The sequence below is a fragment of the Papaver somniferum genome, chromosome 2 (genome assembly GCF_003573695.1).
Source record: "Papaver somniferum cultivar HN1 chromosome 2, ASM357369v1, whole genome shotgun sequence".
Classification (NCBI taxonomy): domain Eukaryota; kingdom Viridiplantae; phylum Streptophyta; class Magnoliopsida; order Ranunculales; family Papaveraceae; genus Papaver; species Papaver somniferum.
Window position 1 is genome coordinate 10,886,526 of NC_039359.1, and position 72,089 is coordinate 10,958,614.

Consider the following 72,089-nt stretch of genomic DNA (forward strand, 5'->3'; position numbering starts at 1 on the left):
TAAGATAAACAGAAGAGCCTTTGTCCGTCTCATATCACTTGGTTGAAGAGAGTTGATACCAAACAAATTTGTTCTTCCATTAATGTTTGGAATATGAACCAAAAGAATTGATCCAAGTACGTGACTTATTTATAAGTTGGAGGCGTGGGAATACAGACGGAACTAGGTGAACTATAGGTTTAGTTGCTTGGTCTCAACTATACGAAGTTGGTGTAATTTTATGTAGCGGCTTAATCCTGAGAGTATTCAATTATGGACTAGGTCCCGGGGTTTTTCTGCATTTGCTGTTTCCTCGTTAACAAAATCTTGTTATGTCATTTACTTTTATTTTCCGCATTACAATTGTTTTATTATAATTAAAGTAAATCACACAAACGTTAATTCCTATTTACTTGATAAGCTAATCCTATTGTGTTTGGTTAAATTCGAACCTTCTTATCAAGTAAACATACTTCGTTGTTGTATTGTATTGATCTCGTATCCATAGACGATCACATGAAGTGTGAACCGATTAGTTGTATTGTCTCGACTCAATCCATAGACAATCACTTTCGGAGAAAGGACTTATAAGTAGGAAAAGTTTTAGATTGAGGTATATTTGGGTACCCTCGTCTTTTCAAGAAGTCATAAATACCAAAGAACATATTCTCATTCTTAAATGTTGAGTGAGAAATAACCACACCACAATGAGAGAACGCGTGTTTGGGAGCGATCAATAAGCATTTCGCCTCGACTTCTGCCTCACTTATAAGGATTTTATGATAATTGCACTCAATAAGACGGCTTTTTTCTAGGTCTCACATGTGTGCAGGTAGGAATGAAGAAAGAAATCATACACACGTTGAATGGTGGGAAGGAAACCTTCTGAATAATTTCTGCAGACTCCACAAAATCGTGGAAAATAAAGATATTTTTCTGATGATCTCTAAAAAAGGAAATCAACCATTATTGCGAGGATGAGAGTACTTACCACCTTCACATCTGATCGGCAGTGATGAAAACACCACTCTCACAGCATCCAATAGAAACGTAGTCTTCAGTTCGTCTTCTTCATCTTCGTCTTCGATCTTCAACTGTTGATGATAAATTCTTGAATTTTGTAGAACTTCGACAATTTGTAACTCTTTTCCTCAAATTCCTTGTTGATTGAAACTTCTTTATATATTTTTCTTCCCTATGGCCTTATTGAACAAATAAAAACCTAAATGCAAATCTCTTTTTTTTTCTTTTTTTTTGTATAATAATGTTTTTTTAAGAGATTGCAACTAAAATAAAATAAAATATTAACATGGCCATGAAAGAAGAACTTTACCACTTGAATCTTCACAACTTGTATTGTCTTCGTATCATAATCTTCAATAACTCCCATCTTTTAATTTTCTTCGCTCTTTTAAATAAGTTTCCATACTTGGATATAAATTCCGATCCTTATGTGTAAGTCTTCAACATGTATATAAAAATTTGCTGATTATATGTTGCTTTACTTGAATATAAAATTTTGGTCTTCCTTGTATTGTTGCTTGTAAACCTCGAACGTCTTCAACTTTTCCTGGTAGATTTTGATGTCGCTCCCTTGTTGATGATGATGGTGTTTCTATGGATCTGTTGTTCGATAGAGAGGGAGAGAATGGTGCTAACTGCAATTCAAACTACAATAAGGTGGTTTTCATCTATGGACGCCATCCTCATGATTGACAAAATTAGCACTCAAGAGATCAAAAATAGTGCTTCTATTGGTGGGAGGTTGGGTAGCTTACCATTCTACCCGGAATTAACGTACGGTGACGCACACTCAAAAGAAAGCTTTTTAGTCATATACAAAAAAAAATCTGGTCTGGTGCCTCAGTTGATATGAAAATAGGTAGTCTCCACTAATTACTGATCAGCAACTCTAATAATGCATTTCTCCCTGCTCCTCATTTGCATCACTGGCATGATTAAATCCATTGTTTAACACTCTAACAAGCAAGAAATCCGAACGTAGTTTCCTAACACTTCCAAGTTCATTTATGTCGGTCAGAATTCTCTATGTAAACATACCTAGAAGTATGCTAATGACTCTAAAATCTCTACAAGTTGGAGGTTTTTTATGAAAAATGTTGAATTTTTTTGAAAAACTCTATATGAAAAATATCCAAACACTCCCCCACACTTAAACTTTACATTGTCCTCAATGTAATTGACTCGTCCTAAGTAAAGTCAAGGTAGGAAATCCTAATATGATATGCAAAAGAAGAAAACTAAAAACAAAAAGGATAGAAATACAAAACCTATGGGTTGCTTCCCATGCAACGCTTAGTTTAACGTCCTCAGCCTGACCCCCTGGTTAGCGTCCATACACCAATAGTCTGAAAATCTTGTAGTCCGCCCAGAAGACAATCTGTAATTCTAATAACAGTTTCATGAAAACACTAGCACATGATATAAATATAGAAGATATCACTTTATTGAAGTTTCCCCCACACTTAGTCCTTTCTACACTTGAAAGTGGATATAGAACATAGAATTCAGGAACTTCAAAAGGTTCTTCAGCTTGGTGAACCTGCACAATTGTAGAATCAAACACATCAAGTGGTGGATACTTAGAAGAAAAATAATCCGTTAAAACTTTGGAAGCACGCAATTTCAATCCTAAGTGAGATATTTTCCTAAAAGCTAGGTTAACAACTCTTTGAGAATCTGCTTCAATTGGATGGAAATGGTCAATAGATATAGAATTATGTAAAGGATTAGACAAACCTTTTTCGAGATCCTAATATTTTAACTCTAGTGAATTATTACCTCAAGTATATCGTGGTCCTCTATCGAAATTTTAATTTCTGCTTCAACCGAAATCTCAGCATCATTGACAAGCTCAATTGGGTCTTCCACAACTTCAATCAATTTGTTTTTTCTCTCGATCTCTATCTCTTCAACAACCTTGTCATCGGAATCGGAATCGGAATCCTCTCCTAGGAAATCTAGTTCATCGGTACAAATCCTAAAATCTTCGTTTCAGTACGTTACACCATTTATAACAACAGTTATGTCATATCCATTCTCCTCCTTTTGAATAGGCGAGTGATCATTATTATGATCCGGAGTTGGAATAATTTTACCATTATTGCATGAACTTTCTAAAGGTTTCTCATCTTCATAATCATTACCGATCAAGTATTCATTACTATCCAGGGAGATGTCAGAATAGTTTTGGTTTTGAGACCAAAGTTATTTTTTAATTTGATCAAAATATCTTCTTAAGTTTTGGACACTTTCTTGAAGTTCTTGGAGTGATTTATCAACACTCTGCGGATATTGGTCCAATCCTTGTTGATGTTGCGCCATCGCTTGGATGAGTTGGTCAAGACGTCCTTCAAAACCTGCACTTTCACTCACCCCAAGATTTCCAGACCAAGTCTCCTCCTTTTGAATAGGTGAATGATCATAAAAACGACCAGGAGTTTGGTTAGATATATTGTAGTAAGATCTGGTTGATATATTGTTCTCCATGCTTGGTTATTCATTAAGTGGTTCCGACGTGGATAAACTGGTCTTTAATTGAAGAATTAACCAATCAAGTTTCTGCTCACATCTAGAAGATAAACGATTAGGAGTATAACTATCCTCCCATCCTTGTGATTGTTCACTTACATGCCCGTCATAAGGTTGTTGACATGTATGAGAATATCTATAAGGTTCTGTGGGATATTGATCATAGCCGAAAGATTGGTTTTGATTATACCTATAGGATGGTTGGTAGTTTTCATATGAATGAGATTGAAAGCCATATTGATTACCACTATCATATGTATGATCTTGTGCTCCGTACATGTTATTTCCGTAAGGAAACATGACGACTCACAAGGAAAAGAAAATCAAAATAAAAATCTAAAAACGAAAACAAGCTAAACAAATAACAGATAAATTAGCAATTTCTCCCCGGCAGCGGCGCCAAAATTTGATGCGTGACGTAAACACAACAAATTAATAAAGATATTTCCCGCTAATTAACTGGTAATATAGCGGCAGTAAGAGATCGTTCCCACATAGAGCTGTGTAATTGATAGATTATTTATATTAGCAAAATCAAAACAAAGGGGGATTGTTTAAAATTGAAATAAAAAGAAACAAATAATAAAAAGATGATCAAAGAATCCTTCGCCGTTGATAACTGGATTAGTATAATTATCTATCTTTGTTAGAACCATTCACCTTTGTTTAAAAGTGAAAGCAGTTAGAGCAGTGCTATCCCCAAAGTCCCTTATATAACTTGATACCGAAGTGCTCGCATATCAAATTCTATCCAACTGAACCACCAAGTAGTAGCGCACTCAAGGTGTAACCCAATTGGAAGCTTTAAGTTATGTGAACTTAGGTTGATCCTAGCAGTTAGACTCTTAGCGCAAGGTCCACTTACTAGTGTTGTATTCACACACGATTGTTCCACAGAATCCCTCTTCGAGGTCTCACGTTCTCTACTTGTGTAAAGGTTATTCAATAATTACACGGATATCCTAACTCTCTACTAAAAATAGAATGATCAATAGATTAATCCAATTGTACACTTGAACAATCTAGAAATCAATCATAAACCCTAATTATAGTGAAAACAAACAATAAGATGATAAAACTCTGAATAAATTTGTATAATAATGTAGCTTCACGCTAGAACATTGAATTCATCCTCAATCACTGGATACAGAATTTCTCGACTACCAGGTTATATCCAACGAACCACCAAGTAGTAGATCACTCAAGGCATAATCCAATCGAACGCCTTAAGCTTTGTGAATTTATGTTGATCCCAGTAGTTAAACTATTAGATCAAGGTTTACTTGCTGGTGTTGTCTTCACACACGATTGATCTACAGAATCCCTCTGTAAGGTCTCGCGATTTCTACTTGTGTAGAGAGTTAATCGACGATTACTTATCTCATAACTTCTACTAGCGATAGAAAAATTAATAGATCAGACTAGCGTGCACTCCAAATCAATCTAAGATCACTCATAAACCCTAGATATGGTAAAGACAAACGATGATGATAAAAACTCTCAATAGATTTGTATTATTAATAAAACAACACGCGTAGAACATTGAATTCATCCTTAATCAACAAAGGTTTAGTTTCTCATGATTACACAATTGCCCGGTTTTCCCCTAAAGGGGTAAACCCTAGAATATTTTATGAAGAACAAAAGTATAAATGAGATGAGATCATTTCTTAAGGCCATGGATGTCTTCTTATATAGAACTCTCAAAGTTAGGCTTTAGAATCCTTTCGGGACCGTGTTTCCTTGAATTAGAAGTCAATTTCGCGTCCAAATATGTCCCAGAAAGTTGTCAGGTTCGGCTCATAACTTTCCGACCTTTCCCGGACGAACCTGACAAGTTAAATTCACTCCAGGCGATCACCAGGTTCGGCTCACTTGATTGAATTACTTTTGATCTGAGAACTCTCCTGTACACTATTAGAAGATATTGATTTTTAAGCTCCAGGTTCGGCTGACTCGAGCTAATGAAGTTATCAGCCGAACCTCTCTCTGTAACTTCAAGTTTCAATCTTGTTTTGCCTATAACTTCTTCTTCTGAACTCAGAATGACCTCATTCTTTTTGCGTTATTTTCGTATTCTCGTTCTCATCAAGATGGTATTAATAACTCTTAGATTTGAATGAGTTTAATTTGGACTTTGGCCTTCCTTCAAATGTGGTTATGGTTTAAGGTCTTTGGGGGAGTTAAATCGTAAGACACTATCTTGGAGATTCCTACAAGACTTAACTTCTCGGTGGCGTTTTATACTGAGGGAAAATTACTTGAGGGATATATGAAGTGTTCTTCTACTTGTAGTGCCATGTTGCAATCAAGAAATGACTTGAATGAAGGATACATGTTGAAAAAGCGGGGGTCTAAGAACACCACCCAATATTTCGCTTAGCAATATGCACGGACTAACTCCGAATTACTTTCTTGAGAATCAACTAGACAGTCAAACTCAATCTAGGTAAAAGTATCTCAAGGAGTTAATATCTCTCTTTTGTTTTCATTTACTCAAGATAATAGAAATCAACGATTCTTTAATCAAACACAAGGAATAACTTGGATGGTACCAAAGACCAATATCCAAGGATCAATCAATGACAATCAACAATTAAAGGTTGGATTACTCTAATTGATAATCTAACACATAACCTGTATTATTTCAATTATAAAGATAAAACAATATAATGCGGAAATTGAAATAACACAGACACCAGAAATTTTGTTAACGAGGAAACCGCAAATGCAGAAAAACCCCGGGACCTAGTCCAGATTGAATATACACTGTATTAAGCCGCTACATACACTAGCCTACTCCAAGCTAACTTCAGACTGGACTGTAGTTGAACCCCAATCAATCTCCCACTGATCCAAGGTACAGTTATGCTCCTACGCCTCTGATCCCAACAGGATACTGTGCACTTGATTCCCTTAGCTGATCTCACCCACAACTAAGAGTTGCTACGACCCAAAATCGCAGGCTTTGACAATAAACAAATCTATCTCACACAGACAAGTCTATCAAAGGATCAATCTGTCTCCAACGGATAAACCCTAAAGTTTTTCTTCCGTCTTTTGATAATAATCAAGGTGAACATGAACCAATTGATAATCCGGTCTTATATTCCCGAAGAACAACCTAGAGTATCAATCACCTCACAACAATCTTAATCGTATGGTAGCGAAACAAGATGTTGCGGAATCACAAACAATGAGACGAAGATGTTTGTGATTACTTTTTATATCTTGCCTATCGGAGATATCAATCTCAAGCCAATCAATCTGATTGTACTCGTACGATAGAAGATGCAAGATCAGATCACAGAACTATGATAAAAGTAGTATCGGTCTGGATTCACAATCCTAATGAAGTATTTAAGTCGTTAACCTAGTTTTAGAAAAAGAAAACCAAAGGTCAAAGGAGAATCGACTCTAGCACGTAAACTAGTATCACACATAAGGTATGGGGATTAGTTTTGCACAATACTAGATGTCTCCTTTATATAGTCTTTCAAATCAGGGTTTGCAATCAATGTTAGCTTAGTAACAAAGCATTCAGTATTCACCGTTAGATGAAAACTTGATTTAGATTCAAGCTAATATTTCTCAACCATTAGATCGAAAACTTAGCTTGTTACACACACTTGACAATGCACACTTCTAGGTTTGTTAACCGTACCCAAACGTATGCACTTGTTGGTTCAACAATAGTTAACCAAAAGGTTAGCCATATGAGCATTTCATATCAACCATGTTCTTATTCACCATAACTAGTTTAAAAGACTTCAAATGAACTAGTTAGAGAGTTTTTCAATTGCAAGGAAATCTCATGTACTACACAAGACACAATTGAAGCAAAGATGATTTGATTCACTTGAATCGGTTCATGAACTTTTATAGCCACGGTTTGCAAACTGCAATCCTTAGTCTTTTTAAGTTTAAGTTCAGAAATCATCTTCAGATATATAACCTTCTCAAGTTCGCAGACTAGGTTTGCGGACTTAAGTTACCGGGCAGAGTTTACAAACTCCAGCAGAAATTCTCAGGTTTGAGAACTTCGCCGGTTCGCGGACTTAGCTTCACGCAAGTAGTTTGTCAACTCCAGCAGAAATTCTCGGGTTTGAGAAGTTCGACAGTTCGCAGACTGAGTTCGCGGACTTGGCTCATGCCATTCTTCCGGTTCTCTTGATCAACAAAGTTCGCAAACTTTGGTTCAAGGAATAGGACTTATGCACATATGTGTTTCCACAACAATGCTTATCTCCACCATTGGTTATGTAATCTAAACTCTCATTTAAATCATTGAAACATTCTTAGAGGATGTTATATAGTTGTTACACTATTTCTCGTCAAAGCAATTTTCAAAGTGATTGAAACATATCATGACTTTCGTCACTAGGTAAAGATAAACTTGATCGAAGCGAAAAGCTTACCAACACATATTTCGAGATATAGATAGGCGAGGTATACTCGGCTCGAAATACGAAATTGTATAATCCAAGTCTATATATATAGCATACGACTTCTTGTCTCAAAGAGTAGGAGATAGAGTAGATAGACTTTTGAGTGACAGATAAGTTCAAGTCTTCACATACCTTTTTGTCGAGAAGTTCCACCGGTTCCTTGAGTAGCTCTTCTTCTTGTATGTTGAATCGCCATGAAGTCCTTGAGCTCAACTACACTTTATATCCTAGTCCGAGACTTAGCTATAATAGACTAGAAATCAAGACTTGTAGTTTTGATCACTAACATTGACAAACATGCTTGGGATAGCAACACATGCGAGTTCGACCGAGCAATGCTCTAACACATGTCGCTTGTGAGAAATGGTAAAGATATCAAATCTAGTCTGACCTTATAGATTCCAACAAATCAAGATTCTACTCTCTCTCTATCAGTCACAAATACGCACTGGGTAAATTTGATAAGTGATATTATATCTACAGATGGAGTTATATATAATACCCTACTAGTGAACTAGATTTTCGAGCCAACTGTAGCCACTCAGATTCTTAGCATATATTAATAGAAGATAGGAGGATAAACTCATAAAGAAGTTTACAATTCATGGAGATTTCACCTCACAATCTTCTCCATAAGATGGTGGCAGCAAATACTGAATAGTTTTCTATTTAAATGATTATAACTTTCTATCAATGAAATTCTGGGCCATAAAAGTTCGGCTCTTAGAAATCACCACTTTGTTTGATGCCTAATACACAATGGTGTTGGTGTGCTGATGAAAATTGGGAAATTCATTGAAGATGTGTAAACTGAATGTTGGTTTATAACAATCTTTTGGAGACTGTTGATTTTTTCTCCACTGTCCTATGATACAAGTTATCATGTTTGCAAGTATCCTTAGTTTAAGAGTGAAAGTTGAAGATCAAGATACTGTAAAGGAATTAATGAGCTCATGGTCACATACAATGGATAATAACTGTGGATTTTGTCTGGGAGCATGCTTGATGTTGGATGTGTATCATATAAGAAATCTCTTAATTTATGAGAAGAAATAGATGCATATTCATACCATCATCTCTTAAGAAGTTAAATTTCACCTTTATTATGCTCTTACAAACTCGAGTTCAGATGAATGACAAGGTTTTGCTTATATATCTTAGCCACAACCAAAGTGGTAGCATCCACCTAAATCATTCGTTAAGATTAATGTTGATGTTGCTTGAACGAATAGTCATGCTTCATGCGTGGCAATAACACACAATTGGAAAAGTAAATTTAATTTTGCAGGTACTATCTTTGGAATTGCTTCTGTTACAGCACTGCTCGGTCGAACTCGCAAGCATTGCTATCTCAATCTTGTTTGTCAATGTTAGTGATCAAAACTATAAGTCTTGATCTCTAGTCTACTTATAGTGATGTCTCGGACTAGGATAGATTGTGTAGTTGAGCATTAGACTTCACGGCGTTCATCAATTGAAGATGAAGAACTACTATGGAGAGATTGTGAAACTTTATCAACAAAAAGGTATGTGGAGACTAAAACTCATCTATCACTCGGAAAGTCTATTGCTACTCTATCTACTGTATTAGACATAAGCCATATTACTATATGGTTTTCGATTATGCACATTTGAGATTTCGAGCTGAGTTTAACTCGGTTACATATTTCTCGAAATATGTGTTTGGTGAGATTTCGCTTCAACCAAGTTCATCTTATATTATTGACGAAAGTCAAAAGATGATCATGTGAAAATTGCCGCGTAACATCTTACATGGTTTGTGTGATACAATGATTTGGTGTAGACTTGGAAAGTTTCGTTATGATTATTTCAATAACTTGAAAATTGCTTTGATGCTAATAGTGTGTGAAAACGGCTATTGTCATCCTCTAAGAAAGTTTTAATGATTGAAATAAAGTTTAGAACACTTAACCAACATTGGATTATAAACATGTTACACACTCTTGCATATATGTGATCCATGTCTGGGAACCATAGTATGCATACCCGTATGCGTACCTGTTGGTTTGAGAAGTCAAGGAACCTAAGTGCGTGTACCCATATGCATACTGACGTAAGGTTTATGTCCGGAAAATTCTGTTGGATTTGGAGGTAAGCGTACCTGTTCGCATACTGGAGAAAACCAAACTTGGTCCGGTTATTCAAGTATGCGTACTCGTTTGCATACTTGAGTGGTTGAAGTTCTAAAATCGGTTGTGACATGAACAAATACATTTATATAATAAGGAATGCATTCTTTGCAAACTGTGGCTGTAATGTTCATGAATTGATTCGAGTGAATCAAATCGATTTTGCTTCAATTGTGTTCTTGTATACTTCTATGAGAATATGGCAATTGAACAACTCTTTAACTAGTTTCATTTGAGTCATTTGAACTAGTTATGGTTAAGATGAATAATATTGATATGTGAGTGTTCATATAGCTAACCTCGGTTAACTACTGTTGAGCCAACCTAGTTTACACGTTTAGGTACGGAGACTTAAACCTAAATGAGGTTACATTTCATTTGTGTATAACAAGCTAAGTTAGATCTAATGGTTGAAAGATATTAGCTTGAATTTAATCATGTTTTTATATAACGGTGAATATTGATGATTTGTTACCAAGGTAACTTAGATTGCAAACCCTGGTTTGAAAACTATATAAAGGAGAACTCTAACAACTAGGAAACCTAATCCCCACACCTCCTGTGTGATACTAGTTGCGAATAGAGTCGATTCTCCTTTGACCTTAGGTTTTTCACGAAACCCTGTAGGTTAACGACTTGAAGACTTCGTTGGGATTGTAAAGCCAGACACAACTATTTTCTCTGTAGTTGTGTGTTCTGATCTTACTTCTACTATCGTGATTGAGTATTATCTTTGCTAAGATTTGCTTGAGATTTATCTCCGATAGGTAAGATTAAAAAAAGTCACAAACATCTTCGTCTCATCGTTTGTGATTCCACAATATCTTGTTTCACTACCATACGATTAAGATTATTGTGAGGTGATTGATAATATTAGGTTGTTCTTCGGGATTATAAGTCCGGTTTATCAATTGGTTCATGTGCACCTTGATTTATCAAAAGACGGAACAAACCTTTTAGGTATTTCTGTGGGAGACAGATTTATCTATTCCAATAGACTTTTCTGTGTGAGATAGATTTTTTTATCAAGTCTTCGACTTTGGATCGTAGAAACTCTTGGTTGTGGGTGAGATCAGCTAAGGGAATCAAGTGCGTAGAATCCTGCTAGGGTTCAAAGATGTATGGAGTGCAACTGTACCTTGATCAGTGTGAGGTTGATCAGGGCTCAACTACATTCCAGTCCGAAGTTCATTGGTAGTAGGCTAGTGTCTGTAGCGGCTTAATACAATATGGTGTTCAAAGCTGGACTAGGTCTCGGAGTTTTTCTGCATTTGCGGTTTCCTCGTTAACAAAACTTCTGGTGTCTGTGTTATTTCTTTTCCGCATTATATTTTGTTATATAATTAAAATATCACAGGTTGTGCGTTGAATCGATCAATTGGGAAATCCAACCTTTGGTTGTTGATTCAAATTGATTGATCCTTGAACATTGGTCTTTGGTACCGTTCAAGTGATTTCTCTTGTATTCAATTAGACTCGCAGATTTGTATTTGCTTGAGTAAGTGTTGAATCGAGAAAGTGAGATATCTTTTTAACGACACCTTTCAAGCACTACTCCGGAAAAATCAAGTTGTGTTGCCGAATCAAGTTGGGTTTGAAATTATGCCATTTGAAATTCGAAAAAATAAATTAGATTGAGAAAGAGAGAAATAGAGGGTAAGTTATGAATTTGGAACTTATCTATTTATAGCGATAAAGAACTAACCGTTGGCGCTAGAGTCAACAGCGAGCGATATTCATGGGAGCGCTGGCGATAAAGACTTTATCGCTGGCGTTATAACCAAATCGCTCTTAAAATCTCACTCGATCCATGGATTCCCCATAGTGGCACAATTAATTTGCCATGCCAAACAAAAACTTTTTTTGGCATGTGCATATGAATAAGCCTTACCGCTATTGTCTCGGTATGATACACACCGGCTCATACGGCAAACCATCGGTATGATTCTTGTGAGCTGTGGCTACACGTTCCCTATATTGAAAAAAATCAAAACGGCATGTCTGGAGTCCGTTGAATATAAAGAAAGTGGGTGAAAACACTCGACGGTTTGGAGATCGATCTAAACTCAACTCCATATGCGGTCTACCATGTGCCGAGGTTCAGAGAAACAGAAATTTCTACCTACAGTTAAACTCGTCTAGGTTTCTTTAAATCAAGAGATTCAAAACCCTAATGATTTTGTAGATCAAGGGTTGTGCAGTTACCACTCCTCGAATCTAGGGTTTTTGAAATTTTCATAATTCGTGTAGAACCAGTGTCAGAAATTTTGGGTGATTATGAGGAATTCATCTTCTCCATGTCCATCTACTTCTTCTACTTCTTCAGTTGTCACACCTGAAGATGTTCTTGAATCATTGATGAATGATGGTACAATTGATGCTATTAGACTTAAAATCATTGCCCAATTAAAAGCCAATGTAAGTTTTCTTTGTTCTATCGTACTTCATTGCTGAAAGAAAAATTTCATTATTTTCATTAATTTTGCAAGAATTTGGTATCTTGTTGTCATGAACACATTCATTGTGCCCTATAAGTTTTCAGTTTTGATGACCGAGAAAGTAACATGGTTGTTAAGTTATGAATAGGGCAAAGTAAGCGTTGCCTGTTTAACCTTAGCCCTTGTTTGCTCAGCTTTTTTTAAAAATCCGGTAGCAGATAGTATTTATGGATATTGCATTTAGGAATACCCACTGTGTGGACATTGCCGATTCCAATTAAAACAGATAGATTATGTAGCTGACCCAGTAGAAGACATTGAGCTGAAACGTCATATGTTTTAATTTTAACTGAGAACATTCATCAGTTATGGAAAAATTGCTTTTATGGCTCCTGTTATTCCCACTACGTTTAGCGTTGTAACACAAACAAGGGTCAGGCTCTAGACAGGGATTCTATAGACTCTGGGGCTAGAATGGTTTGCGTTTGTGTTTCCTCTTAAATGGAGTTCAAATATCATTAGTGTCTTCAAGGGAATTTAAGTAGTTTGTGTTTAAAGTTTGAACCTGCTTGGTCGTTCTGTATTGCAGGAGGAGCTAAAGAAAAATACAATCACAATGGTGGAGCAGAGTAAGGTTCTTAACACACCGGGTGCAGAGAAGCAGACGAAAAGGGAGCTGTTTGATGCACTAAGGCATGAACTTGAGTAAGTTGTTGTAGTTTTGCCACATCTTATCAGTCAAACATTTCAGACTTCTGACCAGCTACCATGATGCACAGTTAGAAATGTCGGTGCAAATTCTACTACACTAGAGGGAGTTTCATCACATTAGTCACTTGTCTAATGTTAGGACTTTTTTAGGCCGAAAACTGCAGTGGGAGTGGTGTAACAACCATTTTATTGATTTTACTGCAGGACTCCAGTACTTGACAAAGCCTCAAAATCAGTCTGGGAGTTGATGTCAGAAAATGAAATGTTTATGAAGGAGATAGGCGAAACAGTTGAAAGAGTTTTTTATCGGTTGAGTGGTCAAGAACCCTTGCCACTTGCTCTTCCAAATGGCGAACTAGAAGCGCAAGAACAACCTGAGCAGGAAAACCATGATGAGAACGGAAACACAGATTCTCTGTTGAAGAAGAGAAGCTTTCACGAGATCAGCGTTGAAGGGAGTGGTGCACCAGGTGAATTTGCAGATGGTTCAGGTGAACCGCTATCAGCACCATCCGTGCCTGAAGATTCTTCTACTTCAATGCCTTTTTCTAATGTAAAGCCATGATTCACTTTTCACAAGGTAATAGAAAAATGATATGCTGATTTGAAACTGTGAGATTGAGTATATGATGTTGAAGTACAACGCCTTAGTATGCATTGCTCCCGAAGGTTTTACTCCATTATTGGTCAATCACATTACATTTGAAGCCTCTTTTTCTTTTGCAACTGAGGAGAATTTGAAACCATTCTCAGTAGTATTTCCCACTCTTTGTTGGATCTGAAGATTCTAAACCTACCTGCCCAAGTACGTCAATAAATATAGAGCAGCAAGTATCGTCTCAACCAAAATAATCTCTTCTCTGGCTAAGCTATTTAAACTTTACACGAGATGATCCATGTGTCAGACGTACCACTTCAAAGGGTCTTTGTGGGCATTGTTTATGCATTCTGGAAAGTGCAGATCAAGTTTTATTCTCCACTTCGTCTGGGAAGAGTTTTTCCCTCCCAGTATTCGCCTGAAGGGTTTCCAACCTTTAATTTGTTCTCGGGTGTTTGGAATCAAGCTAGCTCTTAGTACAGCAGCTTTGCGATCTTCAAACTCTTTTGATCTTTAGACAAATTTGTTTTAGCCGTGCGGTTTGAACTCTTAAGATTATGCTGAGGGAAGAATGCATGAAAATTGATTGAGGAAAACTGCTTCATTCAAAAAGGAATATTTACACTTGGATAACAAAGACCTAAAATTGATTTCTAGGTTTTGTTAGAGATTCCTGTCAGGAAATTCAATAATTAACAATTTCTCCAGTAGCTCTGGGGTCCCTTAGTAGGATATTCTATTTGTTCCATTGATGGTTCAGTAGATGGGAACGACTGAACCATAAACATAACTCCATTAGGATGACCAGGGGTGCTAGTTAAATCCATATCATAGTGTGATTGCTGAGTATAAGTTGGCTCCATGGAACTGTAATTATTCTCCTCGTACGAGACATCGAAACCAGTGTTGTCCGGTAGCCCAAGGAGGCAATTTATAGACCTTACTCTTTCCAATAAAAAAGCTTGTTGATCACTAGAGTGTACAATAGTTGCATCTTGCTCATCAAGCAAATCCTTCACAATGTTGCTCAGTTCGCATGGCGCATTCGAATTAAATGTCGTTTCATTCCTTTGTGAATTTTCTAGGAATGAGTCATACTGAGGAAGATAAGCATGAACTTGGTTCATATGAGCGATATAGGCTGGCTCTTGAACTCGATATTCTTCCTCTGGCCTATAAAAGAAATCTTCATTTGTTGTCCTTTGATTCATAAAGGAAGTAGCATGTTGTTGGATTCCTTGGTTGCCCAAACTTTGTGTAAGTGGCACATTTGTACCTAAAATAGTAAGAATCAAAAGACTCGTTAGAATCATTTGGAGTATGCAAATTTATATATAAAAAAAGAGACGATCCATACCTTGTGGAATCTGTGAGTGCGACATCTGAATTCTAGGAGCAATTGGAGGCCTGCTTGCAGGATTGAACTTATAATCTTCACAAGAAGGATGTAACATAGGTCTTTGAATGCTGAACTGAGGATATTGCAACTGGGGTGATGGTTGATGTCCATTAAAATTTAGATAAAAATCTTGATGATACTCATTACTTGAGTGGAAGAAAGCAGAGTTGGAAGAAGGAAAAGGTCTCTGGCTCAACAGTAACAATCGACTATCACACTGAAGAATCTTTTGGTAGTGTTTTTCAAGTGTTCCTTCAGGAAACTGAAGATAATGTCTCCTGGAAAAAGAAAGAAAGCCATAAGAAAAAAGATAGACAAATGCTGAATTCCATGTTGGAGAAATAGCAAAAACGTAAGAATAACAAGCTATCTTCTAAATCTAGTTTTTACCTGTAACTTGGTGCTTGTCCTCCTGTAAAATCCGCCGACTGTTGCCATAGGGTATGTTTTCTTGGTTGCGGACTCGTTTCTTTGCCGTACACAGGAGGATTTTCCAACTGAAAGTAATCAAAGTGTTTACGTCATTAATACAAAATGAATAAAATTTAGAAAACTAAATTTAATAAAAAATAGAAATTTTCTTATAAAAGATATTACCTCTAGTTCAAGAATCCCTGGTTGGTTTTCTTGGAAAACGGCTCTAATGGCTGATATATCGCTCCATTGAACTTCAATTTTACTTTTCAGCCCACGATCCAAAATCTCCCATACTAGTTTACGCTTGGCGTAATAACATTTAGCCACTAAATCTCCTTCATGCTTAGCTATTCTCTGTAAACAAAAAAGGGAATTTAAATATTCAAATCACAAAATAAGATCAATATGAATGTCGAATAAAGTAGAGAACAAGGAAAAAAGAAGTGTACCTCCCAAGAGCCAATTCTAAGCAGTGATGCACAAAAATTTGAAGCTTTCCATTTCTCGGAAGACATCGGCCGGATAGCAAAATTGTTGGCTCTAGCTTTTGGTGATCTTTCATTATGAGTAGTCGTGGTGGTATCATGATATGTTTGGTACATAGATTTATCATTCCTTTGAGATAGCTTTGATTCAATAAGGTCTACAAATGATGGAGTTGTTCTTAGTTTTAAACCAAGTGGTCTTGATTCTCCTGAGATATCAACTGATTGTCCTCCATCCTTTACAACACATACAAACAAAAACATCACATTAGAAAAACCGATGTATATATACCCATTAAACCCATACACCATGAAAACCAGAGGAGGAGGAGACAATAATACCTGTTGCTGTTGTTGTTGATGATGATTAAGATTGTTCATTAATCTAATCCTTTCAGATTCATTAAACTGATCATAACCGAGATAAGCATTACCCATAATCATATCCTGCTCATCATATCTTCTTGCAGCTACATTAAACTGATCATAATCAAGATAACCATTATCCATAACCATATCTTATTTTCTTTCTTTCTTTCTTCAAATACAAAACCCAGATGATTTTAGAAATCTTATCAAATTCCTGGTTTATATAATCAAACTAACAACGTATAATAACTAAAAACCTCTGGAAATATTTTTTCTCTAACTGAAGATCACTTAAGTTGTTATTGACAACTCGATTCGTATTTATAATTACAATTTCCCTTGACTGCGACGTTGAAAAATATTTAGTGATGACGAGTGTACATTTTGACACGTAGATCCGCCGATTGTGTCGTTTGTACTTTTTCGGAGATTTCTTTGTTTTTACGATTCTGGTAAATATTTGCCGGTTTTTTCTCGCCAGAAAACGATTTTACTACCTAAGTTTGGGGGAAGCTGTTACATATTTAATCTATTTTTATTTCTTAGAAATTTTGACCAAAACTATTTTACCTGTAATCTCTTTAACTGGAAATTATTTAACAGGGATACAATTGTTTGGTTTAAATTATCATGAACCGGATAAAGTAGTGAACAATGTCTGGTACAAAATTTGTGAGCAGCTTGATTTCTTGAGGTCATGTAGATATGGCTGCTGCTGAAGTATACATGTTATTTTTAAATTGGTTACGTCCTTATATTTCCCAGCCGTCATGAGCGCATTTACGCCAAACGGATCTGGTCCATTAAGTCACTATCATGGCTCAGTTTCTTAACTTTAGTACAGCTTCCACCTTGCAGGAAAATATTGATTAAGATAGTGAGGCTCGTCATCATAAGGTAGTAGCCAACCCAGTCAGTCACCTGTTGAAATGTGACGCCATTTCCTTCAAGTGGTTTTTTAATTCACTCGTGCTTAATAGCCGACATGCCGTTTTCTATTGATATTTTGGCACATGCTGCTCTACAATGAGGTTACAAAAAACCATGGCCCCAGATCAATATGAACTCATGGTGTTATATTTTGCACATGTTTTCTTCTGTTAAAGAGGACTCTATGAGTCCAACTGTTTAAGGTGTCGATGCCGGTACCAAATACCACCGTTATGGAATTTTATATGATTGTTTTCGTACGATACCGAATACCGGCAACCTCCCGTGGAATTTATTAACCCATAATCACATATAACAATTTTCTAATAGTGTTATCTAAATAAAAGATATGTAAATACTAGAATTTTTGTCAAAATAGTATTGAGTTTTAGTAAGGATTAGACAAAAGGTACTGAATATCAAGGATGAAAACACATCGAAAATGTGTAGTATTACTGACTTCAAGAATCATTCAAATTTTTCGGACAATAATCAGCTCTTCTCAATAAAATTGCGAGTATAATAGGTCAACGAGTTATGCATTCATGATTCAACGGAGTCCTAATACCCTAATCGAATTCAAGGATTCGATACAGAACACATTGTTTTGAAGTTTTTGATGATTTTACCAGAAGAGAAAGAAAACAGTAAGTTTTGACATAATGGATGCATATGTACATGTTTTGAAGATATCTGACACTGACTTTTTCCAACTTAACGAATTCACGTGCAAAAATAATATAATCGAGTGAGAAGTTTTAGTAGTTATTTCTACTAAATGACTAGGTCAATGGACGTTTTGGTACCCAAATTCTGAATTGGGATTAAATCGACGATAACTTGTCTCTAATTCATACGAAAACTTGTCAATATAAATTTTTGAGATATAAACTTGTGATCATATTATCGGAAATTTATAAAATTTGTCTTCACTATTGTTCATAAGTTTGCAACCTGCAAGCCAAATCGCTTGACATTTTTATTCAAAATTTTATTTTCCGGGATCTAATATTTCCTCTCCTCCAACGATTACTATTTTGCTTTCCCTAATTTAGAAAATTTTAATTAGCGATACTTCTTATTGTTAGATTATCTATGTATGTGTAAGTTGTCACTAATAATAAATTTCAAGCACATGTTTGAAATCTAATTAAAATATCAAACGATTATTCACATTAGATAATCAATGGTAGTTGATGGCATGTTTCTAGAAAGTGTCTAAGATTATAACACATTCCCTCTTTATTATTAGCAACCCACTTAAACATCATCTTCTCTACCTTTAGCGATAGCCATGGCATGTACTCTTGATTTCCTGCGCTTATTCTAGAATAAAAGGAATGGGCATTTTTAGACATGAAGAGGAATGAGAAAGGTTCCGGCTCCAAATTTTCATTTATTGCAAATGATTAGAAATCGGCAATGGCAAAATAACCACAACAAAAATCCAATTAAAAAAAATCCCCAGAAGCTATAATAAGGTCTGAAGCGATCCTACTGAATCTATCAAGTTGACGAAAAATTCTATCATCTCGCTGAAAAGCGTACCTTGCAATATTTTGATTACAATTCTTTGATCAAAATTATAATCTTAGTATGACTACTCTAACTCTGATCTTGGATCGGTAATTTTATTTTTAAAGTTAAGGTTTCCATATTATATTGCTAAGTCGGTTGACGAATAATAACTTGGAGAGAATCATAAGAAAGAAAGAGAGAAATTTTCAATGTTTAATTCTATTACTAAATTAATCTTGTTTACATTATGTTTATTTATACATTATGCGAATATATAGATACATGTGAATGACTTTTATCTCAAGTATTTTTTCCGCGAGCACGTTACGGCTGGGACCAATTAGTTTTCCCGCCTTGCATTTTTTTTCCAATCTGGGACAACTCCACGTTTGAAGATATATCCTTGTAGGTCCTAACTCAACTGACAGCTTCAAGGTTCTTCTTAGCTTCTGGGGTTGAACTCAGGTCTTCGATGTTTTTCTACATGTTCCTTCTAAAGATGGTGACCTATAGCTTGAGCTTTTGAAATCCGACCTTGAGTCTCATCTCATATCTCAGTTGTATAACCCTTCAATTGTCATTTTGTGGTAGATATTATATTCTATCATTTACAACAATACTAATTGAAAAAGCGGAGGTCTAACAATACCACCCAGTATTTCGCTTAGCAATCTGTATGGAATAACTCTGAAATACTTTCTAGAGAATCAACTAGATAGTCAAACTCAATCTAGGTAAAAGTATCTCAAGGAGTTAATATCTCTCTCTTTTTTTCATTTACTCAAGCTAATATAAATCAGCGAGTCTTTAATCAAACACAAGGAATAACTTGGATGGTACCAAAGACCAATATCCAAGGATCAATCAATGATAATCAACAACTAAAGGTTGGATTACTCTAATTGATGATCTAACATAACCTGTATTATTTCAATTATAAAGATAAAACAATATAATGCGGAAATTGAAATAACACAGACACCAGAAATTTTGTTAACGAGGAAACCGCTAATGCAGAAAAACCCCGGGACCTAGTCCAGATTGAACACACACTGTGTTAAGCCGCTACATACACTAGCCTACTCCAAGCTAACTTCGGACTGGACTGTAGTTGAACCCCAATCAATCTCCCAATGATCCAAGGTACAGTTATGCTCCTACGCCTCTGATCCCAGCAGGATACTGCGCACTTGATTCCCTTAGCTGATCTCACCCACAACTAAGAGTTGCTACGACCCAAAATCGCAGGCTTTGACAATAAACAAATCTGTCTCACACAGACAAGTCTATCAAAGGATCAATCCGTCTCCCACGGATAAACCCTAAAGTTTTTCTCCCGTCTTTTGATAATAATCAAGGTGAACATGAACCAATTGATAATCCGGTCTTATATTCGCGAAGAACATCCTAGAGTTATCAATCACCTCACAACAATCTTAATTGTATGGTAGCGAAAAAAGATGTTGCGGAATCACAAATAATGAGACGAAGATGTTTGTGATTACTTTTTATATCTTTCCTATCGGAGATATCAATCTCAAGCCAATCAATCTGATTGTACTCGTACGATAGAAGATGCAAGATCAGATCACACAACTACGATAAAAGTAGTATCGGTCTGGATTCACAATCCCAATGAAGTATTTAAGTCGTTAACCTATTTTTAGAAGAAGAAAACCAAAGGTTAAAGGAGAATCGACTCTAGCACGCAAACTAGTATCACACATAAGGTATGGGGATTAGTTTTGCACAATACTAGATGTCTCCTTTATATAGTCTTTCAAATCAGGGTTTGCAATCAATGTTAGCTTAGTAACAAAGCATTCAATATTCACCGTTAGATGAAAACTTGATTTAGATTCAAGATAATATTTCTCAACCATTAGATCGAAAACTTAATTGTTACACACACTTGACAATGCACGCTTCTAGGTTTGTTAACCGTACCCAAACTTATGCACTTGTTGGTTCAACAATAGTTAACCAAAAGGTTAGCCATATGAGCATTTCATATCAACCATGTTCTTCTTCACCATAACTAGTTTAAATGACTTCAAATGAACTAGTTAGAGAGTTGTTCAATTGCAAGGAAATCTTATGTGCTACACAAGACATAATTGAAGCAAAGATGATTTGATTCACTTGAATCGGTTCATGAACTTTTATAGGCATGGTTTGCAAACTGAATTCCTTAGTCTTTTTAAGCTTAAGTTCAGAAATCATCTTCAGATATATAACCTTCTCAAGTTCGCGGACTTAAGTTACCAGTCAGAATTTACAAACTCCAGCAAAAATTATCGGGTATGAGAACTTCGCCAGTTCGCGGATTTAGATTCACGCAAGTAGTTTGTCAACTCCAGCATAAATTCTCGGGTTTGATAACTTCGGCAGTTCACGGACTGAGTTCGCGGACTTGGCTCACGCCATTCTTCCGGTTCTCTTGATCAACAAAGTTTGCAAACTCTGGTTCAAGGAATAGAACTTATACATAAATGTGTTTCCACAACAATGCTTATGTCCACCATTGTTTATGTAATCTAAACTCTCATTTCCATCATTGAAACATTCTTAGAGGACGTTATATAGTTGTTACATCATTTCTCGTCAAAGCAATTTTCAAGATGATTGAAACATATCATGACTTTCGTCACATGGTAAAGATAAACTTGATCGAATCGAAAAGCTTACCAACACATATTTCGAGATATAGATAGGCGAGGTATACTTTGAAATACCAAATGTGTATAATCCAAGTCTATATATGTAGCATACGACTTCTTGTCTCAAAGAGTAGGAGATAGAGTAGATAGACTTTTGAGTGATAGATAAGTTCAAGTATTCACATACCTTTTTGTCGAGAAGTTCCACTGGTTAATTGAGTAGTTCTTATACTTGTATGATGAATCGCCATGAAGTCATTGAGCTCAACTACACTTTCTATCCTAGTCCGAGACTTAGCTATAATAGACTAAAAATCAAGACTTATAGTTTTGATCACTAACATTGACAAACATGCTTGAGATAGCATGCATGCGAGTTCGACCGAGCAATGCTCTAACACTAATTAAAATCAAGAATCTGAGGTTCGATAGACATCCACCACCAAATCTAGAGAATGTTGCCTTTTTGTTGAATTTAATGGAGCATGTAAGATTCTTTTACACTTTGTCTGAATGTGGTTTTGGATTTATAATCTGGGGTGTTTGGAATGGCGGGCGTGATCAAAGAAAAATTTGTATATCGGGTAAAAAACAATTTCAAAGATATTAGGTGGAAAGCATATGGTGGAACAACTATGGTTTAGATTTCCGGGAGATCAATTTTTTCTTATAAATCCATGACATCCTCGGGTGATTTTTCTTATCTTAGTGGTTAAGGTTCTTGGGGGAAAACAGTTTTCTTTGTTTTTTGGTATTTTCTTCGGGGAGAACGAAAATGGGGATAAGATAATGAGTACATTTTAGTAGTTAGCATGCCACACATACATATTTTCCACGTATTCACTGATGCTGAGTCAGTTAACTGACACCTATATAGATAACCTAATGATATGAGGTTTCGCTAATTAGAAATTTCTGGGAAAAATATTGCGAATAAGAAATCTTTCAAGGAAAGAAAACGCTAAATCCGGCCCCCTTTATTTCACTTCGTTATTTTTATTATTGCAATAGTTTTTTCTGTTAACCAGTAGATACTTCATCGTGAATATGTGAAGATAAACGAAGATTATGAGGTATGCATCATCTAAGAAAATACACATTTTTATGTTATTTAATGCCTCACTTTCATGTACAATGAACTACGACCAGCGTCTCCAGTATGCATTTATATTTCTAACATGCGTGCTAGAAAGATTTTATATTTTTAACATGCATCGTATTTTGTTGTTTTAGAACATGGGACGTAAAGAAATATTTGCAATGCAACACAAGTAAATATTCTCGACATACATATTTAACATGCAATAATATATGTCAACAGATTTTTATACTTCAGAGTTCAAATCAACAAGTTTTCTAAACAAAAGGTCAATGTGGATGTTGGATAAGACACAAAAAAAAGGTTTATTTGTATCAATTAATATTTATTTGTATATATTCCCTTTGGCTTATATGGATGATACATGTTAATACACGTAAAATAAATATCTTAGATCAAGGTCAATAGATACAGATACATGTTGTATCAATTGATATAGTACAAATCATGATTCAAACCACACTATAACTAATCGATTCATATGGATGTCCTAAAGTCGAGTATATGTGGATAATTTTTTTTTTGACACCAAGAACATATATATTAGATATAGGAAGCCACTATAATGTTTATAATAGCTCATAGGGATAAAACAATGAAATTGGGTGGATATGAAATCCAGCTCTTAGTAATCTTAAAATAACGAGAGTCTTTTGCCAACTTACTTGTTGATTTATTAAATTTCTTATTCATAAACTTGCAATTCCATAATGGACGATTGCGAAAAAAAAGTTTATAATATCTAAAATGAGAGTTTGAGTTTCCCATTTAACTTTTGGCATTTCCCACTGGTTGCTGCTGCTATATTCTACACACCTAACTCGAAACAAACTTGTTACAAGTCAAGTTTTTCTGCCAAATGTATAACCTGCAATAACCTCTCTGCCTATGCATGCTCCACATCTAAGTATCATGCATATAGATGCATCCTCCTTGCTCGAATTCACATGCATGGTTACGTAATATCAGTCCCAGTCTTGTATGGTTTTCAGATAATATAGTCCTAAAATATGCATCACAACAGATAGCAAAAGTGGAGGGATTAAAGGGAAGCCATGATTTGAGTAGGAATATCCAGGCTAGTACTATCACCACTGTTGAATGTTCTTTTCATTACTAAACCTGTCATACTATTGAGATAATGTGTACTTCTGATCACTTTAACTGGATTTGATTTTCATCCCTGAAATATACGTCTGCATATTGCTTTCCATATTTCCTAACTTGCATTAGACATATTTACTATCCATTCTTCATCCAGTTCACTGAAACTATTCTTGAACCAGCTTCTAATTCAGTTTTCAACAGAAGTGTCAACTTCCCGTACTTCTTCTCGCTCCAAGAATGGAAGTCCAACAAACTTTGCAAATGGACAATCCCATAGGATATGCCTAGTGGTTTGAACCACCTGACTACACATGTTGTAATGCTCTCCGCCATAATGTAGTATTCAATCCATATGTTCACTTGATGGAATGATATCATTGATGTATTTCCACAGGAAAGTCTTAATTCTTGGTAGAGTGTTTAAGCCCCATAACAGTTTCCTAAACTTTTCCATTTCAACATCATAGTTGATAATACTGTTATGCTTGATATCCACTAGTTTGTGATAAGCTGATTTGACTGTAAACTGGTCATTGCAAGTGAGAGTCCACAATAGTCTGGTTAGAGTGTTTAAGGGAATTTTCAAGGCTAGTATCTTGCCCGCACTTTACTGATTGAATGTTTCCATGACTTACTCACTGAATCAATGAGATCACCCACAATGTTGTAATTTACAGAAAATTCAAAAAATCTAGTTGAAACTACTGGTGATTGCTTGCCTGGAATATAGTTATCTTTCCACATATGTATCTTCTTACCACTACCAAACAACCAGAAGATATATTTGTGCACAAAGTACGCCTCACTGTAAATGCTCTGTCATTCCCAAGTTAAATTTTTATTTTTTGTTACATGTAAGATTGACTTGTCGGGAAAATATCTTTCTTTCAATGCCTTAGCTGAAGATTATTGAGAATTATTGTAGAGTCTCTAAATCGTATTCGCAAGTAAAGCTTGTTGAAACACTCTAAATCTCGGAAGCCCATACTTCCAAGAGACTTGTGATTGTTAACTTTATTCCATGAAATCAAGTAAACACCTTTTTCATCTTGTTTTTTCTACCAAAAAAATCTTTTGAACCTTGTCCATCTCCTTGATAGTTGCTCTGGGAAATTTGAAAACACCCATTTGATGTGAGGGTATTGCGTTCAAAATAGTCTTTATCTTTATGGACCTTCCTGACGATGTCAAAAACTTTATGTTCCATTCTAGCAGTCTTGTTTTCATGCCTTCAACTAATCTTGAGAGTGATGTTAATTTACGCGTGTTGAGAAACAGGGGAATCCCAAGATAATTTTCCTCCAACGACATACGCATCATTTTTAATCTTCATAATATTCTACATGTCTTGAATGCAATAGTTTCGAGAAGAAGACTACATATTTTTGTAGGTTGATCTGTTGGCTCGAGGCTTCATTGAAGGAATTAATAACTTGTAGCAGGTTTTTAAAATTATGGATATCAACCTTGACAAATAACACACAATCATCGGCCGACAACAAATGAGATACCTGAGGTGAAAATGCGGGGGTTTGACAACCACACCCAACAATTCGTTTGGCAATCTGAGAGGACTTACTCCAATACACTTTCTAGAGAATCAACTAGACAATCAGACTCAATATAGATAAAAGTATATCGAGGAGTTAATATCTCTAACTCTTAATTCAATCAACAAACAGAAATCTGCGAGCCCGATTGAATATAAGAGGAATTACTTGAACGGTACCAAAGACCAATGTTCAAGTGTCAAGCAATGTAAATCAACAACCAAAGGTTGGATATTCTAATTGATTGATAACGCACAACCTGTGATATTTCAATTATATAACAAAATATAATGCGGAAAAGAAATAACACAAACACCAGAATTTTGTTGACGAGGAAACCGCAAATGTAGAAAAACCCCGGGACCTAGTCCAGATTGAACACCACACTGTATTAAGCCGCTACATACACTAGCATACTACCAATTAACTTTGGACTGGACTGTAGTGGAACCCTAATCAATCTCGCACTGATTCAAGGTACAGTTGGGCTCCTTACGTCTCTGATCCCAGCATGATACTATGCACTTGGTTCCATTAGCTTATCTCACCTACAACTAAGAGTTTCTACGACCCAAAGTCGAAGACTTGATAAAAAAATATGTCTCACACAGAAAAGTATATAGGATTGAATAAATCTGTATCCCACAGAAATACCCAAGAGTTTTTGTTCCGTCTTTTGATAAATCAAGGTGAACAGGAACCAATTGATAAACCAGAGTTATATTCCCGAAAAACAGCATAGTATTATCAATCACCTCACAATAAACTTAATCGACTAGCGAAACAAGTTATTGTGGAATCACAAACGATGATACGAAGGTGTTTGTGACTACTTTTCTACCATCGGATATATAAATCTCAAGCCAATTTTATAATTGCAATCAATCACGATAGAAACAACAAGATCAGATCACGCAACTACAAATAGAATAGTTGGGTCTGGCTTCACAATCCCAATGAAGTCTTCAAGTCGTTAACCTACAGGGTCTCGATAAGAAACCTAAGGTTAAAGGAGAATCGACTCTAGTTATGCAACTAGTAATACACAGGAGGTGTAGGGATTAGGTTTCCCAGTTGCTAGAGTTCTCCTTTATATAGTTTTCAAATCAGGGTTTGCAATCCAAGTTACCTAGGTAACAAAGCATTCAATATTCACCGTTAGATGAAAAACCTGATTCAACCAAGCTAATATCTTTCAACCGTTAGATTGAACTTAGCTTATTACACACAAATGAAATGTACCCTCATTTAGGTTTATGTAACCGTACCCAAACGTTTACACTATGTTGGTTCACAGATAGTTAACCGAGGTTAGCCATATGATTACTCTCATATCAACCTTATTCATCTTAACCATAACTAGTTCAAATGACTCAAATGAAACTAGTTAAAGAGTTGTTCAATTGCTATATTCTCATGGATTTATACAAGAATACAATTGAAGCAAAATTGGTTTGATTCACTCGAATTAATACATGAACATTATAGCCACGGTTTGCAAAGATTGCATTCCTTATTGATAAATGTTTAGGTTCATGTACAACCGATTTTATAAAGTAACCTACTTAAGTATGTGTACGGGTATGCGTACTTAAGTAACCGGGTTTGAGTTTGTTAGTTTTCAAACTCAGCAGAAATTCACGGACGTGAACTTTCCGCCAGTATGCGTACAATATGCGTACTTTAGGTAATCAGATGAGTTTGGTTTTGGTTTTCAAACTCGGCAGAAATTCACGAACGTGAACTTCCGCGAGTACGCATACGGGTACGCATACTTACCCAGTCTCCGACAACCTTTTTGTATACACACAAGTATGCATACTGCTCCCGGTTTTGGACTTATACACTAATGTGCGAACACACTATGCTTATATCCAAAGATGGTTACAAGATTCTAAACTCTTTATTTCAATCATTGAAACATTCTTCTATAATGACAATAGCCGTTTTCACACGCTATTAGCATGAAAGCAATTTTCAAGATATTGAAATAATCATTATCGAAACATTCCAAGTCTTACACCAAATGATTGTATCACACAAACCATGTAAAATGTTACTCGGAAATTTTGTTATGATATAAGATGAACTTGGTCGAAGCGAAAGCTTACCAACACATATTTCGAGAAATATGTAAGCGAGATATACTCAGCTCGAAATCTCAAATGTGTATAGAGAAAACTATATCGTAACACGACTTATGTCTCAATATAGGAGATAGAGTAGAAATAGACTTTCCAAGTGATAGATGAGTTTAAGTCTCCACATACCTTTTGTCGATGAGGTTCCACAAGATCTCCTTAGTAGTTCTTCGTCTTCAAGTGATAAACGCCGTGAAGTCCAAGCTCAACTACACAAACTATGTCCTAGTCCGAGATATCTATAAATATGCTAGAAATCAAGACTTATAGTTTTGATCACTAACATTGACAAACATGCTTGAGATAGCAACGCATGCGAGTTCGACCGATCAATGCTCTAACATGAGGTGCATTTTTCGCAATTTTGATTCCTTATATTTTATTTTCATGTTTAGCTTTTTCTAATGCCCTTGTGAATAATTCCATGGTAAGAAGAAATAGATAAGATGAGATTGGGTCACCCTGTCTAATTCCTCTTGTTGGTTTAAAAGCATTGCAGGGTGACCCATTTAACATAACTTGGATTTCAGATGTGCTGATGCACACTTGTATAAGACCACAAAATTTATCCGCGAACTCAAATTTCTTCACAATTTTATCTAAGAAGGATCATTCCACCCGATCAAACGCCTTTGACATATCTAGCTTTAACTCCATGAAACCCTTTTTTGTTTTTTTTTTCTTCATACAATGTAGAGGTGTAAATTGGGTTGTGCCAGCACGAGCACAGCCCAACCCAGCACGTGACATAGCCCAGCCCAGCACAACACGTTAGTTTCATGGGACGTGCTGGGTTAGACTAATTGGCAAAGTAGCCCAGCACAGCACGCGACACATATAAGCATGTGGCACGACACGATACAACACATCACGTTAAGAAAGCACGTCATAATATATATAAAGTACTACCCAACATGGCACAATACATCACATTTTGTGTATATTTCACAAAAGATCCTTTAATATAGCCAATTATTGACATTTTATTATCGTTATGTTGACTTATTTTCATAACAACACATATACTATCTAAATATTTGGAAAATATTTATATTGGAAAACATAAAATAAATGTGCCAGGCACATCACAACACGGCACAACACATTTGTTTTTCTGGCACAACACAGCACGGCACGTCATAATCTCTGGCATAACACGGCGTACAACACGCTAAGAACGTAATTTCGTGGGCTGGGCTATGCTGGGCCGCCACGTTTTACACCTCTAATACAATGTATTAATTCATGTGCAAGTGTAATGTTGTCACTTATCTTCCTTCCTGGAACATAAGCCACCTATCATATTGTCCATCAAAAGCTTGGGTCTCAACACCATTATTTTTTATGTCAGCTTACATGTAGTATTACGTAAAGCTATCGGTCTATAATCACCCAGAAACTAAGATAATTGAGTCTTCGGAATCAAGCAGAATTAGCTTTGTTCATTTTGCGTAGAATTTTTCCATTCACAAGAAAACTTTGAACCATCTGAATGATCTAATACTCCAGATTTTTTTGATGTGTTTCTCTCAATATAATCATATACTAATACTTGGTTAACCTAGGAATTCTCCAGGAAAAAAATCTCATGTGAGAGAAAAGTTGGATCCCAATATCGTTGGAGTTTTTTTTTTCTGGATCAACAAAGAGTTTTGTTCTTTTTTCTTTTATTTGGATCAGTAAATAATTTTGGTGCCGACGAGTTTCAAACTCAAGTCACCGGTATCATCACTCAATGACTTTACCAATATACTACAGTTACATGGGTAATATCATTGAAACTTCTCAATAGGTTTTCTCTGGAAAAATTCTCACAGCAAATACAAAAATTGGATCAATTGGCCAAATATTTTTAAAACATGGTTCTAATGGACGAACAAAAATTACTATGGGTGAAATGGACACCAAAAAAAATAACAAGAATGAATCTGGATTTATCCTGGCTTAAACTTAAAAAATAGCGATGTTGAAACTGGATGCATTCTGATATAAATTAAAAATAAGAAAAAGTATTTGAAAATGGGATGGATGAAACTGTTTACATCTTGCCTATTTTTACATTCTCGTCCATTTAATCAATATCAATTTTTACATGTTTTTTTCACCCAGAAATTGTCGTTATTGAGTTAATTGACCAATTTTGTGTACAAAATTCTTACTGATCGAAAGATGCTTTTTCTTTGTCGAGACTAACTACTGACTCGAGGAATGATTATTATCACATTAATTACAATATGTCTTGCTTAATTAACAATCATTCTTACAGATAAACTTTTTGAATCTGAAAGTATATTTTAATTGGCAAACTTAACCTACTTTAATCATATGCATCTGTTAATTTTACTCTAGTTGGTCTCCGTTTACTTCTATTACAATCTTCAGATTAAGCTAATTTAGAAAAGCAAAAGAGAAACCTAATACTTATAGAGGTCCAATTTTGGTAGGAAAAGTGTAAAAGGGTGACATATTAGCAAGGGGAGAAAATAGGCAAGTAGCTGCTGCAGTCTCATATTTCTTTATTGACAATGTACGCGCTATACTTGTACCTCAGACACGGAGTATACTCGCCTTTCTTTACTTTTACTTTTTATCTTAGCACACATCATGTATATACTATGTATGAACCCTTGAGACTAAAATTGGGTCACATATAATACTAGATGACTGCTTCAGCAGTGCCAAAATTGGGGGCTTGATTTTTGTGACGTAATTTGTAACAGCTTTTGTAACAATATCCGTAACAGTGATTTTATAACATATATGGAAGTTATATTCGTGTAACACTTATATTGTAACAATTGTAACATTTCTGTAACAGTTTTAGATCTGATGGTTGAATTTTGTTGGCAATCAACGAACAAGATTAAAATTAAAAGTTTAGCTGACGGTTTGTCGACCATTATCATGCCGCATTAACCGTCAATTGGATCGGGTTCCATTCGTTTTCATCGCTCCTAAGCATAGTTGGGGACGATAACTCTCCGATTGTTGATTCAATTTCGAGAAAAAACAATCAATTCCCATTCAATTGAAAACGATTAAAAATGAAAAAAAAAGTATTGCAAGCAATGTATTTTTAGGCCCCATATTAACAGTATAGAAGGAACTCCCTTCGATCGTCCAGACGAACAGAACGGATTTGCAAGTGACACAGCAAAGGAAACCAAAGAAAAAGAAACCTCACATTATTGGGTACAATGATGAGATATTATTTCCAAAGGTGATTTGACTGTTTTGTTGGCTTACGATGGATCATGAAAGGATGGATATGTGAAGGGATGAACAATATCTACCACATACCTGAGAATTGATAGATAAGTGCCTATCATGTGCAAAACCACAGGCATGCCACTTGAGAAAATAAGTAGCAAGTTGTCATATACTTCTCGATTTGAACCTTAAATCATATAGGTGTTACATCCTAGGAAATCATTCTCGTCCTTGTAAAGCGCACTCATAATTTTATTGGTGACAAGTCGCCATGAGCGCAGTTGGTACTGCATATGCCAGTTGTCAAATGCATAATTGTGAGGTAGGAGTAGTGGTGTTACACCGGCATTGGCCCGACTTCATTTGGCTCGCAAGGGAATGGACTATTTATTATACTTTAAACGTTTTTTTTTTGTTTAAATTGGTATTGGCCTGAAAGCAATAATAAGATTTAGAGGGTGTTCTGCAAGGAGAAGTAAATTCCGGAAGTCATAATTTATTTTGCATTTTTTCTTCAAGGTTATTATTAGGGCGTCATATTTTATTAGAGCGGCGTTACCTAATAGGGACAAAAACGGGTCACCCATAAATAATATCAAAAACCCCTTATCTCAAATAACTTTGTAATGACTAAACAACCCTTATTTAGTGAATTTTAATTTAATTTAATTAAATAAAAATTAAATTAATGAATTTAGTTGTATACTCGGTGAATTCTGAGACAGTTTTTGTGGGAAAAAAAACTGGCCGTAAAATAAACTTCTACGGTTGGAAATAATCCAAAGCTGGACATTTAATCACTTCTACAGTTGGAAATAATCCAAACCTGGACGTAAAATCACTTCTACGGTTGGAATTAAAAGAAAACTGAACATAAAATCAGATTCTACAGTTGGAATTAAACGGAACCTGGGCGTAAAATGAGCTTCTATAGTTGGAACTAATTCAAACCTGGAGGTAAAACTATATGCAAATAAAATTCTAGACCTGGACGTAAAATCACTTCTACGGTTGGAAATAATTCAAACCTAAACGTAAAATCACTTCTGCGGTTGGAATTAAAAGAAAACTGGACGTAAAATCGGATTCTACGGTTGGAATTAAAAGAAACCTGGATGTAAAATCACTTTTACGGTTGGAACTAATCCAAACCTACGTAAAACTACATGCAAATAAAATTCTACGATTGGAATTAATCCAAACCTGGATGTAAAATCACTTCTACGGTTTTTAAGTTTTTATTTTAGTTAAAGGGTAATCTAGACATTTTGTATATGTGTTAGGATATCCCATAACCACTTTTTTGGACATTAAGAATCCAAGTGAAGCCCCTTTATTGGAGTGTAACGCTCCAATAATAGCCTTCTTTTTTTTTAGTTTAACTAAGTCGAAACCAAACACTTTATTACGACATCTATGATCGTAAGAACAAAACTCTATGCGCACTTGAAAATATTAGAATTCTTAACCGCGGAAAATGAGTCATTTGTCCAAATATTTTTAAAACATGGTTTTAATGGACAAGTAAAAATTAGTATGGGTGAAATGGACACCAAAAAAATAGCAATAATGAAACTGGATTCATCCTGGATGCATCCTGATATAAATTAAAAATAAGAAAAAGTATTTGAAAATGGGTAGAATGAAAATGTTTACATCCTGGCTATTTTTAATTCTCGTCCATTTAAACAGTATCAAATTTTACATATCTTTTTCATCCGGGATTTGTTGATTTTAATCTTTTTAACCAATTTTGTGTATTTTTTCATCGACTGAACCTAGACAAAGGCTGTAAGTTGAAATTGGGCCATAATAAGCGTCTATCTTCTGGCCATCGGGGATATCCTCATCCAGTCCCAGTGGCCGTAGGTTGAGGATGACTCATAAACGTGTAGATTTTTATTCTTTTTGGGGGCATATATCACAACCATATACATCACTGTGACCATAAAAAGTAAGCTCATATTTACGATGACTTCATCATACGTTGGATAAGAGACTGCCTCACAAATTTAAAACTCAAAAGAAAGAAAAAAACTTCACGTGTAAATTTATTTTAAACAAAAAAACAAAAGCAGAAAAAGTAAGGGGTGGCTAAATTCGTGGTTCTGTGGCCCCGAAAGGATCGAGATCTTACTTGCACAGTCACACCTCACGCCCCGCCCCCGCCTACAATTCTCGAACTTTCTTTCTTTTAATGCCATTGATGAGTTGCTTTCATCATCACATCAAATCTTAAAAATGCATATTTTTAGTGATCAAAACTGCAACGGGATTTTAAAGAAACTCCCAAAATGAAAAAACCAAATAGTTGCTAACTATTTGGTGAAAGAAGGCCTTGATAAAGATAGTTTCTTAATTATTCACCTTTCCACTCAATCCAATCCAATATTATTTGGAGGGAAATTTTAGTTACATAATTTTGAAAAAGGCATTTACTATACGAGAAGAAGACAGAAATTCAAGAGGTCAAGCAAGTTATCTTTTTAGAGACCATTGTGTAGTCCAGCGGAAATTCAAGAGGTCAAGCAAGTTTCGCTACAGACACCAAAAGACTGATTCAAATTACTATTGCTACTTTAGACACCCTGGTTACTATTTGAGACACTTGAGACACTATGGTTGTTTGGAAACTGTTTACATGTTCTGATGATCAATGGATTGGAATTTATCCAGTCATTGCTTTGTGCTTTGATTCATATCCTAAATGTTTGGTCCTCTCCTTTGCGAGAGAGAAGGTTTTCTGAAACAGTTTATACCTCCGAAGATATCGATCGGATAGGCAAGAATTGGTGGAGATATTACAGCTTGTATAGTTTTTTTTATGATCTTGAAAAATTCTTCTAAGGTTCCCAATTTCCTAAAAATTGGCTTTCTTATTATATGTATTGAGGTTAGCCTCTTTTCTGGCAAAAAAAAGGCGCGGATATCACCTCTCTTATACCTCCCTTATAAAAATGGTTGAGAGTGATCGCGATCTGCAAGACTGTTACGGAGGGTATCTATCCAGTAATCTTGTGGTTATAAGAGTTTTGTTTTGCATGATTTTTGTAGATCCACGTATAATTTGGTACACACATACCAATCCACAAAATTAGTGAATTTTGTACATCCACGTATAATAATAATTTCTGGGTGAAAAAGACATAAAATTTGATACTGTTTAAATAGACAGGAATGCAAAAATAGCCAGGATGTAAATAGTTTTATCTTACCCGTTTTCACCCTCGCTATTTTTTAAGTTTAAGTCAGGATGAATCCATATTCATTCTTGCTATTTTTTTGGTGTCCATTTCATCCATACTAATTTTTACTCGTCCATTATCAAAAGCTGTGTCTGATCCTTCTTTTGTAATGTAGTGTAATAGCTGAATAAACTGGATTTTATTTTTTATAACCATGTTTTAAAAATATTTGGGCAATTGACATAATTTCTTATACCAATCTTTCTATCTGGAGGTGTAAATTGGACTGTGCCAGCACGAGCACAACACGCTAAAATTTGAGCACAGCACAGCCCAACACGTGACTTAGCCCAGCACGGCACAACACGTTAGTTAAATGTGACGTGCTGGGTTTCACTAATTGGCACAGTAGCCCATCACAGCACGTGGCACGGGACAGCACAACACGTTAAGAAAGCACGTCATAATATGTATACAATACTACAAAACATGGCCAATACATCACATTTTGTGTATATTTCAATAAAAAGCCTTTATTCTAGCCAATTATTGACATTTTATCATCGTTATGTTGACTTATTTTCATAATAATACATATAATACCTAAATATTTGGAAAATATTTATATTGGAAAATACAAAACAAATGTGCCCGACACAGCACAACACAACACAACATGTTTATTTTTTTGGCACAACCCATCCCAACACGCCTTCTACCACAGCACATCACGACACGTCATAATCTCCGGCACAGCACAACACGGCACGTAGCACGCCAAGAACGTGATTTCGTGGGCTGTGTTGTGCTGGACCAGCACGTTTTACACCTATCTAACTAGTAAGAGAAGACCTCGGTACCCTTATATAGTAAGAGATTTATAATGTTTTTTCTTTCTTCTTTCGATTGATTAAAACATTTCGCAAGTTTCGAACTCAGATAACTAATATCATCATCCAATAATATTATATCTATATTACAGTGACACCGGTTTTATAGTGTTATTTGTCATTTTAATAAGCTGAGCTGAAAATTTAGGTGGAGAATTTAGTGCTATGAATTTCGAACTCGGCTCAGTGATATTATCACCACTATACTATAATGACATCAGCAACCACTTTATTCTATGGCAAGCACAACCTTGTGTGAACGCAAGTTTATTTCTTTCTTGGTGTTGGTATAATTGTATTTTTGTAAACAAAAATTCAAATAAATAGTTGATCAAGATCTATTGAACAAACTTAGAAAGATTTCCTTTACTTATGGTATAGATTTGATTTTTTATGAAGGTGGAAAGATGACAATTATAGACCAATCCCCTTCTTCTTATGAGTCCTTCTTGAGGTTCTTTATGCTTAAAATCTTTGCGAAGATTTCATACGTGCATTCCTTCGCTAAAACCCCTAATTATGGCTATCTTAATTCTAGTTAATCCTCAACAATCTCAAATGCTCAAGACACGCCCAAAAAGAATCTAATTTAAGGGTTTCTTTTTCTAACTTTAGATCCTTAATGTGACTCGTACAAATCTTTGGTAGGGCTGTTTTAACATTTTTACTTGGTTCTTTTAGTTCCATCAAAGGCCAATAACATGTTGAAAAATTGGGCGCCAATCATTAAAATTCCCAAGCGGGTGAGTTTTGCAGCTGTCTTGCTAACGGTATATGATTTGTTGTATTCTACCTTCACAAATGGTTACGAAAATGAAAAAGAATAAATGAAAAAGAATGTACACGTAGTTGAAGCCAGCAATTCGAGTTCAGTAATGCCTGTATTACTGAAATTAAAGTCAGCTCCTATCATTGGGTTCGGCCAATTCAATTTCTGTCAACTATGTTCTCCAGGATGTTATTGTTAACTGGAGAACGTTATTATTTGAACCTCCTTACATTTAGCGGATTTTTGGTTTCCTTTGTTTTTCCTTTTTCTCCTCTCCCTCTATTTAGTGGCTTTGATGCTGCTTTTGTAATTAATTTTTTTCTTAATATATTTCTTACTTACCGAGAAAAAAAGAAGTAATAACCATTTCTAAAATAGGAAAACTAGAAAGAAGAGACAAGGTTAGCTAAATGGCTCTTCTAGAACCTACTGGCAATTGGACGCCCCTCATCCTATAATTTTTTTAAGATATTTTCTTGTTAACAATATTTAAACAGTAACCTTGAAAATGTGATTAATGGTGGATACAATGAACCTAAACTATTCCAAATAAAAAGGACAGAAAAAGGACTGCAGGGAATGGATCCAAAAAAGTAGATCTCAACTTGTTTCAATCAATCAAGATCTAAATTATGATTCTTCTGTGCCCTCATATGACAATTTTGTTTTTATACCAAATCGTAATCATATAAAAATAGATTATGAAAATGAAAGATTTGATTTTTTTTAATTTTTTCACTTACTTTTGATGTAACATGAATAATGTATATGCATATTTTTTTTTGTCACTACGTTGTAATGAAAAAGGTTCTAATTACCATATCAAGATCATAAATATTCATATTTCATGGCGGTTTTAACCTAATTATATTAATTAATGACACCATTAACAACAAATCCCCGCCCTAACAACCCAATTGTAATGTAGAATAATTCTAGAAGATTTAGATTCTGGCAGCACCAGCAATCATATACAAAGTTTTGTTACGATGGCCAACTAAGGACAAAGGGGTCATGATCGCCCAAGGGTGAGCTATAGTTACTGCCACCTTTTTCAGGGGCTTCCATTGCCGGCTTCCTTGTCGTTAGGGGAATATAAACGAAAGAACGGGGATATTTATAGGGTGTTTAGATATATACTCCGAAGTTGTTATCTGATTTCTGAAAATCGAAAAATCAGAAATCAGTTTGGCAATAATTTTCAGAACGATTTTTAAAAACAGAAACATCAGTTATTTGTAAACTAAAATATTTCGCTTCTGCTTCTGATATCCGAACGCATTATAAATGAATCGCAGTATGGTTCCACATTGCAAGTTATAACATATAGCAATTCTCCTTTCTAATTTGGAACTAAATTTCAAAGATTTAATTGAAATGATACCTCCTTTTAACAAGAAGACTTAAAGAGCGTGACTATATCCCCTCGAGTGCTTGACACTTGACTCATACCGAACTGATCACATTTCAACAGGCCTTCCAATGATATGGGTCCCTACTCCCTAGAAGCAACAGCTACATATGCATTAGGTGGCAATCTTTCGGTGGATGGTTCAAGTCCATAAGCCGTTGCTAATTTCCTCCAAAGAAAAAAGAAGGTCTCTCAAATCATGCACTTTATAAATGTTATTGCGCTAGTCAAGTTCGAGTCAAGTGGTGATTGATCGTTTGCATGGTGGGACTTGAAGGGGTTAAGATTCTTAAGAACTAGGGTGGTTTTATTTCCTTTCTAAGTTTCAACTACCCATATGATGATTATATTGATTAAGAAGGAAAATGTAAGGGAGAGTAAATGGGCACGCCTTCTCTCTTTATCTATCAAATCTGAAAATGTGGATATCTGGCATGTACTTGCTTTCATTTACCTGTAATTAGAGACACTCGTGGTTCATGCATAGTGTTCCTCCATCTCAATCGTGCTTTTCACTTCCCACTACTCTCCCTCGCGCACACTTTTCCGTCTAATAGATTTCTCCTTTTTATGTTATTTCAGTTGCCAATCATTGCTTGCACTCAGCCAAAGTAAAATGTATTTTGTCAATTTTGTACAATCAAATCAACCCTGAATTTGGAACTCTCGAAAAAAAAAAAATCACCAGTGGCTCTGCGTTTCTTTTCTCTTCTTTGACTCGATTAACTAGTTACCAACTCCTTTTAATTTGCAATTGACCTTTTGTCATTTCATTGCCCATGCCAGTTGTGGTATGATTAATCGATTTGCATTTTACCGTGACAAAAGGAAAGGTGAATTGTGACGGACCGGAAAATTATGCCTCGCGCACCTGGGCGCGCATGCCATGACTTCTCCGATGCGTCATGATGATGCTACGATCCGTACTTTAAAGCTATGCAAATACACGTTCATTTGCCCTTGCAAGCATGCTCGTGAGCATGATGCAGCTATTTTAGCTTCCACGCCGTTCCAACTTACCCTTGTTCTGCCAAGGGTTCGAAGCCATAAAGGCTATGGTCGATGCATCTTGCATGTATCACTGGCTTCCGAGTGTTGTCCATGCATAAGGCATGCTTGGACTTGCACATAGGCCATTGACGGCCTCATTACATCTCCTTCGGCTCATGCAGGCTCTGCTGCTCACATACCGATATGAGTTCCTTTCCTTGCCATGCCCAATGCACTATTTGTACATGCCTACGTCGAACGCCTTAATAGGAAGTATGAGCATCCAGGGAATGGAATGCAACTAGCCTCACCAAGTATGTCCACAATCATCTCTTGCGTCGAGCTACCGATCCAGATGATATGAGAGGCCAAAGTGCCGCAATCATCTCTAAATTAGATGATATGAGCGACAACGTGCTGGACCGGCAATGTTGCAACTCATTGCGGCTTCCTACGTACCCTTCCCTACTCTAAAGGGATCAAAAACAGACCGTAGTTCATCAACGAAAGGACAGAAACATAAACCAACTCGTTTGCGAGGCCGTGACCAAGCAATAATGGTAATGGCCTAGTCCATATAGGCCGTTTCGTCAAAATGCATAAGGAATATGCATCATCGAGTCTGTGGCATGGCATAGTAATGCCCATGCTTAGCATGCTCGATTGGAAAGTCTACGTAACTATAAATGAGGCCTAAGCATCATTTATACCGTTCCGGCTAAGCTAAAAAGCTTACTTGGTGCATGGTCCGCATATGTACATTCAACCAAGTAACCCTTCCTATATATGTTAACTTGAAATTTTTACAACTTTGATTAGGGGAGGAAAAATCATTCACCAAGTCCCACTTTTACTATTCATGGCCGTTGCCATATATTTATGAATAACCGGCCAAGATGGATGTACATTCAGTTCTGGCTCGTAGGCCAGTGCCAATGTCCTGCCATAATGGTTGAACATATCCTGAGCCAGGTCCACTGAAGGGTCGTGATGGTTGTATTTTTGACTTTGGCTTATATGCCATTCCAATGTCCAGCCGTGATGGCTTTACATTTCAAAAGCCAGTCTGCTCAGGCCTGTTGCACCATTGTGGTGCGATATTGGCCATGGGCCAATGGCCCGCGTATCGCACCATTTTGGCGCTACTTTGTTCTAGGTCATCCTCTCAAACTGGCCTAATGCATCATTTGATGCGAGATTGGCCTTTGGCCAATATAGCTTACAGCTTACACCTTCTTGGTGCCATATTGGCCTTGACCAATATGCCCAACGTAATGCGCCATTTTGGCACTGTATTGGCCTAGGCCAATGTTCCTTTTGCAACGCAACTGAACTTGAGATGAAGCTTCATCTCATGCCACGACGCATCTTTGCGCATGCACCATGCTAAAAACACGGGGTGTTACAATGTCAGATTCAACCACTTGGTAAAATACTAATGCGGTGAAACTACCATTCATAAAATCTTGCAGAGTTGCTAGCAGAAGTCCCCATGATAGGATAACATGTGAGGAAATAAATGACATAGACATGGAAGGAATGAGACTTGCCCGAGTGCGGAACCTCTTGATGGATGTCTATACATCTTTTGCAGGTTCTTGCTTCAACCTCTTCAAAGTTCTAAATTCCTCCAAGTTCTATGATGATGGGATGTCCGCCAAATCTTCTGGATCAAAACTTTCTTCGTTGGAGAGATGTGCAACCAAAGGCGCTTTGGCAGTAGCCATATTTTCAGTGTAGATCCACGCTCGTCTGAAGAACATGTCATATATTGGATCTTCCTGATTATGTGAAACTTGGTTTATGTCCTGGTTGAACTTCTGTTCATTTTGAGAGTGATGTAGCCATAAGTATTTACGAGCGTTCCTTTAAGGTCTCTGATTCAGATGAGATCACGAATAGATTCTTATCGAGTGATGCCTGCGGCTCCGAGGGTTTTCAGTGGAATGATTTTGATGGCGGTGTCAGAATAGATCAACATTCTTCTGAATTCATTTTCTCTGAGATGGAATGTGGTAAGCAGCCCTCATTTGCGCATCTCCTTGTCTTGTATGAAGGTTCAAGGAGTATTTCCGGGATGGACATACGTCTGATAAAATGTAATTCGGTGCTGTGAACATGTCTTTCCTTTGTGTTTTATACAGATGACTGATTTCACATGTTCGATCAACGATTGAACTGCTTCTTTGACTGGTTGTTCAGAGAGTGTAAAGGTTCTGATTGGGAGAGGATTCTTGTGTACTCCTTCAGTCCCCAGTTGAAGTTATTGCGGATCAACCTTCTCTTTGAAGATATGCTTCAAAATATTGCAGTTACTCGTTGGATGATTGATGAATCTATGAAGGCGACAGTTAATGGGGTTATTCTTCAGTCAGCTCTCCCCTATGAATGGCAATTTGATTGCACCATCTTGAATCCATACTTCCAGTAACTCGATCACTTCTTCAATGAGAAGAGGGAAGTTTGAGTCTATCTGATCATTTCCCCATTTGTTGATGCTGGGTTGAGGTTTGCGCATTTCGTAAGTGGTTATTCTTTATTTGCGCCTTCGGAGGAGCCTTGGATGTCGCATGTTTGAGCAGAAGCTTTCCTTTTGTTTCCTTGAGCAACAACGTTCATGGAAGGTTGGACATTGTATTGTTTGTTGATCAGGTGCCTGACACTGCCTCGAGCTTCTCGCGGTTCCTCGTAGCTTTTGTTCTTTCCAGTAATGCCGGAGCAGTGGTTGCTGACCATTTGGATGCTTCATGAAGCTCTGAGAAAGTCTGGAATCGCAAATTCTCCACTAAAGCTCTGTAGACCGGGATCATTCCATTGATGCACAGGTCCACCAATTGTTGTTCAATGATATTTGGATCATGACAATCCAAAGCTTGGACTTTGAACTTTTTCACATAGTCGTTCGGATGTTCATTGTTCTTCTAAGATATTCTTCCTAAGTCAGAGAGAGTAATCTTCTCTGAGACGAAGAAGTACTTCCGGTAGAAAGTGTTAAACATCTTTCCCCAACTAGCGATGCTCCTTGGTACAATGTTGTTGTACCAAGTATATACTCAGCCTGTCAGAGACTTTAAGAACTCCTTCAAACGGACGACATGTTTGTGTTCATGTTCTCTTAGTGCTTCCAGGAATCGAGAGACATGTTCTCGAGCGTTCCCCGTTCCGTTATACAGTGTGAACGTTGGAGAGGTATAGCCCTTCGGGAGAGGAATTATTTGCGTAGCAGCAGGATATGGAGGTTGATGACGGTGAACAGATGGTGTTTTGTCTTTTCCCCGATCCTCCATAAAGCGCTCCAGGTCTTCACGGGTGATACAGCCTGCAGGTTCCTTAATTGGTGGATTATCTGCAGCCTTGTGGACTTCATCACCGTCTACTACATGGATTGGAGTGACTTTAGGATCAGCAGTCGAAGATGTTTCTTTGGATTTTCCCTTCTCCAGAGTTTTCTCTGACATCTTGTCAATGAGAGTTTTGAGATAATTGCACAACTATTTCTGTGTTGCAGCCATGTCAATCTGATTTTTGGCGAGAGTCTCTTGCACATTCATAAGATCAGCGATGGTTGGCGAATTTTCTCTGATTTCTTCGGGAGTCCGGCCGAAGAGGGGATGGTTGTCGATGTTGGTTTGAGGAGGATTGGTATCACCAGCACCGTTGCTGGAAGCAGGAGTAGTTTATGGGGTACCATCATTGTTGCTAGTGCTAGCGTTGTTTGTGTTAGGATTTGTAACTGAACCTGACCTAAGATCAACCATTTTGTGAAAGTTTGAGATTGCAACCGAGAGATTAATCTCCCACTGTGGTCTCCAATATGTTGATGGGGAAAAACGATTTGTTGGGTTTTTAGGGAAGTGAAGAGACGACCATGCGTACGAGACTCCTCAACAGAGCAAACTGCTTAACCTCAAACATATGCACTGCACGGGAGTACTTTGACCTCGAGAGATCTATCTGTATGACTCCGGCCTAAACCAAGTCAATGGTCGTTCCAGAGTCAATTCGGTCACAAAGAGGGAGATGGGTTGATCCATAGGAGGTAAGCTGAGAATTGTGTGAGATCAATGATAATCAAGGATTGTGAATGTGTTGTGGGTTTCTGCAAGTTTTCTGTGAACTGTTGAGTTCGAATAAGTTCCGGTCGATTGATGGAATTATTGAGAGTGATTACTCGAAAAATTGTGTGTCCTTCAATCATGGATTCAGAGACTTATTTATATTGCCAGAATAGTAGACACGTTGATCTCCAGTAAGTGCGACGGTTGCTCGAGTGAAAAGTGGGAAAGTGGGAAATCGTGTGTTAACCAGTTTCAAGTCATGCGGAGACTTGGTTGATTTTCCACCCACTACTTTGCTAACTACCTCACCTGCTTGCACGACTTACTCACATTTATCATCGTGGATGAACACACGTGTTGTAGGCCGCCAGACCAAAACTCTAATTGATATCCCCCATGTGGCGTGATTGATGATGTCTCACGAACATGGAGTCTACAAAGCAGACGTGTATTTGATTAGTCAGTCGTTGACTTGATTAGACAATGAGTCTAAGTTTTGTTGAATCGATCATGATTGACGAATGCTCAGTGATTCATGGATTAAACATGTCTGTTGAGACGTATATTTCTTGAATCAACATGATGATAGTTTGAGCAAATATTGCTCGTCTGAGTAAATATTGCTCATATGATAAATCGTTGAATATTGGTAGTTGAATCAATATAACCACTCTGGGCAACATTACTCGCGTCTGAGTAAATTTATTAAATGTTGATGGTTAAATCAATATTCCTCGTTTGAGCAAATATTGCTCGTCTGAGCGAATATTGCTCGTTTGATGAATTATTGGTAGCATGACCAATTAAAATATTGGTGGCTGGACTGAATATTATATAATTAATTAAGATGTTGATTGCTAAATGAACATAAAATTATTAGTGTTTAAACTTGCTCAAAATTACGATTTGCAGAGCATTCAGTCCAAAACCCTAATTTTGATCAATTGCTGATCAGTTGGTGATTTATTTAAGATCAATCACTGAGTGAAGGAGGGAACGACTACATGGGATGATGGACGACCATGTAGTCCCCAGGTGCTCGTGTGATCATGCACCAAAGTCCTTTGTTGGCCAATTGGTGAAGGGGTGATTAAATGCTGGTTTAATCATTTATTAGAATAGTGGTCGTTTGAGCATTAGGTGATAAAACCTAATTATGGAGAACTGAGGGACCGACCAAGAGGGCATGAGACCGTCCCTTGGTGGTCGTGGACCAGCTAGCTGATGGTCGTTTGAGAAAATTCCAAGTTGGTTGGAAAGAGTTTGGACCCAATATGAGCAATTGACCAAATTAGATCAAAATTATAAAGATGTGTGGGACCGGCTCCTTGCAAGCCTTAGGGGCTGCCTTAGTCGGTCAAGGAAGCATGCCCGTGTCACCATAATTTCCGTGTCTGAGTCCTGAGAGTTTTGGTATTTTCTTGTGTGCGTTTGAGCAATATTTTGGATTTTTAGAAGAGTTTGATCTTTGAATGAAATTCTTGATTTTGCTCGAATGAGCAAGTAGAACTTTGCTTGTTTGATCAATATTTTGAGAATATTAAAATAATAATATTTTAATATTTTTCGTGAATAGCCTAGTCGGTCATGTGACCGTTTGACTTTTTGGCTTTTTCATGGTTTGAGCAATATTTGAGAAAATATGAAGAAATCAAGGTTTTTGCTCAAACGGAGGAGTTTCATGAGATGGGTGAAAAAGCGGGGGTACAACAACCTCACCCAATATTTCAATTAGCAATCTGTATGGACTAACTCCAATATACTTTCTAGAGAATCAACTAGACAGTCAGACTCAATCTAGATAAAAGTATATCGAGGAGTTAATATCTCAATCTCTTGATTTGATCTTTACTCAAGCAAATAGAAATCCGCGAGTCTTTATCAAATACAAGGATAAAAACTTGGATGGTACCAAAGACCAATATCCAAGGATCAATCAATTTCTAATCAACAACCAAAGGTTGGATTTCACAATCGCTCGATACAACGCAAAACCTATGATATTTCAATTGTATAACAAAATATAATGCGGAATAGAAATAACACAAACACCAGAAATTTTGTTAACGAGAAAACCGCAAATGCAGAAAAACTCTGGGACCTAGTCCAAACACCACACTATATTAAGCCGCTACAGACACTAGCTTACTACAAACTAACTGTATTAAGCCGCTACAGACACTAGCCTACTACAAAATAACTTCGGTCTGGACTGTATTTGAACCCTAATCAATCTCACACTGATTCAAGGTACAATTGCGCTCCTTATGTCTCTGATCCCAGCAGGATACTGCGCACTTGATTCCCTTAGCTGATCTCACCCACAACTAAGAGTTGCTACGACCCAAAATCTAAGACTTGATAGACAAATTTGTCTAACACAGAAAAGCCTATAGAATTGAATAAATTTGTCTCCTACAAAAATACCCAAGAGTTTCTGTTCCGTATTTTGATAAATCAAGGTGAACAGGAACTAATTGATAAACCGGTCTTATATTCCCGAAGAACATCCTAGTATCATCAATCACCTCACAATAATCTAAATCGTATGGTAGCGAAACTAGATATTATGGAATCACAAACGATGATAAGAAGATGTTTGTGATTTCTTTTTATCTTGCCCTATCGGAGATATAATCTCAATCCAGTTATTCAGTTGAACTCGTATGACAGAAAATGGCAAGATCAGATCGCTCAACTACAAGAAAAGTAGTTTCGTCTGGCTTCACAATCCCAATGAAGTCTTTCAGTCGTTAACCTACAGGGTCTCAAGAAGAAACCTAAGATTAAAGGAGAATCGACTCTAGCAAACCAACTAGTATCACACAGGAGGTGTGGGGATTAGTTTTTCCAGATGCTAGATGTCTCCTTTATATAGTTTTCAAATCAGGGTTTGCAATCTAAGTTACATTGGTAACAAAAAATTCAATATTCACCGTTAGATGAAAAACCCGATTCAACCAAGCTAATATATTTCAACCGTTATATTGAAACTTAGCTTGTCACACACACAAATGAAATGTATTCATTTAGGTTTGAGTAACCGTACCTAAACGTGTACACTTAGTTGGTTCACAAATAGTTAACCAATGGTTAGCCATATGAGCACTTTCATATTAACCGTATTCATCTTTCTCATAACTAGTTAAAATGACTCATAAGAACTAGTTGAAGAGTTGTTCAATTGCTTAGGTCTTTATTCATAGACACAATTGAAACAAAATCGGTTTGATCCTCTTGAATCAATTCATGAACAATATAGCCACGGTTTGCAAATATTGCATTCCTTATAATTTATTGTTTTAAGTTCATGAACTACCGATTTGAGATATCACCAGCTTGAGTACGCGTACCTTAGCTACCGGATTTGAGTTTATAAACCCAGCAGAAATTTTCAGTTCGAAAACTTCCGTGGGTACGCGTACCTAAGGTGACTTGTTTACTAGTTTTCAAACTTACAAACTCCAGCAGAAATTTTCGGTATGAAAACCTCCGTGGGTACGCGTACTCAACCTGTCTCCTTCACCAATACCGCATGCACACATATGCACGCACTTGGCTTCCGGTACATGGATTTATACACTAATGTGCGAACACACTATATATGCTTATATCCATAGATGGTAATCTCAACTCTACATTTCAATCATTGAAACATTCTTCTATAATGTTATAACAATCGTTATTCACGACTATCGTCATCAAAGCTATTTTCAAGATTGAAACGTCATCATGACTTTCGTCACGGATAAAGATGAAAATGGTTAAAGCGAAAGCTTACCAACACATATTTCGAGAAAAAGATAGGCAAGTAAACTCAGCTCGAAATAGCAAATGCGTATGCATGAAAACTATCATACTTAAACAACTTTGTCTCAAGAGTAGGAGATAGAATAGACTTTTGAGTGATAGATAAGTTCAAGTCTCCACATACCTTTTAGTCGGATGAAGTTCCACCGGTTCCTCGAGTAGTTATTCGTCTTCGTGATATGATCACCATGGAGTCTGGAGCTTCAACTACACTTGACTATCCTAGACCGAGACTTAGTCATAAGTAAACTAGAAATCAAGACATATAGTTTTGATCACTAATATTGACAAACATGCTTGAGATAGAAACGCATGCGAGTTCGACCGAGCAATGCTCTAACAATGAGGGAAATAATAATTATGAAAACAAGGGACTGCAAAGTGTGGGACCGGACATGGCTAGGGCATGGCCGGCTGACTAGGTAGCACGGTCCCGTGACACCTTCCCCTATTTTTATTATTTTTCAACGTTTGAGAGAAAATATGGAGAAACCGTGCGTTTTGCTCAAACAAGGAAATTTGCTCGAATGAAGGAGTCCTCATGAGATTATGAAAATAATAAAAATAAGAAAAAAATAAAGGAGCAGGCGTGGGGGACCGGCCGACCGATGGGCTCGGTACCTAGGCGTGGGGGACCGGCCGACCGATGAAGCATCATATTCGTTCTGAGGGGTGTATAGTCAGGGAATAATGAACGACTTGACATCCTGAAGGCGTTAAGATCTCTAATAAACAATTATGTCTAGAGAACTGCCCAATCATCAAGATTTTATACACGGTCTCTCTACATAGTCAAGGAACAAAGAACGACGTGAAGTCCCGAAGGCGTTAAGCTCTCGAACAAACAATCATATCTAGAGAACCGCCCAATCATTATTCTATGTAGAGGTGGGTATCTCTATGTAGTTAGGGAAAAACGAGCAACATGATGTCTTGAAGGCGTTAAACTCTCTAACAAACAATTATGTCTAGAGAACCGTCCAATCATTTTATTCTACATACAGGTGTTTTGATGGGGAAAAAACGATTTGCTAGTTTTTTAGGGAATGGAGAGACGACCGTGTAACGGAGGCTCCTCAACCGAGCAAACTGCATAACCTCAAACAGATGCACTGCACGGGAGTGCTTTGAGTTCGAGAAATCAATCTGTAGGACTCCGGCCTAAACCAAGTCAATAGTCGTTACAGAGTCAATTCGATCACAAAGAGGGAGATGGGTTGATCTATAGGAGGGAAGCTGAGAATTGTGCGGGATCAATGATGATCAAGCATTGTGGATGTGTTGTGGGTTTTTGCAAATTGATGAACTGCTGAGTTCTGGAAATAAGTTTCAATCGAGAATTGTTCTGTTCTTTTAGTTATCGATTTTGGACTTATTTATATTGTCAGAATAGTGAACACATTGATCCCAGTAAGTGTGACGGTTTCTTGAGTGAAAGAGTGGGAAAGTGGGAGATCATGGTAAAATCAGTTCCATGTCGTGCGGAGACTTGGTTGATCGTCCACCAACTATTTTGCTAACTCCCTCAACCGCTTGCACGACTTACTCACATTTCTCATCGTTGATGCACACACGTGTTGTAGTCCGCAAGACCAAAATCCTAATTGATATCCTCCATGTGACGTGATTGATGTCTCGCGAACGTGGAGTCTTCAAAGTAGACATGTATTTGATTAGTCAGTCGTTGACTTGATTAGACAGTGAGTCTAAGTTTTTTTGAATTGAGCATGATTCACGAATGCTCGGTGATTCATGTCAGATATATAGTTCTTATGTTAATATTGCTCATCTGAGCAAATATTGTAAATTCGATGAATTGTTGAACGCTGAGTTGAATCAATATTGGCAGAATATTGATAGTTAGATCAATACGCATTTGAGAAAGTATTGCTCATTCGACAAATTACTGAATATTGATAGTTGGGTCAGTATTCGAGCAACTGAGCAAAATATTGATAGTTGGATCAATATTCGAGCAACTGAGCAAGTATTGCTCAATTCGATAAATTACTGAATATTGATAGTTGGATCAATATTCGCGCAACTGAGCAGGTATTGCTCAATTCGATAAATTACTGAATATTGATAATTGGATCAATATTCGAGCAACTGAGCAAGTATTGCTCAATTCGATAAATTACTGAATATTGATAATTGGATCAATATTCGAGCAACTGAGCAAGTATTGCTCAATTCGATAAATTACTGAAAATTAATAGTTGGATCAATATTCGAGCAACTGAGCAAGTATTGCTCAATTCGATAAATTACTGAATATTGATAGTTGGATCAATATTCGAGCAACTGAGCAAGTATTGCTCAGTTCGATGAATTACTAGTAACGTGACCTAATAAAATATTAATTAAAATATCGATAGCCCACCAAGTATTATATAATTAATCCAGATGTTGATTGCTGGGTCAACATAAATTTATTAGTGTTTGAAATTTCTCAAAATCATGATTTGCAGAGCATTTGTTCGAAAACCCTAATTTTGATCAATTGTTCATCAATTAATGATTTATTGAAAATAGGCAGCTGAATGAGTGAAGGAGTGACCGGTTACATGGGATGATGGACGACCATGTAGCACCCAAGTGCTCGAGTGAGCATGCACCAAAGTCCTTTGTTGACTGGTTGGTGAAAGGATGATTAAATGCTGGTTTAATCACTTATTAGAATAGTGCTCGTCTGAGCATTAGGTGATAAAACCTAATTATGGAGAAGTGAGGGACCGTCCAAGGGATCATAGAACCGGCCCTTGGTGGTATGGGACCAACTAATGGTCTATTGAGAAAATTCCAAGTTGGTTGGAAAGAGTTTGGACCCAATATGAGCAATTGAGCAAATTAGGTTAGAACTGTAAAGATGTGCGGGGCCGGTTCCTTGCAAGCCTTAGTGCCGGCCTTGGTCGGTCAAGGAAGCATTCCCGTGTCACCATAATGTTCGCGTCTCAGTCCTGAGAGTTTTGGTATTTTCTGGTGTGCGTTTGAGCAATATTTTGGATTTTCAAAAGAGTTTAATTTTTGACTGAAATTCTTGATTTTGCTCGAATGAGCAAGTAGAACTTTGCTCGTTTGATCAATATATTGAGAATATTAAAATAATAATATTTTAATATTTTTCGTGAATAGCCTAGTTGGTCATGTGACCATTTGACTTGTTGGTTTTTTCATGGTTTGAATAATATTTGAGCAAATATGGAAAAACCAGGGTTTTTGTCAAAAGGAGGAGTTTCATGAGATGAGGGAAATAATATTGTGAAAACAAGGGATTGCAAAGTGTGGGACCGACCATGTCTAGGGCATGAACGGCCGACTAGGTAGCCCGGGTCCCGTGACACTTTACCCTATTTTTATTATTTTTCATCGTCTAAGGAAAATATGGAGAAACCGTGTGTTTTTCTCAAACAAGGAAAGTTGCTCGAATGAAGGAGTCTTCATGAGATCATGAAAATAATAAAATAAGAAAAATAAAGGAAGAGGCGTGGGGGACCGGCCGGCCGGTGGGCCCGGTCCCTAAGCGCCTTTTTTCATTATTATTTTCTCTCTCCTATTTTGTGTGGGATTCCTCGTTTGTCCATATTTTTGAATGCTCATTCATGCATTTGGGTGCTCGTTCGTGCATCATCGTTGAGTACACTTGCACCATTTTCTTGGGGCTTACTCGGTGATAGTCCAGACGCCCGATTGTTGAGTAATTATTACTAATTCATGAAATTCAGTGGAGAATGATTCATGAAACAGAGTAATAATTATGAATTGTGCATCTATTACTAATCGATGAATCCAGCCGGGGAATTCAGGGAACAAAGTAATGAGATATAATAGATTATTTTCTAGGAATTCAGTGGATGGATGTCACGATAGAATTAATCTATTTGCAGAATCGATATATGATATAGTTGAAGCGTCATATTCGTTCTGAAGGGTGCATAGTCAGGGAACAATGTACAACATCGACGTTCTGAAGGAGTTAAGCCCTCTAACAAAAAATTATGTCTCGAGAGCCGCCTGAATCTATACATGGTATCTCTACATAGTCGGGGAACAACGTGCAACATCGACGTCCTGAAGGCGTTAAGCCCTCTAACAAACAATTATGTCTAGAGAACCGCCCAATCGTTATTCTATGTAGAGGTGGGTCTCTCTATGTAGTCAGGGAAAAATGTGCATCGCCGATGTCTTGAAGGCGTTAAGCTCTCTAACAAACAACTATGTCTAGAGAACCGCCAAATTATTTGATTCTACATAGAGGTCATGATGAAATGTGCAGCATCAAACGCTCAGGAGGGGAGGCCTTTCGAGGAACATGTTCATCATGGATCTGAGAGGAATGTTCACACAGTCAGAGATCGCGAAACGGTTCACGGATCATAAAACATGAATCGTCGCATGCGCTCCTGAAGCCAAGTCAGAAACATGCAGTATCATGATTTTACGATTTTGACCTTTGTCGAAAATCCACCATCAACATTAAGTTCCCTGCTTATTGAGGGACAGTCATGTTCCGCGGTAAGCATTGGATGGTGATTATCCAGTTGACGAGACAAGCAGTTGAACTCAGTCGTACAAAGGTTTTTCAGAATCCCTGATTTTCTCCAATGGTGTCATGTACGAGAAAATGCTATGGTAAGGACACTGACAGTATGATAGAGTGTCATCCCGTGAGCATAGATATAAGAAGCACTGCTGATTTGGATGGTCGAACGTCCAGTTTTGGTCGGTTTAGCATTTACGGGCCCAACCCAAAAAGAAATCCTTGTTTTAGGAACAGACGTTTGTTAGTTTAAGAAACAAAATAGAGTTGAGTCTAATGATAAAAATTTTGTCGATGCGCTTTCACGGAATCCAAACTTTTATTTTTAAATATATGAGATTTCACAAAAGGGAATAAACTCTCGTCTCAAAGGTGGATGCTAGTACGAGAGAAAAGTTTTTTCTTTTTTTTTTTCTTTTGAATAGACGTGTGTTTGTTAGTAATAAATTTTTTGTCTATGATCTTTCATGAATTTTTGAAAATATACTCTTATTTCAAAGACGTAAGCTCGCGTGAGGGATCAAATATATATATTTTCAAATTCACGTGAGTTTCACGTTAAAATATATTTTTGTAAAATCAATGTTTTGATTTTGAAAAACTGTTGAAAGTAGACAATTATTCATGGTGAAATAATGTTTGTATGTGAATTTTCATAATTGTAGTGAATGTTCACCAATGAAAGATCAAGTTTTGGTTTTTGAGTAAAATTTTTGCTCGTGTTTGCAGGTTCGAGGAGACGAACAAATTTTGAAGTATTAACTCTTGTATCACAATCACTACAATTAGTGGAATCGTAAATAGGTAAGAGTTGAAAGTTACCATTTTTATAGATATTGTTGTGAGCATCTTCATAACATGATTCATTGTTTTGTTGAATCCTGCGTTTTGTATGAACGATGTGCTGAAGTGAAAATGTTATGCATCTGTGACAACTACTTTGCAAGAATGACTGACTCCCATGATGACACTCCCGGAGATGATGTTTCCCGAGATGACATCTCTATGGATGTAACTTCAAGAAATGTTACTTCTGGGACCTCTGAGTGATGGTGAGAGATCTTTCATATTGAGTTGTACTCCTGGTTACTTGGTATGAGTAATACATGGAGAGTTCTTCATGGAAGAGTATAACATTGACAGAGCAGCACGCCAGATGGGGTTTGTCCAATGTGTTTCGGACGTTCAAAGGAATAAACCATCAGTTGAACAACTTTAGGCTCATTTGGATTGCACGTACCTGAATGGTCATGAATATATGTTTACTTTCTCTAACCGAGCCACGTATGAAACTCCAGGTTATATCGGTTTCTGGACCCAACAACTGGAACGCCTTCATGACTTTGTAATAGCTGCTCGGACTCCCTCAAAAGAACCTCCTACTGTTGAGATGGTCTCCGCTTGGCCGAGATTGATCCAATAGGACAGTCATGTTGTGAGACCTCGGATCGATGTGGATCATAAATATCAGTAAGTCTTCAGGGCAGAGAATCCAGAATTAAGGATTATAGAACGATATCGAACACTGTAAAGTTCCCGTCTGTTTCTTTGGTGAGTTGTTAGCGCTCCCTATACCATGACTTTTTCTTGTCCGTGCAATTAGGATCATGAAACCAATGTTTGTTACTTCATCTCAGAACTTTTCCCCATCGAGCCTTGATGGTCTTCAATTCATTGCTGCTGAACAAACAGTCTCTGAATCGAGCGTTGAAGAAGAAGTTGATGTAAGTACCTCTTCGTACAATCGTTCATAGCACTCCTTGAATGAAATATTAATAATTGTTGACGATGTATACATGAGGAGATTTCGTGGATAAACAAAGTATTGACAATGCTCATTCTTCCTTGGAAAATGGTGAGACGGAGAATTCTCAAAACCCAGGACCGAATGAAGGAAATAATGCTACTAATGGTGATTCCGACAATATTGATCCTCCGAACGGCTTAGAGACACCTCAAGTAAGTATTCCTTTGTAATTTCTTCATAGAAGTATGAAATTTATGATTTGGGGATGAATAAATGAGAATCCACATGAACGAATGAGAAATTTTGCCGAAATACGTCACCAGAAAATCCAGACTTCAGTCTTTCAGTGAAAACGTTGTAGAATCTTCGTCCGATGTCGGATTTTCGCGATCTACCCATGTTTTTTCATTTCCAGGAAATATACAAGCTTTTCTAAAGAATATTTTTGAGTTTTGAGCATTTCTAGGGGCCGAAATAGGAGAAACAATAAACTTCCAGAAATTTTTCAGCTGGCATGTGTCCAATGTTTTGGCCACATCTCTTTGCTTGTTTATCCAACTATTATGAAATTTTGGTATATTGTAAAGAACATCCATAAGAACAGAATGGTATATGACTCAACCTTGGATTCCTAACCAATTGCTCCCAGTTCGTCGTCTTATAAGGGTAGTGTAAAATCCCCACAAACGAGCTTGTTGCAAAACGTGATTTATGACTTTCACGCTATTTGCTCATGTATTGAATGCATAGTAACGAAATTAGATAGTGTTAGTTCATTTACATGCTGGATTTTATGATTGTCTTTTGATTTTCATGCTTGGAGCGTCCGAATCCAGTGTAATCTTCATGTTAGGTGTCAAATGTCGAAGTAGAGAATAATGGAGCCAATGATGATTCAAACCATGTGGAGAATCGAGTTGATGATGTTACCATCTCTGCACCTCAATGCTATGAGAATGTTTCTATTGAAGTTGTCGAGGATAATGAAGCTCAAATCATCATCACTTCAGAGGTAAAATAAACCCGACACATAATGGAAGAAGCTGCTCCAACAATAGAAGAAATTGTTCCCACAAAGGCTGAAGTTGTTCCGGTAATTGAAAACCGCATAATAGTGCATGAATACCCTAATGGAGGGATTGTTTGTGATCCTCCATTTGGCGATTTACTCCCATATCACACATCAGTTGGTGGATTTAGCGTTCCCATAGGGTATGCTGCTATATATGAGAAATTGTGGAAAACGTACAGTCACATTGTTGTCGCCAAGGAACCAATACGCAGTTACTTCTTGACAATGCAAGTTGGAACCATCTTGCATGTCATATATGATACACGTACCAGGGCTAGAATTACTATTACTCAAGATGCACTCTTTGATTGGGAGTACAACTTGAAGAAATCTGAAGAACTTGGTTTCAACTTGAAATGGCTTCGTCAGAGGATCAAAACCGTCAAGGATGCAGTAGAGAACGATATACCTTTTACCAGTGGTGGTGGAGAAAATGGCCAGGATCGCTGAATTGATTGAAAAGCTGCGGTTGGAAAAAGCGGCCTTGCAAATCTTGGAGAATGCAGAGAAGCGGAAATCTTATTGTACCGGCTTCCTTTAGTTTTCCTTTCCATAATTTCTTGAACGTTGAACTTCTGAGAGATGTGAGGTTTTATTTTGGTTTTGATTTTTTGATTGGTTTTGAATAAGTGAGTGATTGAGGATTTTCTTTTGGAATTGGTAGAGATTTTCTTAAAATAAAAGAACTTTGATAAATTGTTGAATTCAAATACTGGATGCAAGTATTGCAAACGTTTTGGAGGAATTGAAAATAAAGGTGAAAGAAAATCCTAAACGATAAGTGCATACTTCATATGATTTTAGTATCCATTCCATACTTGTTTTAGCTATTATTCTTGCATGTATTCGTATCATTACTATTGTTTTCTCTTATTTGCCTCCAATAGGTGAATCATCCAAAAAGGAGCTACAAAGTGCTGAAAATATCTAGGAATAGAAGTATTCCAAGAATTCAAGTGCCCAAGTCCAAGAGAAGTGGAAGAAGTGCGACGAAAAGGAGCAAAACGCTCAAAATCAAGAATGAAGGGCCAAAGACCGAGATTAAATCATTCAAATTAAGGATTTATCATCACCATATTGAAGAAAATTGATAGATAAAAATAATTCAAAAATAATGAGGTCATTCTGAGTTCGAATGAAGAAATTGTGGCAAAAACAAGCTTTTATTGAATACCGAAGACACTAGGGTACGCGTACGGGTACGCATACCCTAGTTCCGAAAATTTCTGTTGGAATTTGAGGTACGCGTACGGGTACGCATACCTATCAAGTATAAAAACGTGTATAAACTCCTTAGAAGGCCTAAGGGCACGTTTGGGATCGTTATTTCGTTATTTCAGATCGGGTTCTTGAACTGAACTAAATACTTGATGGCCAAGGAATGTAAACCTATAAAAATAGGTATTAGGCCTTTCACATATCATTGAATCTCATATTATACTTTTGTTCTTCATTAAAATTTTAGGGTTTACCCCTTTAGGGGGAAACCGGGTAATTGTGTAATCATGAGAAACTAAACCTTTGTTGATTAAGGATGAATTCAATGTTCTAAGCGTGAAACTTTATTAATAATACAAATCTATTGAGAGTGCACGCTAGATTGATCTATTAATTGTTCTATCACAAGTAGAAGTTATGAGATAAGTAACAGTCGATTAACTCTCTACACAAGTAGAAATTGCGAGACCTTACAGAGAGATTCTGTGGAGCAATCGTGTGTGAAGACAACATCAGCAAGTACACCTTGATCTAAGAGTTTAACTACTGGATCAACCTAAATTCACAAAGCTTAAGGCGTTCTATTGGATTACACCTTGAGTGATCTACTAGTTGGTGGTTCGTTGGATAGAACCTGGTAGTCGAGAACTTCTGTGTCCAGTGATAGAAGGAGTTTTGGGGATAACACTGATCTAGTTGTTATTCCACGGTTGGTGATGAATGGTTCTTACGAACGATAGATAAGTATTCTAATCATGTTAACGCTTGGTAAAGGCGAAGGATTCCTTAATCATCTTTCCTTTCTTATTGTCTTTTTAATTATATCTCAAAACCAAAACCCCCTTTTGTTATTTACTTTATTTTCCCGATACAAATAACCTATCAATTACACAGCTCTCTGTGGGAACGATCTCTTACTACCGCTATACTACTAGTTAATTAGTGGGAAATATCATTATTAATTTGTATTGCCTACGACAACCCGTCAAATTTTGGCGTCGTTACCGAGGAGCAGTCGTTAATTGATTTGTTGTTTGTTTAGGTTGTTTTTGTTTTCGTTTTATTTTATCTTTTACTCTTGTGAGTCGTCATGTTTCCTTACGGAAATAACATTTACGGAGCACAAGATTACAAATACAACAGAGGTAATCAATATGGTTTTCAATCTCATTCGTATGATAGCTACCAACCATCCTATGGGTATAATCAAAACCAATCTTTTGGCTATGATCAATATTCTACGGAACCTTATGGATATGCACATACATATCAACAACCCTATGACGGGTATGTATGTGGACAATCACAAGGATGGGAGGATAGTTATACTTATAATCGTTTATCTCCTGAACTTGAGCAGAAGTTTGATCAGATTATGCATTATTCAAAGGTCAGTATATCCACATTGGAGTCACTCAAAGAGAAACTAAGCGCGGAGAACAATATGCCAACCGAATCTTACTTCAATATATCTAACCAAACTCCTGATCTTTTTTATGATCATTCACCTATTCAAAAAGGGGAGACTTGGTTTGGAAATAGTGTGGTCAGTAAAGCTGTTGGTTTTGATGAACATCTTGACCGATTCCAAGCGATGGCACAACATCAACAAGGGCTCCATACAATTGAAGATGAACAATATGAGCAACTTCGGGAAATTCAAAGGCAAGTGAAGAACTTAAAAATACAAATTGATGAACTTAGTGAAGGTGGGAATGAGGAAGAAGTTTGTCCTCAAAAACAGAACAACTCTGAAATTCCTATGGATGACGAAGATTCCGATGAAGATGAGCAACCTTTCGAAAGTCCTTGCAACAATGATATGATTATTCCAGCTCCAGATCATAATAAAGATCCTTGGCCTATTCAAAAGGAGGAGATTGGGTATGAGATATATATTCTTATAAATGGTGTAACGTACTCAAACGGAGAAATTAGGAGTTCCATCAATGAACTAGACGTTTTGGGAGAGGATTCCGACTCCGATGACGAGGTTGTTGAAGAGATGGAGATTGAGAATGAAACCAAATTGATTGAAGTCGTGGAAAACCCAATTGATCTAGATAATAATAGTTCGATAGAGGACCACGATATACTTTAGGTAAATAATTCACTTGAGATAATTGATGAGGATCAGGTACAAGGTTTGTCTAATCCTTTGCTTAATTCTATATCTATTGATCATTTCCATCTGATTGAAGTAGCTTCTTAAAGAGTTGTTAATCCAACTTTTAATAAAATATCTCACTTAGGATTGGAGTTGTGTTCTTCCAAAGTTTTAACGGATTATTTTGCTTCTAAGGATCCACCACTTTATGTGTTTGATTTGAGTATTGTGCAGGTTCACCGAGCTGAGGAACCTTTTAAAGTTCCCGAATTCTATGTTCTCTATCCACTTCCGAATGTAGAAAGGACTAAGTGTGGGGGAAACTTCAATAAAGTGATAAGTTCAATATTTATGTTTTGTGCTAATGGTTTTGTGCAGCTGTTATTTGAATTGCAGATTGTTATTTGCAAGGATAACCAAATTTTCAGATTATTGGTGTACGGACGATAACAATAACGTTGGGCTGACGACGTTAAACCAAGCACTGTGTGGGAGGCAATCCATCGGTTTTGTATCTCCATTCCTTTTTAATTTTATTAGTTTTTCATATCATATCTTGCATTCCCATCGTAGGCTTTACAAAGTCCTACTAATGAAAGTTTTAACGAATTCTCGTCAGAAAATTCTGACTGCGCACTTGTTTTGAAAACATCTCTCTAGACTTCATACGAAGTAGGATTTGAGTGGTTGACCCCAACTTTTAAAGAGGACAGACATAGATTCCTTTTCCAAAAAGAAAATCTGAATTTGGAGTCCGTTAAGTTGGACCGATTGTCCTGGACATTTGAGTTTCGGTACGTAGGCGAACAACTTTCGTTTAGGATGGTTTTCCTAGTTCCTTAACAATTTGTACAGTTTTTGAGTTTTTCAGGGTTGTTATGTCAGAAATCAGAATTTTCGGCTTTGAACATTGAGGACAATATTGAGTTTAAGTGTGGGGGATTAGTTAAGCATGTTTGGATTGCATAAAGAAATAATAATAAAAAAAAGAATCATACTCTCTAATTTATTGCATTATTGAGACTTCATCTTCTGGAGTTAATTAATGAGCTATATAGGATGACACACTAAACCTTTTAAGGTTGAAACAGTTCTTATGGTTGTAGATTGAGTTCCACTTTAATCCTTACTTTTATACGTTCATAATTGAATGCGAAACTCAGCTATGGTAGTCATTTGAAAGATTATTCCTCGCAATTAGTCATTACTGAATCACTTTCTTTTTATTTTTACAGTTATATGTTTCTCTAAAGTGATTTGGTGGGATCCTGATACTGCCATGGATGTTGTAGCAAGGTAATCATTGGTTGAGTATTTGAAGCCCCATAGAAAATTGTCTTACACTCATAAAGAGTGAGCCGGAAAAAAAAAAGTGAAAAGGAAAAAAAGAAAAAAAGAAAAAAAATATATATAAGGCTCCTCTTCATTTATCGACACTAATAAATGATAGGTCCGGAATTGCGGACTAATCATAGTCGATGAAAACAAAAACCATATCATCATTATATAGCAAGTCAAAATGACCATTTATGAGGTTCTTGACACTTTGATAGAAGTATGTGTGAAACGTTGTCCCTGTCTCCGTCGCCTAAGCAAGCGTGGAACGCAGGATCCAAGCAACTATCACATACTTGCTGAAAAGGAACATGCGCTTAAAGTATCTAATCATGTGGTCGAGTTAAATGGGTGCTTATCTCAACTATTGTGCTATAAATAAAGATCCTTTGACGAAATTCACACAAGTATTGTGAGTAACATCTTTCACTTTAGTCAACATTTGCACACTTCACTTTTCTATTTCCATTCTCTTATCTATCCATGTGATTTCAGTATGCGAGTGTTGCGACAAATGTTTCAACAAGTACGATGAATATCTTAGTAGAGTTTTGCAGTCAAGTTGAATGCCACACGCAAGTAATTGCTTATGTGTGATGATTGGAATGTATGTGGGATGTTTGCAACTAAAGAACATATGTATGCTGATTTTCTTATTAGCTACTACTTTGTGTCTATCCTTAGTGGTTCTTCCAAGGCAAGAAATTGGAGTAGGTTTTGTGGGTATACCTCTTGTAATCCCTCACAAGACTATAACTCATCCACTAGGGACACCTAGGGGTTTAAAGGCTTGTTATACATGCTAAGTGTAACGTATTCTCAACGAGATGAAGTTGTTTTTTTTTAGGATTAGTTTTATTTAGTTTGCTCGAGGACTGGAAAAATCTAAGTGTGTGGGAATTTTATAAGTGCATAATTCATATAATTTATTATCCATTCCATACTTGTTTTAGCTATTATTCTTGTATGTATTCGTATCATTACTATTGTTTTCTCTTATTTGCCTCCAATAGGTGAATCATCCAAAAAATAGATACAAAGTGCTTAAAAGAGCTAGTAATAGAAGTATTCCAAGCATTCAAGTGCTCAAGTCCAAGAGAAGTGGAAGAAGTGCGATGAAAAGGAGCAAAACGCTCAAAATCAAGAATGAAGGGCCAATGACCGAGATTAACTCATTCAAATTAAGTATTTTTCATCACCATTTTGAAGAGAAATTAAAGATAAAAAGAATTCAAAAAGAATGAGGTCATTCCGAATTCGGATGAAGAAGTTGTGGCCAAAACAATCTTTTATTGAATATCGAAGACACTAGGATACACGTACGGGTACGCATACCCTAGTTTCGAAAATTTCTGCTGGAACTTGAGGTACGCGTACGGGTACGCATACCCAGCAAGTAGGAAAACATGTATAAACTCCTTGGAAGGCCTAAGGGCACGTTTGGGATCGTTCTTTAGGGTCGGGTTCTTGAACCGAACTAAATACTTGATGGCCAAGCAATGTAAACCTATAAAAATAGGTATTAGGCCTTTCACATATCATCGAATCTCATATTATACTATTTTTCTTCATTAATATTTTAGGGTTTACCCCTTTAGGGGGAAACCGGGTAATTGTGTAATCAAGAGAAACTAAACCTTTGTTGATTAAAGATGAATTAAATGTTCTAAGAGTGAAGCTTTATTAATAATACAAATCTTTTGAGAGTTTTTATCATCATCGTTTGTCTTTACCATATCTAGGATTTACGAGTGATTCTTAGATTGGTTTGGAGTGCACGCTAGATTGATCTATTGATTGTTCTATCGCTAGTAGAAGTTATGAGATAAGTAATCGTTGATTAACTCTCTACACAAGTAGAAATCGCGAGACCTTACAGAGGGATTCTGTGGAGCAATCGTGTGTGAAGAAAACACCATCAAGTAAACCTTGATCTAAGACTTTAACTACTGGGATCAACCTAAATTCACAAAGCTTAAGGCGTTCAATTGGCTTACACCTTGAGTGATCTACTACTTGGTGGTTCGTTGGATAGAATCTGGTAGTCGAGAACTTCCGTATCCAGTGATAGAAGGAGTTTTGGGGATAACACTGATCTAGCTGTTATTCCATGGTTAGTGATGAATGGTTCTTACGAATGATAGATAAGTATTCTAATCCTGTTAACGCTTGGTAACGACGAAGGATTCCTTAATCATCTTTCTTTTCTTATTGTCTTTTTAATTATATCTTAAAACCAAAACTCCCTTTTGTTATTTACTTTATTTTGCTGATACAAATAACCTTTCAATTACACAACTCTATGTAGAAACGATCTCTTATTGCCTCTATATTACTAGTTAATTAGTGGGAAATATCTTGGCGCCGTTGTCGGGGAGTAGTCTTTAATTGATTTGTTGTTTGTTTAACTTGTTTTTGTTTTATTTTCTCTTTTAGTCTTGTGAGTCGTCATGTTTCCTTACGGAAATAACATGTACGGAGCACAAGATTACAAACACAACAGTGACAATCAATATGGTTTTCAATCTCATTCATATGATAACTACCAACCATCATATGGGTATAATCAAAACAATATTTTGGCTATGATACATATTTCACGAAACCTTATGGATATGCACATACATATCAACAACCTTATGACGGGTATGTATGTGGACAATCACAAAGATGGGAGGATAGTTATACTTCTAATCGTTTATCTCCTGAACTTGAGCAGAAGTTTGATCAGATTATGCATTATTTAAAGGCCAGTATGTCCACATTGGAGTCACTCAAAGAGTAACTAAGCGCGGAGAATAATATTCCAACCGAATCTTACTTCAATATATCTAACCAAACTCCTGATCATTTTTATGATCATTCACCTATTCAAAAAAGGGAGACTTGGTTTGGAAATAGTATGGTGAGTGAAGGTGTTGGTTTTGATGAATATCTTGACCGATTCCAAGCGATGGCATACCATCAACAAGGGCTCTACAATTGAAGATGAACAATATGAGCAACTTCGGGAAATTCAAAGGTAAGTGGAGAACTTAAAAATACAAATCGCTCAACTTAGTGAAGGTGGGAATGAGGAAGAAGTTTGGCCTCAAAACCAAAACGAATCTGAAATTCCTATGGATGACGAAGATTCCGATGAAGATGATCAACCTTTTGAAAGTCCTTGCAACAATGATACCATTATTCCAGCTCCGAATCATAATAAATATCCTTCGCCTATTCAAAAGGAGGATATTGGGTATGACATATCTACTGTTATAAATGGTGTAACGTACTCAAACGAAGAAATTAAGAGTTGCATCAATGAACTAGACATTTTGGGAGAGGATTCCGACTCCGATGACGAGGTTGTTTAAGAGATGGAGATTGAGAATGAAACCAAATTGATTGAAGTCGTGGAAGACCCAATTGAGCTAGATAATAATAGTTCGATAAAGGACCACGATATACTTGAGGTAAATAATTCACTTGAGATAATTGATGAGAATCCGGTATCCATATTTCAACAGAGAAATGTGCAACTGAAGGTGTTAGAGCATAGCTCAGTTGAACCCACCAAGCATTGGTATGTCAAGTTCGGTTGTCATATTTTAGTGAATCAAAACTCATGTTAAGAGTCTCTTGATTATGTACTAGAGTCAACTTCGTATAGGTTAGCTTGAAAGTATTAGGATATGAGACATTACAAGTATTGCGAAGACTTGAAGATGTGAAGAAGTAAGGAGCTACAACGACAACAATCATCCTTCCACTTGAGGTTAGTGATATTTGACTTCAAACGTTTCATTCCCTAACGTAACTTTCAAGTCGTGCATATTGAAAACAAAACTGCGAAGCATATTTGAACTCTAGATAGACATAGTATTAAGGAATACAATACGAGGTTTATTGCTTAACCATTAAACTTTGTAGATAAGATATCGCCATAATCATTTGAATGCTATTGTGATTATGTATGAGATGAGGATTTCATCCTATGGAATAATGTTTTACATGTGTTCTAAGGAAGTAAGTTCATAAACTTGTTTGTGAACCGAAAAGGAAATTGCCAGGTGTTATTGGTTTTTTTTATTCATTGCATATCTTATGAACAACCAATACGTGTGATTGAGTATAACTGCTCACGACTTGTTTCTGTTCTTGGTAGAACTATTCACAAAGGCCTGACTTATGTATTTGTATGACTTTTATTTGTGAAAACGATCTTAAGTAATCACCTGAGATGGTATGATCCGTTTGTGATTTTATGTCTCACCATATATGAGAAAGGGGAACCGATCCTAGTAAGAGGTTCAGTACATCACAAAGGGGAACCGATCCTTGTATGAGGTGCAGCAAGGTTTATAGCAGAAAGGGGAACTGATCCTATGAACATGTACGACACGTTTTTAGGAAAGGGGGAACTATGTGGAACACATATAAGTTATATACCATATATATGTGGGGAACTGATCCTAGTACCTAGTCAACCGAATTTTGGAAAGCTAGTGTGACTATGCACAATACTCATATGGAGGTAGAACCGAAACTTGTTTTGGTAGAACCGTTAAACCCATGATTGTGATTGAATGTTATTTGATCAATCACATAGTTCTTGAAAGTCAGATGAACCAATTCTAAACTTGTTCGGAAGTGTGGCAAATCGTTTTCAAGGCTGTAAGTGTGAAAGAGAACTTACAAAGAAAGGATGTCGACATACTTTGAACGCGTGTTGTGAATGTTTATTTCTTTAATTGTTCAAAGTTATTCCTTAATAGATAAAGGAAGAAAATCCCAGGATTGAAACATAAGTAAGTTAAGAATCTTTTGATTAAGGTTATTAATTTCATTTTGTAGGGAAATACAAGAATTAGTAATGTGCATTTACTAATTAGAGATTTTCTGAGAGATTTCGTTCATTATTTTTGGACAGAGCATTTCCAGGAATTATGGAAACCGAATTTGTGCTTTAATGAATATCTTGAGAATATATTCGGTTTTGGAAATTCCTTGGTGTCCAAACCTCCTAGTCTATAAATACTTGAAGTTTGTATTTCTAGCAAACTAATCCTTCGTAACAACAAGCTTCCTCTTTGTTGTGTTGTTACTGGTGTAGCCGCCTATTCGGAGAGGAGAGTAACCTAATTAGGCGAAATCTCTTACGACCGCTCAATTTAAAGTCTTCTTTGGGATTGAGAAGCTCTAGTGTGTACCGTTGGTGGGAAACTAGATAATTGCGGTTTATCTTTTGTTTTCATTGATTTGATTGACTAACAGTGGTTGAACTTTGATTGCACCTAGTTTGTTTATACTTGAGAATCTTCTCTTCTGATATAAGATTCACTAAAACTTGTTCAAAGTTTTGAAAGGGATCTTTAGACCGTTGTTAGTTTTAAAGACGATCTTGTGATAATCCATTGTTAACAGACTCCGTTCTGTGCGTGATTGATCACAAGAGATTCAGGTGATTGTGCGCAGGTTATTATTGAAGATCTAAGAAGATTTGAAGACGAAGAAGATATTGAAGATTTCTGATTTGTGGGTTCATAATATTTTGTGTGCACAATACTTGTTTCGGTAAAAGAGGATCCAATTAATAATCGGTTTATCCTTGTGATAGATTGGATTGATTAATTGAGTAGATCGACATCAACACAATTCTTTGGATTAATAGTGTTGTTGGCTTAATCTTAAACGATTACTTTGGTAATTGAACATAAGATAGATCTAAGGACCTGACGAAGGAGTTTATGTTAAGATAAACAGAAGAGCCTTTGTCCGACTCATATCACTTGGTTGAAGAGAGTTGATACCAAACAGATTTGTCGTTCCTTTAATGTTTGGAATACGAAACAAAGGAATTGTTCCAAGTACATGACTTATTTATAAGTTGGAGGCGTGGGAATACATACGGAACTAGGTGAACTACAGGTTTAGTTGATTGGTCTCAACTATACGAAGTCCGGTGTAATTTTGTGTAGCTGCTTAATCCTGAGAGTATTCAATTCTGGACAAGGTCCCGGGGTTTTTCTGCATTTGCGGTTTCCTCGTTAACAATATCTTGCTGGGTCATTTACTTTATATTTCCTCATTATAATTATTTTATTATAACTAAAGTAAATTACACAAATGTTAATTCCTATTTACTTGATAAGTGAATCCTATTGTGTTTGGTTAAGTCCGAACCTTTTTTATCAAGTAACATACTTCGTTGTTGTATTTTCTCGATCTCGTATCCATAGACGATCACACGAAGTGTGAACCGATTAGTTGTATTTTCTCGACTCAGCCATAGAAAATCACTTTCGGAGAAAGGACTTATAGGTAGGAAAAGTTTTAGCTTGAGGTATATTTGGGTACCCTCGCCTTTTCAATTGGTATCAGAGCTGGCAAACACGAAAAAATCTATCAATCTGTGTTTGGTGCGATCTAACCTATAAGAATGAATCTAATAAGTGATTCAGTTAAAAGTAAGAAAAGATGATAAATCTGGTCAATAACACCTTCTATGAATCTACTGATCAGGCTGATCTCTACAATATAGACTAAGGTGAATGGAAAACTTGTCTTTAAAAGAAACTCGATGAGATTTTTTAAGATGGTGAATCAGAAATTGATCAAGATGTTGAAGATTATCTATCTGAATACTCCTCACTGCTAAGAGTCGTCTCCACAAAGAGACTATCCTCTTCAGATGTGATTGGACTTCTTGCTCCTCTCAGCAGAGAAAACAGAAAACTGTGAAAAGTTTTTTCTGGCTTCTTCTATGGATATCAGAGTTCCAGATATCTTCTTAAAGACTACAAAGAGAGTCTTCACTCAAAAACCCTTGAGTTTGAGAACCTCAACAGGAAACATTACTTGTCGAATAAAAAACTTCTTGAGACAGAAGCCTTGATTAATTCTCAACATTTGACGAGCAACGATCAACTTGTGTTTGATTCCTTGAAGAAAAATCAAAACGGGGATCAACTAACCAATGCTCTTGAAAAAATCAAGGTGCTAGAAGAAGAGGTTGTAAGACTGAGAAGACTTAATGATAGCACAATTAACTTATCTTCCATGATAGATGCAGGGAGATGCCATGGCGACAAACGAGGATTAAGATATGATGGGATTGATACTTCATCAATCAACAAAGAAGTAAAATTCTTAAAGGTTGTTTGTCCGTTTACTCCTGAAGAGCCACCGATACAAGTATGCTTGCATGATTCACCCAAGTACTCTAGTGACATTCCAACAGAAGAAATCTCCGAATGCAAACAGAGGAAGATTCCAACTAAGAAGCAGTATCATGACCGAAAGTCTCATAAAGGTAAATCGAAAAACTATACATCTTTCAATAAACATTGTTTTTATTGCAGAGAAAAAAGGTCATATGCAAAGGGAATGTAAGATTCGCAAGATGCAGAATGCTCTATCATATGTCTCAAAAGAATTAGATAACTTCACTTCCAAAAACCTCTCAGATCACTATTGTCCAGTGAGACAAACGAGTTTTGACATGAATTCAAAATTATATCCAAAAAGAAACAATCCTAAAAGGACAAATAACGTAAAGGGTAATGCCTTTTTCAATAAGGATATGAGATCTGATGTTTCAAAGTGGAAAAATGCAATGTCTCTGGAAATGATCATTCAAAGATTACCTATAAATTGATACCATAATCTGAGAAGGTATCAAAAAGAAAGTCATCTAGAACAATGTCTAAGAAAAACAATCCTGTTATAATTTTAGACAAAGATGACTATGAAAGTCTAATTGTTAGACTCAAAGAGGATCTGGAAATATCCAGTGATATCAATGTGAAAACATCTTTTGATGATTTACTACAAAGTAGAAAAACAAAAATGAGACGAACAGGTTTTTGGAACCTCTCAAATCATAGTAGTTATTTCCTCACTTCTGTAAGGAAAGAAACGTTTTTCGAAATTTTTTAAGATTTCTTTCCTTTTTTTAGTTTAAAAATAGGAATTATAAATAAGTCTGATTGTGTGACCCTCTTGTAATATCGTGTTACAATGCTTTCACCGAATATAGAAATTGAGGAAGACTTGACAAGAGGAATTTCGGAAATAATCAGCTTATGCATTACTTTGCCCCGTTCAAAAATTCATTACATGATTCCTTTCATGGTGGAAGGAAAAGAACGATATGATGTTGTCTGTGATAGTTTTCGATTTACATAGCATGTGCTTGAATGCTCTTATATTATTGCTATATGTGTTTATGGGATGTTTGATTTCAGTTTTACTACCTTAATATTCGATCTCATATATTGTGAACCCTTGTGGTTTGGGTGACTTTTTGATTTGGCAGGATTAAGTTCTAGCCCATGTTAGTAGGCTTTATCAAAGAATCATGAGGCGTTCTGGTAGAAACAATATGTGAAAAAGTCACAATATGTTGGATCGGTTTTGGTTTAGCATAAAAGCATATGTGTTTCGACGGTTTTCAACTTTTGCTTGCAATTGTTAAAACCGATTTTCAACCTTTCTCTGGTAAAGGTTGGTTGTTGTTATTCTTTTTTTTTTGCATAAGGATGACAACATGATGATATTTCGACATCAATTCTCCCTGGACGAAGATGCAATCAGATTGGAGAAGTGGATGCGAAATTTGAGGTAACAATCTTGTTAGTTAATTGTTTTCCTTTTTAAGAAAAGCCTGAGTTTATATCATATATATTTATTGCTTCTGCGTACCAAAATTTCGGTTCAATTGATGTTTATTCCATGATGTGTGTGCGGATGTGTGTGATTCAATTGGTTCTGGTTAAGAAAAACTATTGTTATCTTGCTTTATTGTGTAGTATCGATTGTTTAGGCTTACAAAATTTCGGTGCAATTGCGGTGTTTTAATGCTTATGTTGTTTCAATTGCTTCCGGTTGAGGTGAATAATCATGCAAGTTGATTTATTTGGTTTATATGAATTATGTATGGCTTAACAAAATAAAAGGATTACGGGATGAGTTGTTTAGTCCAATTCGATTCCGGATAAGAGAAACTAAGTTAATTCTGATCTTTGTTAGACTTATCGAAGTGAGGTTTCAGTTATTCAAGTCTAATCGAATGCCTTAACAAGAAATGCTAGTTAACTAACCTAGTACTTGTCTTGTTTAAAACTGAAAGGTCTAAGTTTATGGATAATTAGAATCTGATGAGAAAAATAGAGTTATCTTTATTTTGGTCTTATCGAATTAAGTGGTTGTTTTTGAACAATCAGTTTAGCAAAGGGACTAAGGTGCTTAGTTGAATTTTGTTTTGCTAAACTAAATTGGAGAAAAAAATTCGGACAATTTTTTCCTTGGTAACGTATCAAAATAAAACTACTTGTAGTTTCGATTTTGATATTGGTTATCAGAACATGATGTGTGGAACCCGCGTGCCTAACTCTACAGGTTGCAAATCTATTTTGAGATTTGTAAGATTCTTTTCGTGTTGTCCTTTATTTTTTCGTTTCTTTGTCATTTTGTGACAAATAGGGGAGAAATATATGGAGTAAACAAGTGATACTGGCATTGATTTTATATTGATTGGTATCGCTAAGGAAAAGAATATTGGTGCTTAAACGTTTTATCTAAACAAAAGAGTGAAAGCACAGACTAAGGGGGAGTAACATGTCATATGAATTGGTATAACAAAGACGTGCGGATTGAATATCTACCTATCTTCCTTAGGGGGAGTATTTGCTTTGTTATTATAATGTCAACAACGGCATTTTCAAGGATTGAATGTAAGTAGTTTACCGTGCTGTTGAATCGAGAATCAAGCGTATGCTAATGAATTCTTGTAATTTGTTTATCCATATGATGTAAGAGTTTTGTCACTCAAATTGACAAAGGGGATTGTGGATGTGTTGTGGGTTTCTGCAAATTGATGAACTGCTAAGTTCTGGAAATAAGTTTCAATCGAGAATTGTTTCGTTCTTTTAGTCATCGATTTTGGACATATTTATATTGTCAGAATAGTGAACACATTGATCCCAGTAAGTGTGACAGTTTCTTGAGTGAAAGAGTAAGAAAGTGGGAGATCATGGTAAAATCAGTTCCATGTCGTGCAGAGACTTGGTTGATTGTCCACCCACTATTTTTCTAACTCCCTCAACCGCTTGCACGACTTACTCACATTTCTCATCGTGGATGAACACACGTGTTGTAGGCCGCCAGACTAAAACCCTAATTGATATCCCCCATGTGACGTGATTGATGTCTCACGAACGTGGAGTCTGCAAAGCAGACGTGTATTTGATTAGTCAGTCATTGACTTGATTAGTGAGTCTAACTTTTGTTGAATTGAGCATGATTGACGAATTCTCAGTGATTCATGTCAGATGTATAGTTCTTATGTTGATATTGCTCGTTTGAGTGAATATTGTAAATTCGATGAATTGTTGAACATTGAGTTGAATCAATATTGGTGGAATATTGGTAGTTAGATCAATACGCATTTGAGCAAGTATTGCTCATTCGACAAATTACTAAATATTGATAGTTGGATCAATATTCGAGCAACTGAGCAAAATATTGACAGTTGGATCAATATTCGAGCAACATAGCAAGTATTGCACAATTCGATAAATTACAGAATATATTGATAGTTGGATCAATATTCGAGCAACTGAGCAAGTGTTGCTCAATTCGATAAATTACAGAATATATTGATAGTTGAATCAATATTCGAGCAACTGAGCAAGTATTTCTCAATTCGATAAATATCCGAATATTGATAATTGGATCAATATTCGAGCAACTGAGCAAGTATTATTCAATTGGATAGATCACTGAATATTGATAGTTGGATCAATATTCGAGCAACTGAGCAAGTATTGCTCAATCCGATAAATTACTGAATATTGATAGTTGGATCAATATTCGAGCAAATGAGCGAGTATTACTCAATTTGATGAATTATTGGTAACGTGATCCAATAAAATATTAATTAATATCAGTATCCCGCCGAATATAATACAATTAATCCATATATTGATTGTTGGGTCAACATAAATTTATTAGTGTTTGAAATTGCTCAAAATCATGATTTGCAGAGCATTTGTTAGAAAACCCTAATTTTGATCAATTATTCATCAATTGATGATTTATTGAAAACAGACCACTGAATGACTGAAGGAGTGACCGGATACATGGGATGATGGACGACCATGTAGCACCCAAGTGCTCGAGTGAGCGTGCACCAAAGTCCTTTGTTGAATGGTTGGTGAAAGGATGATTAAATGCTGGTTAAATAACTTATTAGAATAATGCTCGTCTGAGCATTAGGTGATAAAACCTAATTACGGAGAAGTGAGGGACCGGCCAAGGGAGCATAGAACCGGCCCTTGGTGGTGTGGGACTAGCTAACGGTCGATTGAGCAAATTCCAAGTTGGTTGGAAAGAGTTTGGACCCAATATGAGCAATTGAGCAAATTAGGTTAGAATTATAAAGATGTGTGGGACTGGCTCCTTGCAAGCCTTAGTCCTGAGGGTTTTGGTATTTTCTGATGTGCGTTTGAGCAATATTTTGGATTTTCAGAAGAGTTTGATCTGTGACTGAAATTCTTGATTTTGCTCGAAAGAGCAAGTAGAACTTTGCTCGTTTGATCCATATTTTGAGAATATTAAAATAATAATATTTTAATATTTTTCGTGAATAGCCTAGTCGGTCATGTGACCATTTGACTTTTTGGCTTTTTCATGGTTTGAACAATATTTGAGCAAATATGGAAAAACCAGGGTGTTTGCTCAAACAGAGGAGTTTCATGAGATAGTTGAAGCATCATATTCATTCTGAAGGGTGCATAGTCAGGGAACAACGTGCAGTGTCGACGTCCTGAAGGCGTTAAACCCTCTAACAAACAATTATGTCTAGAGAGCCGCCTGAATATGTACACGGTTTCTCTACATATCCAGGGAACAACTTGCAGCAAATCGACGTCTTGAAGGCGTTAAGCCCTCTAACAAACAATTATGTCTAGAGAAACGCCCAATCGTTATTCTATTTAGAGGTGGGTCTCTCTATGTAGTCAGGGAACAACGTACAACGTCGACGTTGTGAAGGCGTTAAGCTCTCAAACAAACGATTATGTCTAGAGAACCTCCCAATTATTTGATTCTATATAGAGGTCATGATGAAATGTGCAACATCGAACGCTCAGCCGGGGAGGCCTTTCGAGAAACATGTTCATCATGGCTCTGAGAGGAATGTTCGCTCAGTCAGAGATCATGAAACGGTTTACGGATCATAAAACATGAATCATCACATGCGTTCCTGAAGCCGGGTCAGAAACATGCAATATCATGATTTTACGATTTTGACCTTTTTCGAAAATCCACCATCAACAAGATGATAATGAAATGTGTGAAGCATCGAACGCTCATCCGGGGAGGCCTTTCGAGAAACATATTCATCATAGCTCTTGGAGAAATGTAGTCAGAGATCGTGAAACGGTTCACGGATCATAAAATATGAATTGTTACATGCATTCCTGAGTCAGGAACATGCAGTATCATAATATTACTATTTTATCCCTTGTTGAAAATCCACCATCTACAAGGGGGGGATTTTTAGAGCATTGCTCGGTCAAACTCGCAAGCGTTGCTATCTCAAGCTTGTTTGTCAATGTTAGTGATCAAAACTATAAGTCTTGATTTCTAGTATACTTATATTGATGTCTCAGACTAGGATATATTGTGTAGTTGAGCATTAGACTTCAGGGCGTTCATCATTTAAAGACGAATAACTACTAAGGAGATCTTGTGGAACTTCATCAACAAAAGGTATGTTGAAATTAAAACTCATCTATCACTTGAAAAGTCTATTTCTACTATACCTTCTATATTGAGACAAAAGTTGTATTACTATATAGTATTCTATTATACACATTTGAGATTTCGAGCTGAGTGTAACTCGCTTACATATTTCTCGAAATATGTGTTCGTAAGCTTTCGCTTCAACTAAGTTCATGTTATATTCTTGACGAAAGTCAAAAGATGATCATGTGAAAATACCTGAGTAACATCTTACATGGTTTGTGTGATACAATCATTTGGTGTAGACTTGGAATGTTTCGTAGTGATTATTTCATTAACTTGAAAATTGCTTTGATGCTAATAGTTCGTGAAAACAACTACTTTCATCCTCTAAGAATGTTTTAATGATTGAAATAGAGTTTAGAGCACTTAACCATCATTGGATTATGAACATAGTATGCGTGCTTGCATATATGTGATCCATCATCGAAACTATAGTATGCATACCCGTATGCGTACCTGTTAGTTGTGAAATTCTGGGAGCCTAAGTACACGTACCCGTACGCGTACTGGAGAAGGGTTTGGTTCCTGGAATTCATGCTGTGTTTGGAAGTATGCGTACCCGTTTATCATACTGGCGAACCTAAACTCAGTCCGGCTGTTTTAAGTATGCGTACCCGTTTGCGTACTTGAGTGGTTAAAGTTCTAAAATCGGTTTTTTCGTGAACTAATACATTCAAATAATAAGGAATGCATTCTATGCAAACCGTGGCTACAATGTTCATGAATTGATTTGAGTGAATCAAACCGATTTTGCTTCAATTGTGTTCTTGTATACTTCTATGAGAATGTATCAATTGAACAACTCTATGACTAGTTTCATTTGAGTCATTTAAACTATTTATGGTTAAGATGAATAAGGTTGATATGAGAGTGTTTATATAGATAACTTTGGTGATGAGCCAACCTAGTGTACACGTTTAGGTACGGTTACTCAAACCTAAATGAAGGTACATTTCATTTGTGTGTAACAAGCTAAGTTCGATCTAACGGTTGAAATACATTAGCTTGAATCTAATCAGGTTTTCATCTGACGGTGAATATTTAATGCTTAATTTGTTACCAAGGTAACATAGATTGCAAATCGTGATTTAAAAGCTATATAAGGGAGTGGTCGGTCGTCAGCCGACGCAAAAATAATTTAACTTCTTTTACTTCACAATTATAAATAATAGTATAGTAATAAGAACAGATTCATTCCACAAGGAGATATGGGTTGTTATTCGTAATTGAAAACTTAAGTAACCTGGGGGGATTTTTGATTTGAGTCTAAAATAATTAAACTAATAATAATAGCAAAGAATGAATAAAGAGAATCAATTAGTTAAGAATACTGGTTAAGGGTTCATCATCAATCATAAGACATGCACTTCGACTAATAACTAGTATTGTCACTCAATCATT

The 72,089-nt window shown here is 36.4% G+C and overlaps 2 protein-coding genes across 2 annotated transcripts; one reads left to right on the forward strand and one right to left on the reverse strand.

The window, feature by feature from the left end:
• The first annotated feature begins 12,151 nt into the window (after window positions 1-12,151).
• On the forward strand, window positions 12,152-13,977 carry LOC113346898. Its single transcript, XM_026590447.1, has 3 exons — window positions 12,152-12,547; window positions 13,157-13,272; window positions 13,483-13,977. The coding sequence occupies exons 1-3, from the start codon at window positions 12,407-12,409 to the stop codon at window positions 13,841-13,843; spliced, it is 618 nt and encodes a 205-aa protein (XP_026446232.1). The 5' UTR covers window positions 12,152-12,406; the 3' UTR covers window positions 13,844-13,977.
• Window positions 13,978-14,446: 469 nt separating this feature from the next.
• LOC113346897 lies at window positions 14,447-16,814 on the reverse strand. Its single transcript, XM_026590446.1, has 6 exons — window positions 16,520-16,814; window positions 16,142-16,414; window positions 15,873-16,046; window positions 15,666-15,772; window positions 15,234-15,553; window positions 14,447-15,152 (listed from the first exon to the last, which is right to left on the reverse strand). Exons 1-6 carry the CDS (start codon window positions 16,691-16,693, stop codon window positions 14,569-14,571), a joined length of 1,632 nt encoding a protein of 543 aa, XP_026446231.1. The 5' UTR covers window positions 16,694-16,814; the 3' UTR covers window positions 14,447-14,568.
• Window positions 16,815-72,089: the final 55,275 nt, after the last annotated feature.

Excerpts from the sequence above, each read along its gene's own strand:
- LOC113346898 (XM_026590447.1), top strand. The coding sequence starts at position 12,407 with ATGAGGAATTCATCTTCTCCATGTCCATCTACTTCTTCTACTTCTTCA. Across the intron at positions 12,548-13,156 it reads TTGCCCAATTAAAAGCCAAT|GAGGAGCTAAAGAAAAATAC; the intron begins GTAAGTTTTCTT and ends TCTGTATTGCAG. Across the intron at positions 13,273-13,482 it reads GCACTAAGGCATGAACTTGA|GACTCCAGTACTTGACAAAG; the intron begins GTAAGTTGTTGT and ends ATTTTACTGCAG.
- LOC113346897 (XM_026590446.1), bottom strand. The coding sequence starts at position 16,693 with ATGGTTATGGATAATGGTTATCTTGATTATGATCAGTTTAATGTAGCT. Across the intron at positions 16,415-16,519 it reads ATCAACAACAACAGCAACAG|GATGGAGGACAATCAGTTGA; the intron begins GTATTATTGTCT and ends TGTGTTGTAAAG. Across the intron at positions 16,047-16,141 it reads TTAGAATTGGCTCTTGGGAG|AGAATAGCTAAGCATGAAGG; the intron begins GTACACTTCTTT and ends TTTTGTTTACAG.